This window comes from Rhincodon typus, chromosome 25, assembly GCF_021869965.1.
Source record: "Rhincodon typus isolate 14 chromosome 25, sRhiTyp1.1, whole genome shotgun sequence".
NCBI classification, from domain to species: Eukaryota; Metazoa; Chordata; class Chondrichthyes; order Orectolobiformes; family Rhincodontidae; genus Rhincodon; species Rhincodon typus.
Window position 1 is genome coordinate 11,263,153 of NC_063356.1, and position 55,621 is coordinate 11,318,773.

The 55,621-nt window shown below is 40.2% G+C and overlaps 1 protein-coding gene across 1 annotated transcript; it reads right to left on the minus strand.

The window, feature by feature from the left end:
- Positions 1–24,809: 24,809 nt before the first annotated feature.
- On the minus strand, positions 24,810–42,777 carry LOC109933756 (fibroblast growth factor 4A-like). Its single transcript, XM_048612189.1, has 3 exons — positions 42,471–42,777; positions 26,056–26,159; positions 24,810–24,986 (listed from the first exon to the last, which is right to left on the minus strand). The coding sequence occupies exons 1-3, from the start codon at positions 42,772–42,774 to the stop codon at positions 24,810–24,812; spliced, it is 585 nt and encodes a 194-aa protein (XP_048468146.1). The 5' UTR covers positions 42,775–42,777.
- Between the last annotated feature and the right edge of the window lie 12,844 nt (positions 42,778–55,621).

Sequence of the window (55,621 nt, forward strand, 5' to 3'; positions counted from 1 at the left end):
ATTAACGTATTAGTAAACAGAGTTGTGTTTAGTGTCGAGAAAAACAATATAGTAGAGAAAGGCATTGAAAAAAGTGAATGAGAAGACCCATAAGATCTGGAATGTTATTGCACTCAAATTAATCCCCATCTCTTCAGCTGTAGGCGACACCTGCAAGTCCAAGGGGCACCTGAACCACCTCTACAGGATCTCATGCTGAGACTGTTCTTTATACATGAGCCTAGATGAAGATTGAGAGATCAGTGATGTGTGAGTTTCCTCTTTGCAGACCTCTTTCCCCACTTGCATGCGATCAATAGAGAGTGAAGAAAAACTTTAATGTCTTTATTTTTCTACTTATTCTATGCACCTGATGCTTAACCTTGTTTTAAAAAAAGATGCTGGAAATCAGAAACAGACAGAAATTGCTGGAAAAGCTCTGCAGATCTGCCAACATCTGTGGAGAGAAATCAGAATTAACGTGTCAAAACTCAGTTCTGAGGAAGGGTCATTCGACCTGAAACTTATCTCTGATTTCCTTTAACTTTTTAAACTTTGTTTCTTTTAATACTTTGTACCGAAGTTTTTCACAACTAGGTACCTTTGTACCTAAGATGGTGCCATGTGTGCATTTTTCACTGTACTCCTGTACTTGATTACACATGACAATAAAATCTAAATCTAAGCGTAATGGTATGTTTTTACATTAACTTTGCTTTTAACATGGTCAAACTAGAAATGCAGACAGATTGTGTTCTCAAAAAGCTCGGCTTTTCCCCTTTTTCCTTAATAAGAATGATTTATTTAAATTGATTATTGTCTTGGGTTTGATGAATCTGAATAATGGATATAGACTTATCCAACAGGAAGAAATCTTCACTTGCTTTCTTCCTCCATCAACCTAATGCCAAATCTTCATTGCAATATCGGTTGAGGTCCCTGAACTCAGCATTTATCATTGTCAAACCAGGGGTCTTCCTGTGGCTGTCTGACTCAATCACATCTCATATAATACATTCATTGTCTGAGAAAATAGCGTTGATCAAAACCATTGGCTGACTATTGGGTAAGGCACTCGCCTCCTAAACCAGGGATTGTGAGTTCATGTCCCATTTGGGGTGCTGACAGGATGGTAGCACAGTGGTTAGAATTGCTACCTCAAAGTGGCAGAGACCTGTGTTTGATTCCAGCCTTGGCAACTGTCTGTGTGGAGTTTGCACGTTCTCCCCATGTCTATATGAGTTTCCTCCCACATTTCAGAGATGTGCAGGTTAGGTGGATTGGCCATGCTAAATTGCTCATAGTGTGCAGGGTTTGCAGATTAGGTAGATTAGCCACGCTTAATGCTAATTATGGGGATAGGGTGGGGCTTGGATCTGGGTGGATACTCTTCAGAAGGTCAGTGTGGACTTGCTGGGTCGAATGGCCTCTTTCTGCACAGTAGGGATTCTGTGATTCTATGGAACATAAAAGGTGACAGATATTTCTCTTTCATATTTCCATTATAATAAATCTGAACTTTGCTAATCCACTATCAAATGCCACTGCTGCAAAAGTCAAGATCAGAAAATTATTTTCCAACAATCAAATTTCTTATTGTTGTTGAAAATGTCTGTCACCAGGCTCCCAATCATTAAAAGCTTTCAACGCCTATACTGAGACACTTCTGACTAATAAGCTACATCGCTGAGTTGTTAACCATCATTGCAAAGGAGTCAATGGATGTTGGGAAAGTTCCATTATTTAAGAAAGGTGACAAAGCTACATCAGGCAACTAGAGACTCATTAGTCTAACATCAATATCACTGCAATAAAACAAAGAATTGTGATATTAAAGTTTATTTAGCAGTTCTGAAGAAAGGTCACTGGACTCGAAACATTAACTTTGTTTTCTCTCCACAGATACTGTCAGCCCTGCTGAGTTTCTCCTGCACTTTCTGTTTTTGTATCAATATCAATGGAAATGATTAAGAAATACCTGTGTGATGATGAGCTATTAAGGATGAGTCAACATTACTACAAATAGTGAAGGCCAGCATGATGAACCTTCTTGACTTTTTTTGATAGGAAATTGCATCCGAACTGAACAATGGAAAAACACTTGAAGTGGAAGCCAATAAAGTTCTTAGCACAGGCCTCTAATGAAGCTAAAAGCAAAATTTAAAACAAATCCAAAACCATTCCTTTTAGATGTTTTCATGAAAGAAGTCACACATAAAACTTAACAAATTGGGAGTTGAAAGACCATGGATATTGATAAGTATCGGCAGAAGGGAAGAAAACATAATATACACGAATGAATTGGATGTAAACCAGTTAAGTTCACAGACAATACAAAGTGGAACCAGTTGAGGTGATGAACCAACCAGGGACCTCAAGAAAAAAGCCTGCCATTGTGTAAATTAGTGGTAAATAAAATTCAATAGAAGTAAATGGAAGATAGAACACTTTAGCGGAGGCAATGAATGTCCAAAGTAAACTACGGTGATGTAGAAAAAATAAAGGTGAAGCACGAGGTGTATTTTGAAAGATAATAGATAGACCATACTTAACATGCCAAATTACTGTAGAGCAGCTAGCAATAAAGCAAATACTCACTTGTTTCTGTTGTTAGGTGAGTATAAATTTAAAAATGTTCTGATAAAATATTATGAAGCCTTGGTCAGGCCTGGAGGAATGTGGTTGGTTTTGGGTCACTAACAAAATGGAACTGATACCGGGAAGAGTCACAAGACTGTTTCCGACAAGAAAAGGATCCAGTATCATGACTTTTTAGATTGGAATGGTTAAAATAGAACAGAGTGGGCAGGAACTCAGACCCATCCCAAAGACAATTAAATGATGTGAGTGGAGGAAATTAGTGTTAATTATCTGGGTGGATAAGCTAAGAGCAGGATGGCCTCTTCACCTATCTTGTATATACTTTATTTGTTTTAATCATTCACAAGATGAGGGCGTCGCTGACAAGGCCAGCATTTATGGCCCATCCCTAATCGCCCAGAAGGCAGTTAAGAGTCAACCACATTGCTGTGGGTATGAAGTCACATGTAGGCCAGACCAGGTAAGGACATTAGTGAACCAGATAGGTTTTCCCCCAACATTTAGAAGCGGTTTTGTGGCCAATCTTGGAACTACTTTTCTCTCCCTCAAACTGAATGTAAAATTCAATTATATTATGGTTACTGCTACCCAGGGCACCTTCCCTAGGCTGTCATTAATTAACGTTGCACAAAACCAGTCTAGTACAATATTGTCTCTGGTCGACTCCAGGGCATATGCTCCCAAGACTCTTTCCTGAAAGTGTTCTATGAGCTCCTCATCAAGACCATCTTTGTCCATTTGATTTTTACAGTGTATATGTAAATTTAAATCCCCCATTATAATCGCTGCACCTTTCTGACTAGTTCACATTATTTTATCATCTATTCTCCACCAATCTGCTTAATGGTTACTGTTGGGGGGCCTGCACACCATTCCCACAAGTGACTTCTTGCCAATATCATTTCTCATCTCTACCTGAACTACTACTACATCCTGGTTTCCCTCTCTATTGTAGCTAATATCATCATGAATTACCACAGTCGCCCATTCAACTTTTCCTAGCTTCCTACAATTACTAAATCTCCTGTACTCTCTGATATTCAGGTCCAAATCTATGACATCCTGCAGTAATATGTCTATAATGGCTATCAGAATTGTAATTTTTTATTTCTATTTGAGCTATCAGTTCATCAGTTTTCTTTCAGATATATGCCTTGTTTGTACTTTTAAAATTTTTGTAACATATCTGTAGATTTACTCTTTGATTTGTATTCACTATATCTTCATGTACGGGTATGTTCATAATTTACTATATTAATACCATTCCCTCTTGTTTTGTCTCCAATTTTTGATTGACCACATCTTTGCAAATTTGATTCTTTTCCTCCACTATTTAGTTTAAAAGCCTCTCTGCTTTCCTAGTTCTGCAACTGAGTAGACTACAGGCCCCAACGGCTCCAGTGCAGTTTATCTCAATAGTACAGCCCTCACTTACCCCAGAGTCAGTGTCCCACAATTGGAACCACTACCCCCACACCAGTTTTTGAGCCATACAAAAAATTCTCCTAATGTTATTTTCCCAGTGCCAATTTGCACATGGCTCAGATAATAATCCAGAGATTCTTACCTTTGAGGTTCTGCTTCTTAATTTCCTTGTTCCCTGTGCTGTCTGTGCAGAACCTTTTTCCTTATTCTGCCTATTTTGGAGGTGCTTACATGGTCAATGATGACTGGATCAGTCCTCTCCCACTGTAAGTTCCTTCCCAGCCCTGAGCAGATGTGCTGAAACATGGCACAGGCAAGCAACTGGATTTTTGCTCTTTGTTACAGAGAATCATAAAATTGCCACACTGCAGAAAGAGGCTGTTCAGACCATCAAGTCTGCACCACCCCTCTGAAGAGCATCCCACCCAGACTACACCCTCCCAATTCCTGTCACCCTACATTTCCCATGGTTAATTCACTTAGCCTACACATCTCTGGACACTATCGGCAATTTAGCATGGCCAATTCACCTAATTAGCACACCTTTGGACTGTGGGAGGAAACTGGAGCACCCGGAGGAAATCCACCCAGACATGAGGAGAACATGCAAACTCTATGCAGATAATCACCTGAGTCTGTAATCGGATCCTGGTCCCTGGCGCTGTGAGACAGCAGTGCTGACTACTGAGCCACCATGATGCAGACATAGTGTCAATCCCCTTCGTTATGCAAGTATACAGAAACATTTTTCAAAGTTGTTCAAATTATATTAATAAACTTTGACTTCTTGGTGTACTATATGGCCGTTACGCTTGTAGTAATAATATTAAAATCTTTCACTGGCTGGAGTAGGTTTCAGTGGTAGCATGTGTCAAGATTACAGTGTTGGCATCTGCATTCCTAATGACCATTACCATCAAGATTGTGGAGACACCCTTACTTCAAATTTACCCTGTTATCGTCCAATGTTGCGTATTGCTGGCATCAGTCCCACTCCAAAATAAATTAATAAGGAAAAAAGAACTCGCTACACATTTCCAGTCTTTTCCATTTTAATCCCAGTCATTTTGTAATATTTCAGGCAGTATTAGATGCAAAATGAAATTCCTGTAAGTTCTTCAAACTCTTTGTGCATTGCAAACCACAGATAAGCTGAGTACTTGGGGCCAGTTTTGGGATAATAGTATATAATGAGTAAAGTGATGCAATGATTCTGGAATAGCAGTGGGATACGTAGCATTTGTGGAATGTTTCTAGCAATATCTCTATTTCACATTATTGGCTTACAGTGACCCATGCTAGCAGATTACAATATAGATACACACACTGTCTGACTGAGTTTATATATAAATAAATATTTTTAATTATACAATCTGGAAATGCAAAATTGGAACACAGATTTCAAATCTCACGTTTTAGCTTTGAGTTTGTCATTGCCTTGTCCTCATTGCAACTGATGATAGTATTATTGCCCCTCGAGAACAGTGTTTAACACATGCATGAAAATCAAGCCCACATGTAAAATAATATTTAACAGAAGCACCAAGTGTTCTTACAGAATCCATTTAAAGAGTCGCTTAAGGTTCTACAAATAGAGTAAAGAGAATATCTCACCAGTCCTAGAGAGTTCCAAGCATTCTTTAATTCATTAAAGAGTTCCATTGTGGGACTGTTGTGCAGGAGTAAGGAAACTGCCTTTTACCAGCAGCATACTGCAAGGATCACGAGCTTGGGCCCCAGCTGTTCACAGTCTATATCAAAGATTTGGATGTAGGGGACCAATTGTGTCATTTTCAAGTTTGCAGATGATACAAAACTTGGTTGGAATGTGAGGAGGATGCAAAGAGGATTTAAGGGGATTTAAACAGGCTGAGTGAGTGGGCTAAAGCTTGGCAGATGGAATATATGTATGACGTTATCCACTTTCATAGCAGGAACAAAAGTGCAGAGTAATTCTTAAATGGTGACAGATTTAAAACTTTTGATGTCCAAAGCTATCCTTGATCAGAAGTCACTGAAAGCTAGCACATAGGTACAGCAAGCAATTCTGAAAGCAAATGATATGCTGACATTAATTACAACAGGATTTGTACACAGGAGCAAAGAAGTCTCGCCTCAGTTGTATAGAGAACTGGTGAGACCACACCTGGAGTATAGTGCACAGTTTTGCTCACCTTGGGAAGGATGTACTTGCTATTGAGGGAGTGCAGCAGAACTAGACTGGTTTCTGGGATGGTTGGACTGTCATATTAGGAGAAACTGTGGAGACTGGTCCTGAATTCTCAGGAGTTTTAGAAAACGGTGCTGGGTCCACTGTTGTGAGAATATAGGAAGCATGCTTAGTAAGTTTGTGGATGACACCAAAATTGGTAGTATAGAGGACCGTGAAAAAGGTTATCTAAGAGTACAACAGGATCTTAATAAAATGGGCCAAGAAGTGGCAATATAGAGTTTAATTTAGATAAATGTGAGGCGTTGCATTTTGGTAAAGCAAACCAGAGCAGGACTTACACAGTTAATGGTAGGGTGCTGGGGAATGTTGTTGAACAGAGATACCTCGGCAGTCAGGTACATAGTTACTTGAAAGTAGCATCACAGATGGACAGGGTGGTGAAGACGACATTTGGCTGGCCTTCATTGGTTAGAACATTGAGTATAGGAGTTGGGACATTATGCTGAGGTAGTACAGGATGTTGATGAGGTCACTTCTTAAGTACTGTGTACAGTTCTTGTTGTCCTGCTATAAGAAGGATATTATTTAATTTGAAAGGGTGCCAAGAAGATTTACAAGGATGTAACCGGGACTTGGAGAGTTTGAGTTTTAAGGAGAGGCTCAATAGGCTGGGACATTTTTCTTTGGAGTGTAGGAGTTTGAGTGGTGACCTTATACAGGTCTATAAAATCATGAATGGTGTAGATAAGGTGCATAGCAAATGTTTTTTCCCCTAGAGAGGAGAGTTCAAAACTAGAAGGCATAATTTTAAGGTGACAGTAAGATTTAAAGGAGACCTGAGGGACAACTTTTTCACACAAAGTGGTTCATACATGGAATGAACTGTCAGACAAACTGGTAGATGCAGGTACAGTTACAACATTTAAAAGACATTTGGACAGATACATAAATAGGAAAGGTTGAGAGGGATATGGCCAAATGCAGGCAAATGGGACTAGTCTAGTTTGGGAAATTTGTTCAGCGTGCACAATTTGAACCAAAGGGTCTGTTTCCATGCTGTATGACTCCATGACTCTATAATAAGAGGCAATCTTGTAGAAAAGTACAACATGCTTAAGGGGACACACATGGTAGATGCAGAAATGATGTATCCTCTGTCTGTGGAGTTTAGAACCAGGGGGACACAGTTTCAGAGTGAAAGGCAAGTCATTTATGTCTGAGATGAGGAGGAACTTCTTCATGCGGAGGATGATATATCTGTCCTGGTGGCCTGTGGAAGCTCAGTCATTAAGTTCAAGAGAGAGAGGGATAGATTTCATTAAGGATATAGGAATGGCACAAAAATATGGCATTGAGGCAGATTATCAGCCATAGTAGATTGGCACAGCAGGCTTGAGGGGCTGAATGGCCAACTCCTGCTGCTATGTTTCTTCAAAAAGTGCAGAATTTAATTCAGCCCAAACTAATGAAATGAAAACTTCACCCCAACCACCATGCTTGATCTCTTTCAGATGTGCTCTTAGAAAGAATTAGTTTCTTGTGTATCTACATCAATTGTGCACACATAATTTTCAGAGGTATTAGACCGTTAGTCTCAATCAAAAATGCCAAAAGGTGGCTCCTGTGGAAAATTAAAATGTAACATTGGTACAATGGCACCATTTTTCTGAATTTGGGATTAAGACACCATTGCTCAGGTACAGTATAATAAGGTTTACAGCGAGTCTGTGTGTAAACTGTCCTTGGAATGTTTGACACTGACACTGTGTGCTCAAAGAGAGAAAATGTGTGTGTGGTCACAGAGAACATTGTTATGGACCAGGCCAGAGTTCTCAAAATATTTTAAGAAGGTAGCGTAGACACGAACATTTTCTTATTTTGAAGGTAGATGTGAAGTGGGTGTTTCAGGTGTGATGCAACTGGTCAAAACACTCGGCTTTAAGCAAAACAAAATTTATTTAAACACTACAGATGAAACATGAACAAAAGAAAGCAGAGTTTAGAGTAATTTAACTGTTGGAAAACCTAACCAACCCATTACAGCAACTTAAATAATTAATGTTTCAATATAGTAACATCCCATGAACCCACCCCTTGGCAGAAAGGTAAATTCGAACACAGATTCTTACAGGCAGGAGAGAACAACCTTCAGAGAGAGATTTCAGGGAAAAGTCAGAGCAATCCTTTACTGAAGCTTGCAACACTTCTGGTAATTCAAGTGCTACCCGCAACACCTCCTTTCTATAACCCACCGGTAATACAACGTGATGAGCTTCTGCCCATTTCAGATCCATCTGAATATGTGATGGTCTCATTTCCTCATCAAGAGATCATTTTTAAGATAGTTGCATTTGGGAATACACTCAGATTTTTCTTCCATGTATGCTTTTTGATACAATTGTTTCAGTTTTTCATCTTTCTGTTGTAACTCAGTTAATTTCTCTGTGCTAAAAATATCCACTTTGTCCTCCAATTTTTCTTGCTTTTTCTTAATCATTCGATCAAACATGGTCTCTGCTAATTCTATTTCAACTTCCTTATCTGGATTCTTTGATTTCTCCTCCTGTTTCAACCGGTGGCTTTGTGACCTTGTTATCACACAGTCAGGAAAAATCCCAGGATATACATCCTGTAATACCTCAGTTGCCTCATTTTCCACTGGCTTTTCAACCACAGTAGGCAGCACTCCTACCTGTGATCCAGCTACATTGTTACCAAGGACAAGTTGTACTCATGGAGCTGAGAGTTTCTCCAGCACTCCTACCAGTACTTCTCTACTTTTCACCAGATACTCTAACCTCACTACATAGTGGAACACTTCTCATCTCACCATGAATTCCACATACTAGCACTTTTACTGGCAATAGTCATTCTGAATTACATATCTCCTCATCTCTCAACATCAAAGATTGACATCATCCCATTTCTCTTAATACTGTAACTTCTTTAGCTGCTGGTCCTGGCCTATTTGAGTAAACCTTACCCTCACACCAGCAAATGGTTTAAGAAAATCTGGCACTTTCTTCTCAACCAATCTCCGACCAGGTTGTACATTTTGGTGCAGCTTTTTAGCATCCACTGTGCTTTCCTTTATTACTTCAACAAAATTTAACAGCTTATCCTGTTTTCCCACATTCCGTCTTTCCTAAGCCACCAACACCATGACTTTGTGTGGCCTACTTTATTGCAGTGAAAACACCCAAGCTTTTTAACTTCTCTTTCCCCTCATGGGTTTCCTTTTTACCTTGTGGTAAGCTATCTTTATTATCTTCAATGTGATCTACTTTTCCATTACCACCTGAGGATTTCTCTTTTTCCCAAATTCTATCCCTTGCGGATTGATATTGATGTCAGAAGCCAAACTTCGATTTATGAACCAACTCATAATCATCAGCCATTTCTGCTGTTCATCTTGCTGTTTTAACTCACTGCTCTTCCACTTGAGTTCTCACTACCTCATGAAGTGAATTTTTGAACACCTCCAACGTAATCGTATGTTTGATCTATTTTTATTATCCTTTTCCACCTATCAAAATTACTTTTTTGATCCTTTCAAATTCAATGTCCCTCCTTAGATTCCTGAAACATTGTCTGTAGGCTTCTGGCACTAGATCATATTCACTGAAGATGGCTTTCTTCACCTCCTCATACTCCCCAGATACCTCCTCTGACAGTGATACAAATACCTCAGTAACCTCTACCTACCAAATTTGTTTGGATCAAAATTCCACATGTCACCAGCCACTTCATATGTTCAGCCACTTTCTCAAATGAGATGAAAAAGGCTTCCACATCCTTCTTGTCAAATTTAGGCAATGATTAGATATATTTAAACGGAATCCCACCAAGCCTTTGACTATGAGATAACAAGGTGTAGAGCTGGATGAACACAGCAGGCCAAGCAGCATCAGAGGAGCAGGAAGGCTGACGTTTCCGGCCTAGACCCTTCTTCAGAAATGGGGGAGGGGAAGGAGGTTCTGAAATAAATAGGGAGAGAGGGGGAGGCAGATAGAAGATGGATAGAGGAGAGTCGAGCAGTTTCAAGGCCGAAGAGATTACGAGAGAGTTGCAGTGGGAGAGAGATCCACTGAGGTTTTTCCGGAGGGAGGAGGGTAACGGGGTTTGCTCATCCTCACTTAGCCTATCTTCTACCTTCACTTTCATCCTTTTAAGTGGACTTTCCTGTCTAATTGCCAAATTCTAAAGTTCAAACTCTCTCTCTTTCTGCTTTACTTCTTTCTCTTTCTCCCTTACCTCAGCGAGGGCTTTCCTCTTTTCTTTTTGTTCTGCTAGGGCTAGTCTTTCTTTTTCTTTTTGTCCTGCTGGGCTATTCTTTCCTTTTCTCTTTCCTATGCTTTTAATCATAATTAAAACTGTTTCAGTTCCTTTTCCTGTTCGAGCTGCTTCATCTGCAAGTGAATTCTAGCCATTTCCAAAGGTTCCGATGGCATTTCCATCAAATTTAAATGTCGAGCTATTGCTGTAATTACCTCTCCTTTTCTCATAGACAAAGGCAACCCCAACTCCTGCTTGTCTGCCAATTCCAACAGCTTTGCCTTGCTCACTTTTAGTAAAGCCCCCAAAGTCACTTCTTCCACCCCCAGAAAACTCTTAGTGACTGGAAGAGCCTTTACTACACAAAGTACTGTTTAAACCAACTGAATACAACACTAACACCTACCACTTGTTGCCTTGGCATCTAACAACCCTAAACCCAAATTGTAATTATAGAATTATCCTGAATGAGCCCCCATTCTGCTATGGACAGGGCCAGATCCCCTCATAATATTCTAAGAAGGTAGCCTAGACCCTAACCTTTTCTTATTTTAAAGGTAGATTTGAAATGGGTATTCCAGGTGTGATGCAACTGGTCAAATTTCTTGACTTTAAGCAAAACGAAATTTATTTAAACACCACAGTTGAAATGGGAACAAAAGAAAGAATTTAGAGTAACTTAAGTATTGGAAAACCTGACTGACTCGATACAGCAACTTAACTAATTAACTGTTCCAGTATAGTAGCAGCCCATGAACACACCCCTTGGCAAAAAGGTAGATTCAAACACATATTCTTACAGGCAGGGGGGAACAACATCCAGAGACAGAATTTCAGAGAAAATCAAAGGAATCCTTTACTGAAGCATGCAACACTTCTGGTACTCAAAACATTTTGTGACTGCTACAGCTGAAAAAACTAGAGAAAACCTTAACTGGGACAACTGGCCATTCCCCTTCCATTGTTAAACTGTTACTCTCTAGAGACTTTGACACCTCTGCCTTTACAACCTCTCTTCAAAAAAACCAAGAACAAAATAACCTTTTTAAAGGGACAGCATCGTCACAAAATGTTATACCAGATCACTATCATTGATAATTTACAAGATACTTTGTCATATTTTCTCATCAATATATAATATTGGATCCATTCTAATATGCATAAAGACTTACACATTGGTTACCAATAAACTACAAGGTAGGAATTGGCAAATTTCTGAACAAAGACCATCGTCAGTTGTAGGTTTTTTCTCATTGACTTGAACATGCATGAATCCTTTGGCAGTATATGGCCTGATTCTCAACTAACTGTTCATAGAGACCACAAGACTGTAGAATTTAGTCCACAATTTGAGTGTGAGAAACTTGGATTGAAAACAACAGTGCTGAACTTAAGGGTTAATTACAAAATAATGAGGGTAGAGTGGCTGGAATGGATTAGGAAAAGAGATTAGCAGAAAAAAAAAAGAGGAACCATGGCAGATGTTTAACAAAATAGTTCATGACTCATAACAAAGATCTATGTCCGTGAGGAAGAATGATTCTCAGAAGAGGTTAAGCCAAACATGGTTAACCAAGGTAAAGGCAGTCTCAAATTGACCAAATAAAAATGTACAATGTGGCAGAAAAATAGTGGTAAGGCAGCTAATTGGGCAAGTTTTTAAAACCAACAAAAGTTGAGCAAGATAGAGAGAGAAATTAAACTTATAGGGTAACCCAGCAGTAATGCAAGAAAATGGACAGCAAGAGATATAAAAAATATAAAAAGGAAGCAAAATGTACAAAGGTCCCTTAAGGCGAATGAAGATGTGGAGAAAATAATAATGAAGAACCAGGAAATGGATGAGGAGTTGAACAAATACTTTGTATCAGCTTTCAAATTAGAGGACACAATTTGCATTCAAAAAATACTAAATATTCAAGTAATGAAAGGGAAACTGGAAATAGCAATCACTAAAGAAAAATATTAGGAAAAGTAATGGAGATAAAGAGCAATAGGTCACCTGAATATGATGGGTTGCATCCTAGGATATTAAAGGAAGTAACTGCAGAGGTATTAGATACACCAGTTGTAATTTTTGAAGGATCTTTAGATCCTGGAAAAGTTCGAGAAGATTACCCAATGTAATTCCCAATTCCAGATTTTTACAATGTAACAGTTTCATTCAAAAAGGGACAGAGACAAAAAAAACCAGATAACTACAGGTTGGTTAGCTTAACATCTATCATTGGGAATATACTAAAGTGTATTATAAAGAATGGAACAGTAGAGCATTTAGAAAAAAAGCATAATATGATCAAATAAAATCATCAGAACTTCATAAAGAGGAAATCATTCCTGAGAAATTTATTAGAGTTCTTTGAAGAGGTAACAAGCTGGATAGATAAAAGAGAACCAGTTGATGCAATCCTTTAAGATTTTCAAAAGGTGTTTGATAAGGTACTGCACATTACACTATTTAGTAAGCCAAGTTCCCCTGGTGTTGGGGATAGTAAGTTAACATGGATACAGGATTGACTAACTAATAGATGTCAGAGAGTTGGGATCAGGATTTTCAGGATGGCAAGCTATACCTAGTAGAGTGTCATGAGAATCAGTGCTGGGGCCACACATTTACAATATATATTAATGGCTTGGTTTAAGGAAGTAAATGCACATGACACAAAATAGGTACAAATTCATGTGGTGAAGATGCTACAAAGAATCTACAGAGGGATACAGACTGGATAAGCAAGCAGGCAAAAATGTGGCAGGTGGAATATAATGTGCAAAAATGTGAGGTTGCATTTTGACAGGAGGAATAGAGGAGCTGAATATTATTTAAATGGAGAAAGACTACTGGATGTTGCAGTGCAGAGGGTTTTGGGAGTCCTTGTGCAGAAATCACAAAAACCAGCATACAAGTTCAACAGATGATAGGCAAGGCAAATAGATTATTAGTCTATAGTCCAAAGGGAGTAGAATGTAAAATTATGGAAGTATTGGTAAAACTATACAGTAACCAGTTAGACCGTACCTAGAATACTGTGAACAGTTTGGGTCCCCTTATCTCAGAAAAGATATTCTGGCATTGGAGACAGTCCAGAGAAAATTCACTAGGTTGGTCCTGGGTACAGAAGGATTGTCTTATGAGCAGAGGCTGAGTAGATTGGGACTGTACTCAGTGGAGTTTAGAATAATGAGGGGAGGCCCTATTGAAACATATAAGATAATCTTAAGGGCCTTGAAAGGGTAGATGCTGAGAGGTTGGACTATTCAGCACTTGCTGCTGTTTACGCTGCACATCAGCACCCTCTTAGTCCTCATCTATCATTATCACCATAACTTCTATTTGGTTCTCCCTATATATTTCCAGATCCCCCTTTAATGCATTTATACTTTTTCACTCAAGTACCATTGTTATAGCAAGTTCCACGTTTAATAACACTTTAGGTAAAATGTTACGCCTGAAATCTGCATCGGATTTATTAGCGGCTCTCTTCTATTTATGGCCCCGGTTTTCATCTTTCTCACAAGTGGAAACATCTTGATTGATTGACTAATATTCCCAAGGGTGACACGAAATGAGCTAAGGGTATAAAAGCACAGATTTGTAGTGACCTTGACAGCCAGTGACAGTGAGGAATCTGTGATGGAAATAGTTGAGAGTAAAAGGCTCCACGTAGACTGTACAATGCCAGCATCAACTCTCTCATGAAGCAGATTCTTTAACAGTGGAGTTTCATAGTGAGCGTATCTGGGTCAAGGCACATGCCAACTTGAGCAAGCGTAAATGTGCCCAATCCATTCTGGTACAACAGAATCGGCCTAACATCCCTTGTCTCCTATTTGCAAAACAACTCAAAGGGGAGTACTCCATTCAACGCCCATTTTAAGAAATTAGTTTGCAGTGCTGAAAGATCAAATGATGCAGCTTTAAGTACTTGGGAACTGGAATCCCAGGATGTGTCTGCTCTTCATTGCCTGCTTTTTATGGGCCAGTTGAGGTACAACACATCCAGCGAAAAAAGCATTGTAGAATTGAGCCTAAATTAATTTTAATATAATTTCCACATCACTTCATTTAAATAAATGTGACACACAAGATTCAGTGAATCATAGAATGGTTGCAGTGCTAAAAGAGGAGCCTATTATTTCTATGCCAATTTGCAAAAGGAACACAGCTAGTCTGCTGGTTTGCATTTTAACTGTTTTCTAGAGTCCCTTGGGACAATGTACTATGTAAAAGATGCAAAAAGCACTTTGTTATTAGAGCAGACAGTCATACAGCACGGAAACACACCCTTCGGTCCAACTCATCCATGTTGACCAAATTTCCAAAACTAAAGTAGTTCCGTGTGCCTATATTTGGCCATATCTCTCTAAACCTTTCCAATTCATGTATTTTTCAAAATGTCTTTTAAATGTTGTAACTGTATCTACATCTACCAGTTCATCTGGCAGTTCAATCCACATGTGAACCATCCTCAGCCCCTTAGGTCCCTTTTATATCTGTCTCCTCTCACCTTTCTGAAGAAGGGTCTAGGCCTGAAACGTCAGCCTTCCTGCTCCTCTGATGGTGCTTGGCCTGCTGTGTTCATCCAGCTCTACACCTTGTTATCTCAGATTCTCCAGCATCTGCAGTTCCTACTATCTCTTAAAAATATGCTCTCTAGTTTTGAAATCTCCTTCCCTAGGGAAAAGACCTATGCTATTCAGCTGTTAAAAAGGTTGAATCTGACAGAGCTGCACTCTCTTGTGTCTGGGGCAAACAGTCATTCATTTATGTGGAAGGCTAGCCATTAGAACATAGGCGACTAGAGCAGGAATAAGCTATTCAGCCCCTTAAGTTTGCTCCACAATCCAACTTGATCAAGTTCTACCTCAAAGCCATTTTCCCGCACTATCCACCACATCTCTTGATATCTTTAATATTTAGATATTGATCAATCTCTGTCTTAAGTAGCTTCCATAGCTTTCTGAGGTACATAATCCCAATGAAGAATCCCAAAATCCTAATTGCACTGCCCCTTATTCTGAGACTGTGCTTGCAGTTCTGTAACCCCAGCCAGGGGGACCATCCTTCCTGCATCTACACTGTGAGCCCTGTAAGAATTTTATATGCTTTAATAAGATCACCCTTTATCCTTTCAAACTCTGGGAAATATAGATGCAGTCTTCTCTATCTCTTCTCATAGGGCAATTCCACCTTACCAGGTATCAGTTTGGTGAACCTTTGTTGAATCCCCATTGGTTGCCAACATATTTTCAACCACAAGGGTGCATTATAAACAAGTTTCAAACTTTTCCTCAAATCAGATCCACTACCCAGTGGAAACAAGGTGGAGAGAGATTGGAGTGGGGAGAATTATTGGCGAATGATCAGACATTCAAGTTAACATTTTTCTCACCCAAAACCCTAGGCCATTGTTGGCTCTTTTTAGCACCTCTGCTACCAATCTGGATTCAGTTTAGAGTACACAAAATAAATTGCTTATGGGATTTTCCTTGTTTGTATGCCTAAGAATTACACTTCGATTACCAAACCAATTTGCACAGCTCACATGAAAATGCAATACCTGCATGTATTAATGGAGTCTTGTCATGCAATAATGTGAAAATCAACATATAAACTCATGAAACATATTTAATTTCTTGATAAAATAATTTTTAATAAATAACTTCATATATAGGTTTAAATGGTCTTGTGCATGGCACATACACAACAGTACAAAAGAAAATAAAGGCTAAAGAGGTTTCTACATGTTCTTGCTGCACAAACCAAAATTTATGCAACTGTACAGTACTGTTTCGTAGTTCATGCTATAATCGAGGTATCTTTGATTATCACACCATACCAACATGGAGCTGAGATTACAGTCCTAGGTTAAAGTAGGGGAGTAGCATTAATATATTTTTAGATGGCTTTATCCTGCTCTAAGAGAGACCAACAAAAAGCATTGGAACTAAAAAAATGGTAATCTTCATCCTGCATTGCCTGCATCATATTTGCATGGTGTGCTGAGGACATACATTTCATATACATAAACACAGACACTGTACAAATGAAGCATTTCAATCACTGTAAGTATTACAAGGGGGTAAAAGAAATGATCCCAGTGCAGATTTAATTATTTATTTTAAGTAAGTCCTTCATAACAGCGAGCAGCTTTGATGGATAAGTTTTGGGATGCTTCACTTCTGTTCCTAGGAACCATTTTTTGTTGCTTCTTTGGACATTGAGAGACAGGATAAAGTAAATATTAACCCTTTCAACTGCATGAAACAGTTTACTCGGATTGAAATCACAGCATCTTGAAATGTTTGTATGATAAATGCCATTTGGGCCATTCAATTTCATCCTTCCTGAACAAAAATCCTACCTTTTCCAGCTCCACACACCTCTGTTTCTTCAATGACACCACTCTACTCATTATACATCACCCTATCAGTCATTGCCAACTATTGCAGACACCTGTTCTAAGTTTTCCCTCATTAACACCAGCCTTTTACACTCTTCTCCTGGTGTATGTGAAAGTATTGTTGCAGATATGTTTTCTCACTCCAGTTACACATCTAATTGAAGTTGATCAGGTCCTAAACGCTATCCCAGTTGTGCAATCTTGATCAGTCCTTTTCAAGGATTGAGTCTTAAGTACCCATCTTTTCCAACCATATCACTTGGGATGAGGTTTCGCACTGAAATTCTTTCCATGACCCATGAGATAAAAGGTTGATCTTGTAAAGCTCTGCTGCAGACATGGTACAACATGGGAAAAGTCCTTGGATCACAGAATTGGCTCTACATGATGTAAATCTACTTCTACCATGCTTACAACCTGCTACAGAATGTTAGTGCCAGTAACTCCCTGCAATGTCTACCCTATAACGTTATCCTCATTAATGTAATTGTAGGCACTTACAGTTGGAAATTAGTTACAACTGAACCATATTAGATTCCAGCATCTTTTGTATCATATTATCACATCTTTTGCCCCTTTTCCTCCCTCACATAGCTCTAACAGCACTCAAGGAGCTCGACACTATTCATAACAAGGTGCCTCATCACCATCTTCAACATTCAGTCCCTTTTTCACCCATGTACAGTGGCAGCAGTGTGTACCATCTACAAGATGAACTGCAGCAACTTGCCAAAGCTCCTGGGGCAGTATCTTCCAAAGTTGACTATTTCCATCTAGAAAGACAAGGGGAACAGATATCTGGGAATACCACCACCTGTAAGTGCCTCTCCAAGCCATGCAGCAGCCTGACACACCTTCACAGGTAGTTTGAACATAACTTATATGGCATTGAGCCTAGTATATTTTAAGCACAATTAAGTGATAGTTTATGATTTCTGGTGTAGAGCACCCTTAAAAAATGCTCACATGGAGAATGGTTTAAGTTATAATGGAAGCAGGTGGCAAGGAAGATTAGTTGTAATGAAAGCAAAGGAGATGAAATGATATTCGGCTCCCTCAGTGACAATGCAAGTGCATTATTAAATGGAAACTGACGTAAGGAGGTTTACATTCCTTCACTGTAGCTGCATCAAATTCCTCAAACTCCCTCATGCACCCATATGACATGGACTGCAGCGGTTCAAAGAGTTGGCTCACCAACATATTCTCAAGGCAATTCGGGATGGAAAATAAATGCTCATCTAGCCAACAGCAATGCTGACATCCGATGAATGAATAAAAAAGAACTCCCTACGCCCCCCTCCTCCAAAGGTTTTGATTCTTTATTGAAATTTGGTTCAATGACAGTTGTTCAATTGTGAAATGTGACAGTCTGAAGCCTTTCTATCCATAGGCAATCACAGCTCAAACCTATCTTCATTGAATATTTCTGCATCCACAAATGAAATCCGTTCAATAATCCCCCTTCCTACCTATGAGCTGCAGGCTACTTACACTGCACCGAATGATGCTTTAGCTGAGACAAGCTGAGCGGAGACTGGAAACAAATTTTCATCCTCCTTCTGTCTATTTCCATTTAATAATGCATTTGCCTCTTCACTTAGGATGAAATGCCAAGTGTCATTTCATCTCATTTGCTTTCCTTGCAATTCATCTCCCTTCATCTGCTTCCATTATAACTTGCATTGTTTTCCACGTGAGCATTTTGTAAGGGTTCTGAATATCAGAAAGCATAAACTATATTTAATTGTGTTCAAAATATACTGGGCTCAATGCATGTATAAGTTATTTTATAGCTTATACCAAGTTTACAGGGTTTGTTGTAATAGTTTATGGGTTATGGAATTCTTAAGTTGTGAATGAGATTCGTAATATTAATTCTGTTCATCACTTCACAGATGCTGCCAGGTCTACTGAGTTTTTCCAGCACTGTTTTTATTTCTGATTTCAAGCATCTGCAGTGATTTGTTTTTGTTTTAATACTTTATGGGTCTGGGGCACTGTTGGAATTATTCTTTTCAATACTGCCTTCCATTGCCCATTAGGGACCAATGACTCACAATTCTCCCTCTTCGCACTTCCTTTTTCCTACCCATTCCCCTTCCTAACTTTCTCTATATTTCCTTCTGGTCATTCGCTATCTCTGACTTTCTGTCTGTTCCCACCTTTAACATTACTTTCACTTTACTCATATGTGAGCCTGTTACCTAAGCTCATTGTAAAAAAATTTTCTACAACATAGGATACTACTGAACATGTCAAAATTAAAACAAAAATGCAATTAATTCTAATTTTTAACGAAAAGGTTTTAAGACCTGTGGAAATAAATCATTTATTGCAATAGATGATAGAACAAAGAAAATTACAGCACAGGAACAGGCCCTTCGGCCCTCCACGTCTGCGCCGATCCAGATCCTCTATCTAAACCTGTCGCCTATTTTCCAAGGATCTGTATCCCTCTGCTCCCTGCCCATTCATGTATCTGTCTAGATACATCTTAAATGATGCTATCATGCCCGCCACTACCACCTCCACTGGCAACGTGTTCCAGGCACCCACCACCCTCTGCGTAAAGAACTTTCCACGCATATCTCCCTTAAACTTTTCCCCTTTCACCTTGAAATCGTGACCCCTAGTAATTGAGTCCCTCACTCTGGGAAAATGCTTCTTGCTATCCACTCTGTCTATACCCCTCATGATTTTGTAGACCTCAATCAGGTCCACCCTCAACCTCCTTCTTTCTAATGTAAGTAATCCTAACGATGAATTTAACCATTAGTAATTCAGGTCATTTTCTGGAAATTGTAATCTTTGCAAGTTGTATTATGCTGTGCTAAACAATGGTTTATCTTTCATAAGCCACACTGACCCATGTGTGTCCTCCATATATTACACCTGCCCACCAAATGTTGTCATTTGCCCTGTCCTTTAGATAATGTTATTTTGCAAGGCTATCAGGTCCACTTCAATGATCCTACGGCATTACTTGAAGGAGGGTAGAAATTTTCTCATGTATCCTGTAAACAAATACCACCAAAGAAATGGTCTATCTAGCAATATCTTTCATGACCTTTGTGGTGTGTTGTTTATGTATAATGTCTATTCTCTTCGTATTCTAGATATATTGTCACATATAAATCCATGTATTTTATGGAACTAATTCTGACTATTTCTCAGAGAGATAGAGGGATTTCACTGACGATCACCAGAAGTTCAAACATAGCCCCCATATTGATCAGAACTTCTCTACCAAAGTAACAGTACATGCTATTGCAGCACAGATATTTGGAGTGAACACAAGGCAGTAGTTAATTGGAGACTGTCTTTTGATTGCAAATTTCTTGAGCTTTCCATTTTGAAATCAAGACAACAAACAGAATATTTTGACTAATTCAAACAAGTTATTGCCTTGTATTCACTTTCAGATGTCTGTCACTCTCAATTACATTCCATTGTATATACATTCTCTTCTATTCACAATCATTCTACATGAATAATAAATGATCACAATTCTGTTGAACTACAATGCTGATACCGATGACCACCAACACCTCTGTGATACTCACTAATTCAACTCACTTTGGAACTTAGTGCCAGTGTTCTGTACCAAAGCAGCTACACAAGTAGATGAAAGGATTTAAGCAGTTTCATTTAAAAACAGAAGCACCATTTCAAAAGATACATTTTTACAATAATAGATTTTAAAAACAATTCACAGAAAATTACATAAATCACAACTATACGTGTTGCAATATTTCAACTTCAAAGCAGTATAAATTTCAGCAGTTTACACTGTGCAGTAGAGATTTTGTTGATAAATTGCATTTAATCCCAAAATTATAGTAATTGTGTGCATTTTCAAATATGGTTAATTTTTAAGTAATACATGATAATACTACAAGTAAATATCACCCCCTACTTATCAGCTTACCTAGAGTAACTCTCAAAAACAGGCAATATCAAATCCACATGACATTATGTTGCAGCAATATTTATTTTTACAGGGTTCGCTTAATTTTTTTGAAGTTCTGATTAATTGTTGCAACATATTCCATCTCAATTTAATACAAAGGTTGATATCAGGATTCAATGCATTTATTCAAGGTTCTGGCTAATAGGTAGGGAACTTATTTGGAAGAGGAACAATTGAGAATAAGACTAATACTGGTCGCAAGGTACAACAAAACTATAAATCAGAATCCAGTAAAATTCCACTGGACATTCTTAAAACATCTGGGGCACCTTTTGATACTTCAACTAACGTGTGTTTGGCAAATCTTTCTTTCCCACCATCCTCCCCAAAATTCTTCATTCTCCTCTCTTCACGGCACTGACTCTTCACTGGTGGAGGTCTACAGGTGCTAGATCTCCTCTAGAACTTCACCAAGCTAGCTATTTATCATGTTTCAACCTGACCTGTGAAGCCTACAGATTTTTGCCTCTGCATTCACCAAGCTCCCAATCACCCCAAGCAAATGGAAGGAAAATCTCAGGCTGAATAGCAGCAAGATATTTCTCCTCACCCAGGATTCACTCATTCAAGTGCACACACACAGATGGACATCCCAGCAAAAGGCACCATTTGCAAATAGCTGCAGAGACACAATGTACAAAATAAATGTAATTGCTCAACAATAACGTCCTCATTAGTTGCTAATTAAGAATTTCGGTCAGTGGTCTATCAGTGAAAATAACAAAGCTATTGAATTATTTAAAGAAATTGCAACAGTTGAGTTTTATTAGGAAGATCTGCTCGGTGTGCTGTTTGTAGGAAAGTGTGTGGAGAGAGAAGCTGAGTTAACATTGATTGAAATGTGATTTTTCTTCAGAACTGGTTTCAGAAGAAGAGCTACATTGAACTCTGTTTCTCTTTCCACTGATGCTGCCAGACCTACTGAGTGTTTCCAGCACTATCTCCCAATCTACTATAGTTTGCTTTTATAAGATTGTTTAAGTATTCTTTTTGACAAATAACAGAGCAAATCATTAAATTAGATAGACCAGAAAAAGGCTTTTTGGCCCATTGCATTTGATAGAGCAATCTACTTCATTCCCTTTCTCTGCTCTTTCCCCTACCCTTGGAAAGGCATTCTTTTGCAATATTCAACCTTCATCTACTCCCTTTTGATAGTTTCTATTGAATATGTTTCCAACAGTTTTTCGGGTAGTAACAATTCACTGTGAAAATTCTCCCAATTAATGCAATTGGCCAAAATGCACCTACTGCTGTATTTGAAATCAAATCATGTGGTACCTCACTGCCTTAAAATTGCAAAGTACCCTGCTATCTGTAGGTAAGCTTTCCAGTATGCTCAAAATCTTTCTTTCTATAAACCACTATACTGTGGGCACTAGTGTCTAGATAGGATGCTTATTTCTTTTGCACACTGATAGCAATTTACTGGTTTCAGATCCTCCCATGCCTGGGGCAGCAAATCCCAGTAAACCAGCACTGGAACTGTCCACTCAGCACCACTATTTCAAATTCAATATTTATATCATTATGCATTTAGCATTAAAGGCATTTTATATTTAATTTGCTTATCTTAAAAATGAATTGTCAACAGCATGTCCAATAGCAATTTTTTTGCTCTAGGCCTTAAGCATACTCATCCTCTTTTCATCTTTGATGTTTCTGAGGCCTACCTGCTGAAAGAGCCCAGGCAAATTCCTAACTGTAACAAAAACAAAGAGAAAAAGAAATGATGAAAAGGTCCATGATTTATCACTCAGGAATGCCTTCAGCTGTTCAAAGACAGAAGTGGCATTTAATGGTTGCTGCAGGAAAGCCAATGGCATTACCAATGGCACCTGCATATCTCTTGGATATTAACAAAACAATGCCTTAATATATCATTAAAGAGGTTGGTGACCCACAAGAATCACTTACCATTGTGGTCAGTTTGGGTCTAGTTCTTACAAAGGCCATTACCAACAAGGAAACTATGTTTTTTTTTCCCCCTTACTAACATTTTCTGCTCCTTTCTACAGAAGGGTTTGACACTTCTCTGGGGTACGGTACCCACTGCATACCTTCCTGCGCCTGGTCAAAGCATTTACAACATGGTCATCAAGTTCATTAGTGGTGGGGCACCAGGACTCCACTTGAATTCAACTTTGTCTCACACACACTTCCTGAGAGTGTGGCTAAACATGGTGGAAGGAGGATTGATGTTGGCCCTTGTTATACTGTTTCTCCAGATGGAAACCTGAGACAACAAGTGAATAATTTCTTAGGCTCTGCCCTATGCCCCAAAGTGGCATGAAATCTGTCTAACACTATATTTGCTTCAGACATTTATATATATTTAGTCATTGGCCTAGAATAGACATGAGGCATCTTCGAAATAAAGTGTGACCTAATACATACTTACATACTCTTTGTGAATTAGGAACAGAAGTAGGCCATTCGGCCCTTCGAACCTTCTCTACCATTCAATAAAATCATGGCTGATCTATTCGTGTTCCAAATTCCACATTCCCATCAACCCCTAATAATCTTTGATCCCTTTGCCGAACAAGAATTTATTTATCTCTGCCTTAAAAATAGTCGATGAGACTATTTCCATTGCCTTCTGAGACAGAGTTCCAAAGTCACAACCCTCAGAGGAAAAAATAATTCTCCTCATCTCCATCCCAAAAAGGATGACACCTAATTTTAAAACAGTGTTAATCAGTGACCCCTAGACCTGACTCACTCAAGAGGGTAAATGTCCTATCTATGGTCACCTTGTCAAGACAATTCAGGATCTGTTAAAGTTCACCCCTTACTCTTCTAAACTCCAGTGAAAATGAGCCCAGACTCTCCAATCTTTCCTTATAAGAAAACCATACACTCCAGTCTTCAATCCAGTAAATCTCCCATAAACCGCCTCCCATGTGTTTACTTAAATAAAGAGACCAAAACTTCACAGTGTTCGAGATGTCATCTCACCAAATTGAGACCAATTTCATTCTTGGTGCTGCTTTGAGGGCGCTAGGTTGGCTCTGTTTACATATTATGGATGAGGCCAAGCAGATGGTGGCCACCAGAAAGGTAAGCACATTTACTTTGAGCGTTAACATAAAACCAGAAGAGCTGCAGAATCATCTTTGATATCTCCAAATCCCCTTCAGGGTATTCACTATCCCCTCATCCCCATCAACCCTCATCCTCAAATCTCAGTGCCAATGCTGGCAAGGCATTTAGGCTGAACTTGATCATTACTCACTGGACATGATAGGCACTGGCTGCTCATGCAAACTAATGAATTTGGGCCTGTTTTTTGATGAAGCTTACAATTCCTGTTTAGGATGTGCATAGCCTGCATCCCGCCATCAGCAAATTTCACTTGATGCAGCCAGAAACTTTTCAGATATTGAGCAGCCCAAAGATCCAGGGCTAGAAAGATGTCAAAAATCTTCAGGAGGTGAAGAGTATGCAGGAACAAACTGACAAAAAAAAAGGAAAAAGAATTTCACCAACCTCCTGATATCTCCAAAAGATCCATTTGCTGTGTTACATCCGTCTTGACTCAGCTGGTTTAAGGTCGGAGGTCACTTTGGTGTGAGGCAGTTTGCACATCTTTAATTTATTGAACAAATGTTTTCCTCATGTATCTCTTTGATAGAGAAAATTAGGTAATATACTACACTATTTCCTTCTGCAACTGATAACTGGTCTCTGAATTAACTTGTTGCTGTGCGGCTGACAATCCAATCCAACTAATATGGTGAGTGACTCTTTTACTATGCCCCAAATCATACTTTTTTTTTAAAGCAGCATTAATGAAGTAGCTCACTTGTGTCAAATAACTATAAAAAGTAATACATATTTACAGGTTATGCTGTTTTCATATAAGTTAATAACTTAACATTCATCTACGTATGTCCTGTACATGGTATAGTTTTCTGCAATCCTACTTCCCTGAAAATGATGTCTTGTGATACTTCAAGTATCCAGTTGCCCCATTTCTTTACAATCTAGGCAAAAAATGAGTAACCCTCAGGATGGGTGAAACTTTGCTTCCTCTCTTTGCTCTTCCATGTTTGCTCAATGCTATGTACATCCCTGGGTATGTCTTTGATTCATACACGTTGTAGCGATTTGGCAAGAGTATTTCTCTGAATTCGCATTCATTATTGAAATCCACCTGAAAGAGAGTGTTTTTAATTAAAAAAAAAAGAATAAATGTGCCTGTTGATCATCATTCACATTTATTGTATCTGCAATGATGTTTAGTTAAGATAATGCATCTGACCTATTGTAGCTAACGTCCCGAAACAGCATCTTGCTCTGTAATGTGGATGACAAATCCACAAAAGCTTTATTATGTCCCACCAGTATGGGATGATAAGCAGAGCTTTTCTTTGCTCACTCACCACAACTATATCAAGCTAAATTTTACGATGATTATGATATTGTTTCTGTGGCATTAAAAAAACACTAAAGGATAGTACAGCAATAGACTGTACAGTTACATGTTGGAGTAAATGCTTGTGGCAGACAGTGAGTTATCAATCTCATTCATGGCATCAATGGTGATACTGAGAAAAAGCAAGAGACATCTTCTTGAGAAGCAAGGAGCCAACTGCACAGTATTATGCTGTAGATTGTGCATTCTGCTCCTGAGCTCTTGTGGTGCGGTGATAATGTCCCTGCCCCTGAGCCATGAGGTCTGGGTGCAAGTCTCACCTGCTCCAGATGGTATGTAATGACAGGCAGATTGGCAAATATCTGTCTACTCCTTCCATATTTTCTATTTCCCTTGACTACCTACTTGTGCAGTAATACAGTCTGCAGAATTAAAAATGCAAACACTACTTAGACTGTCTGAATTATCAAACAACTACGTATTGAAATAACTTTATAGTTTCAAGACTTTTATAGTCATTAAAGTCATGATCAGTCATTGATTGATCATCTTTTCTCAACTCTTTTCATCTTATTTATTGAAAACTTGCCTCTTTACAATGGTCTGATTAAATCAGTGTTAATTGGTATAATTGCTCAGTAAAATTGGAAAGTCCTAAACTGAATATTTATCCTGGGGAGAAATAAAGGGTCACATTAGATATTCCCTCTATCATTCACCAGGGAGCAACTTGTAAAATGAGCGACTGGAATGGAAATATGTTATTAAGCTGATAATACAAATGCAAGTTTTTTTTTATAATTCCATATATTACAACTGGAGGTCAGGATATGTTTAATTTACTTACCGTTGCATACAGTCGGCCTTTGCTATTCATTGCAATGAAGGCACGGGTTTTCACTCCATACAGACTGACAACTCCCAACTCCACTGTAGAAATCATTAAGAGACCTAAATATATGAAATAAATATTATCAGTAGTCGTTACTCTCAGTAACACAATTAATTCTTATCACTTTATTTGCAATGTTAGAATTAAAGCAATGGACTGAATTATTTCATACCAATGCTGAGCATTCACACATTCAGTATGAGTGATATTCCTGGGTTTCTTCTTTGTGGTGTGCTGAATAAAGCTCACCTCAGACTTAGAGTTAAATCCTCCCTACTCAAATGATTGTCCTTTTATCTCTAGTTTCAGTCCTGAACCTGGTAACTGACTGCTAAACTATTGAACTGGTAATTGTCCCAGGACTATTAAATTTAGATCATTTACAATTTTGATGTGATGCATAAATTTGCATTAATTATAGTGCCTAATCAGGTCTTCAGGATTTACCCTATAATTCACAACTGATTGACTACTTTTAATTGTAGTCCCTCTCATGTTGGCTGTCAAATTGCATACCGGAAGAACTCACAAGCAGAAATATTTGATAATTTAGGTTATTGGAAGTGAAAGAGAATAAATTAAGAAAATCAAAATGCTATTGATTTTTAAGGTCTAACTATTTGGGGCGGCACGGCGGCTCAGTGGTCAGCACTGCTGCCTCACAGCACGAGCAACCTGGGTTTGATTCCACCCTTGGGCAACTGTCTGTGTGGAGTTTGCACATTCTCCCCGTGTCTGCGTGGGTTTCCTCCAGGTGCTCCGGTTTCCTCCCACAGTCCAAAGATGTGCAGGTTAGTTAAGTTGTCCACACTAAATTGCCCATAGTATTCAGAGATGTGTAGATTAGGTCAGTTACAGGGGAATGGGTCTGGGTGGGATGGTCTGAGGTTCAGTGTGGACTTGTCAGGCCAAAGGGCCTGTTTCCACATTGTAGGGATTCTATGATTCTATTTTTTTCCAGATCGGAATCTGTGTGGTTAAAAATATACCCAAATAGATTCAAGAAATATTATAACAAAATGTATTTAATGTTCCAGCGTTAAGTCTGTCTGGGTGAGGAATAAAATTGTCACATTTACAATAATAGTTTTATTTCTTACCATAAAATAATTATTTTAGCCACGGATGCACTAAAAACTGTTTCTATCCTGTCTCCTGAAGGGGTTAAAAATTAGATGTTCTCAGGAAATAATAAACTATTTGTCGACATTAACAGATTTGATTGTCACATCACGTGCCTGAGAAAGGAATCAAACTCTTTAACTCCAATCCAAGCATTTTGTCTGTTTTAATGATAAAAGTGTTTGAATGCTTAGTCTTTTTGAGTTTTAAGAGGTATGTATGTAAATTGACTTTGTCCCAGACAATTTTTAAATAATTTTTCCTGGGCAGCCTTGTAAAAGTTGAATAGTTCACCAGAATTTGACAAAAACCACTACTAATAGCCACTGCCAAACTTTTTTAATACTTTCATGGGATAGGCATCACTCGTAAGGCCAACATTTGTTATCCATCCCAGTTGTCCTCGAAAATGTTCTGGTGAACTACCTTCTTAAATCACTGATGTCCATCTGGTACACCCATTTTAAAGGAAGGGAGCTTCAAGAATTTTTTCCATCAGCAGTGAAGGTCCAGCAATGCAGTCCCAGCTCAGTGTGGTATGTGGTTTTCAGAGGAATCTGCAGGTGGCAGTGTATCCACTGCTGGCTATCCTTGCCCTTCTAGTGGGTAGCGGTCGGGAGCTCGAAGGTGCTGTCACAAGAGGCTTGATGAGTTGCTGGCATGCATCTTGTAGATAGTGCACACTGCTGCAAATGGGCATTGATGGTGATGGATTGAGCCTTTAAGAATAATATTTACAGCTTATCTTTCTACTTTCTAAGTGAACTACTTTTCAAGTGATGTCGTTGGTGTAGTGTAGGATAGGTGGCAGTCGATCTGCACAATGCAAATGCTCCAGCAATGTGATAATGAGCAGACAATCTGTTTCCATGATTTGATGGAGGAAGAGATATTGGCCAGGGCACCAGGGATAATTATTCTGCTGTGCATTGAAACAATGCCATGGAACCTTTTACATCCACTTTAAAGATGTGCAGGTTGGGTGAATTGGCCATGATAAATTGCCCATAGTGTCCCAGGGGGGTGGAGGCTAGGTGGATTAACCATGGGAATGGGGGAGGAGGGGGGATGCTGGGTGTGGGTTAGATGCTCTTTGAAGGGTCAGTGTGGTGTCAAAGGGCTGAATGGCCTGGTTCCACACTATAGGGATTCTATGATGCAATGAATAGGCTCATGAGGCCTTAGTCATCCAAGTGTGTCATCTGAAAGACAGCACTGCTAACTGCGCAGCACTGCTTCAGTACTGCACTGGAGTTTTGGTCTTGATTTTTATGTTGTCATGACCACTAAAGGTATATCATATTCTTAACTTTAAATATGGACTCTATTAAGTACAAAACTTCCTGGAACAGTCTTTTGCTTTTAAAATGGGCATTTAAAAGGCTGCTATGATGGCTGTTGAGGGTAAGGTGACATTTGTAATTTCTGCATAGACTCAGAAGTATCTCAGTTCCTCAGAAAATTCCTAATTGTGTTACCAAGGGTGGAGTATCTCCCTTGAATAGACATTTTTGGAATTCATTCCTCCTGTTATTTATGGGCTTGGCCCAAACTCAAAATCTATCAACTAGATTTCATGCCCCTGAATTCAAAACTTAAAAAAAAGCTGTCGAGAAGTAGTAGTGTGTATGGTGGCCATCTATTCTTCATTGTATAGCAATGACTTTTAACATTAAATCATTTCAGGTGGACAATAGAAGTATGAATCAAGCAACAAACTGAGTACAGATAATGAATCTTATTAGCCAATAGTTAATTTGCAAGCAACAACTGTAGAGACACCAGCAGAGAGGGCAGTGATGGCTATGTTATTAAAAATGGAGACTGCAGCATCTACAAGCTAGTCCTTTCTCAATTTATCAACACAGAAATCTGACATCCTGGTAAAGAAGATTATAAATAATCACTTCAGAACCTGCTGAATACCTGTCATTTTGAGGGAATTCTGCGATAATCCTAGTATAATACTTTGGTTATTGAACCTTCTCAGACTACCCTTCAGGAATGAAGAAAACTTTTGTCACTGTCGCCTGCAATGCATCTTTTTCCTAGGACGAGCCAAACATTTGAATTATGAGCAGACATTTTTTTAGTGATTTGTAAAACTGTACTATCTTTCTTAACTGTATTCTTTCTTGAATGTGTGTGTTTGTTTGAGTGATCGTCACATGAGTAACATAGCATTAGACTTTCAAAGGAATGCATGAATAAATAATTCTCTTTATTTAAACTCATAAAAGCTTGATGCTGGTTGCTCAAATTGACCATACATTGAGGGGTTGAGAAGCAGGCACATCATGTTCAACACGGATTACATGCTGTGAAACGGAAGGGAACTTGTCTTTTAGTTCTCTCTCATGCCTGTCATTATTTTGCTCAAGGCCTAGAAGTAGAATTTGAACCCAGAACATCAGAGACACGATTACCACCAACTAAGCTACAGTCAACATCTAAAGAGTGCAAGGATGAGAGAACAAGAGACAGAGCGAAAGACAGAGCAAGACAGCAAGTACAAGAGATCATCCATGGATAGCCAACAACAAACTCCCACAAAATGGTTAATATTTAAATGTTTTTAACTGATAGAGTGGCTACAACATCCAACTGAAGCTGTGGTTGGTAGGCTGAGACCATTTTCAAGTCCAAGTCTCACGAGTGCACTGCGGGCATCAAGAAGAAAGCTGCACTCTGCTTCCAAATCAAGAGAGAACAGGAAATCTGCTGGTTCCACCCAGGCAGATGGAAAGGTCAGGCCTGTGGAAGGGGTGTCTGGGTGAGGGTGGGTGAGGACAGTCAGGTGCAAATGATTCCCAGGTGAGGCGTTAGTCAGGGAGGGAGCAGCAATATTTTTATGCAGCCAAAGGGTGGCTCAGTGGTTAGCACTGTTACCTCACAGTACTAAGGATGAGGGTTCGATTCTACCCTCAGGCGACTGTCTGTGTGGAGTGTGCACATTCTCCCCATGTTCTGCTGGGTGCTCCGATTCCCTCCCACAGTCCAAAGATGTGCAGGGTAGATGGACTGACCATGTTCTTCAGAGCATCGGGTTGGGCCGAATGGCCTGTTTCCTCACTGTAGGGATTCTATGGGAAGCAGAGGGAGCATTTCACCTTTTTCTGCCCCCACAAAACACAAACTGAAAGTGGTTTTGGAAGTTTCTGAACAGGCATCTGATAGTTTCTTTAAGGAACCCGATCAGGCTTGTCACTGCCTGGCACAAACAGGTTGAGCCTGTGTGGTCACAATCTGGCCCCTTACACATCAGAATTGTAGACAGGGCATTTTTTTTAAATTTTAGTATGTTTAAGTGTGTAAATTTGAGGTTTTAACCTATCTCATACCCAATACTGGTGGGCCATGTACAGATCTGCCATAAGATTACAGCAGATAGATTTTGTGCATCCAGAGTCAAAGTATAACATCCTCCATTTGATTATCCATAGCTGTTCTTTTAGGTGATATACAGTGGGTAGCAGTTGAAAACCAGCCCCTTAGTGTCAAATCTAGTTTCTGCTAAATTTTAATTTTATTATGCAATGATTGATTATTTCCTGTTTTAAGGAATAGTTTCACTGTTTCTATTGTAACTGTACAATTGTCACAGTATCTGTTCACTTAACCGTTTCTCTCATATAAATTTGTATGTTATACTGTAACCTAATCCACTGCCTTCAGAAATCAAACAAGGTCATTGCAAAGCCACCTGAAACACCAATTATGTTGAATTATAGTAGTAACGGTTTTCCTGTAATTGCTATTGGCATAAAATAGCAAAAAGTAGAAACTTTTGCACTCAGGACGTCCTGAAATGTTTCACAGTCATTGAAGTGCAGGGGGTCCCCAATGAACGAATGCCTGACGTACAAATGCTCATAGTTACAAACACATTTACATACAGGATGTAATTTTAAAGATCCAACATACAAACATGTCCTGTACTAACAAACGGCTTCTTCATATTGTCTTGCATTGAGTTCCTACTAGCAAATGTACTCAAGAATAGACCCCATTCGCAACCTGGGGACTGCCCGTAATATTTTGAAGTGTCATCATGGTTATAATGGAAACCTTTTGCTGTAGTGAGTAGCATCCTAGACTCTAAGCCAGAAGCTCCAATTTCAAGTCGCACTCCAGGACTTGATAGCACAAGGTTGATATTCATAATATCAACCAAATAAGTTGAGTTCCAATCTGCATTCCTTCCAACATGTGGCAGGTGGTAAAGGCAGGAAAAGCTTCCTGGTCAGCCATGTGACAGAGAAAACACTGGGAGCCTCTACCATTACCTTGTAGGTTGCTAGCTCCAGACTAATACACATGTGCATGCTGCCCCAGCAACTTGGACTCTGAGGGAGCTGTAACAGCTACCACCAACTAATATAATGTAGGAATTATGACAGTCAGCTTGAGCACAAAAAGGTGCTGACAATGGCCAGAAAATCTAGTTTTAGGTATTGGTTAAAGAATAAATATTGCCAAGACTGCCCTGCTCTTCAATAGAAATAATAAGTACTGGAAATACTCAGCAGAGGGGAGAAACAGTTAATGTTTCATGTCACGATAACTCATTATCGCAGCCAAATCTCCACTGGTCTTCTTTGAAGCACCTCAGTTTAATGTCTCCAGTGAAAAACTTACAACAGACCATTCGTAGTTTTCCCTCAGTTCTACAGTGGGAGTATCAATACAGGTCTTGTGCTTAAGTCCTTCAAGTGAGGAATTAGAGTTCGAACAGAAGAATGATCTGAGATGGTGAGTCTGAGAGATGAAATATATCCAGCATAAGAAATCAAAGTATAAAAAGAACACCATTCATAGACACTAGTGTCAGAAAGTATTATCATTAAAATTTCTGAACATTAATGTGATACAATTACTCTTACTCCATCCATACTATGTCTAGGAATCAATGTTGCACGATTTCTTATGATATTCAAATATTATTCCTACAATTTATTCCACCTTTAGTCTGTAATTGTTTTTTTGAAAAAGATAAACGCAAGTTTATATGGTTTAATTCAACATTGAAACAACTTAAAATGAGCATGCTGAATGCCAAAATATATAATTTCAAATACATCCCAACAGCCACTCGAAAAGACTTTCTCAGTTGTCTATCACTGGATTTTAAAGCATCCATGCTTCATTCTTCCACCTCAGCATGCTCTCACCTTCCTCAGTTTAAAGTGAACTATCATGAAAATAGGTATATTTCTTAGTTTATCCAGAAAGGGAACTTCCTCATGCAGTCTCCTGATAAGATTTTCTTTTCTTTGTCCATGCTTTTTCTATACAATAACTGGGATGGGCCAGACACCTCAAGCACAATGTTCTAGTTCCTCTGCATAGAGAAGGGTTTCATTCTTCGATTAACACATTGGGGTACCTTAAGAAGCACTAATCTCCCATGCTGAGAATCTCAATGGCTTCACCATGTCTCTATCTCCAGGCTTTCAAGCAGATACACATCCAGCTTCTTGGGTCAAAGATACTGAGCATTCCAATGATCTTCACTGTGCTGTTAGTTTTTTTCTCCCAGTTAACACCATGATGGCAATATAATGGTGCCAGCACCTACAAAAGCCAATAAAATTTCTTGCAACATTTAATTCCTCTTGAAGAAAATACAGCCAACCATCTTATGAGACTTTGTCTTTCACAAAATAAGGGGCTGGATTTAATGCTTAATAATTTAACAATTTATTGACCATGTCCACTAAACCATGGGCTCCTGATGGTGTTAAACCTCTCCTGATTAAAGTAGGAGGGCACAAGATAAGTGTGATGTCAATCAGGCTTATCCATTAGCTCTCTGAAAGCAGCCACCTGGACAAAGAGGAAATTCCTCTTTATCGGGAACTTTGATCCTGAATGAGGGACCTCGCATCCTGAAGGGGTGGAGGTGCTATGAAAAGTCCATTCCTGTCCTTGCCTCTGATCCTCTTGTCCCTTATTTCTTATTAGACCCCACCACACAGTCTATATCCCATCCTCACTCACCTTCGACCTGGGATCTCTAGGCAATGCTGGACTTCTGATGTGGCATTGACAAGCAATGGACAATTGCCAACCTTTGACTCATGGCTGTTGGCTTGAGCCTGGGGTCTTGAATTCTGGGAAATGGGCATCTAAATATCCGAGGGCACTTGATAAACATCTCCACAGAACTGATGACAGTTACCTGCTCACTATTCAGCTGTTCGAGTGAGACTCCTGTCAAGCCGACTTAATACCACCCTAAGTTATTTTCTGAGGAACTGGAAGATTTGAAAATAGATCTCGCAGAAAAATTTCCATTAATGTCGTGAGGAAACCATTTGCCAGAAGGTGTGGATTCTCATCCAAAATGAGAGTCTTGACCATGTTTCCTTCCGCCATTTTGTTGAAGTACCTGTGATTCACAGTTCCTTGTCACAGTGGTATTGCACAGAGTAGCTGATCACTAGTGTGCAGAGGACTGGGGACATATGGTAACCAATCACAGTATGGCATGCTGTGTTAAGAGTCTTGTAATCCACTCCCACCCTCCTCTGCTGAGACAAAATGTGACACAAAGAACAGCTTGAGAAGAAGGTCAAGGTGGCACTCTCCTTGTATGAATTCAACAGTAGGAATTACATGATACTAAAGGTAAAACGTAAAGTTTCCATAATCCTACCAGACCGTCAGGGGTGCTCTCTCATTAAACAGAGATGACTAGTAGTGGTTTAACATGAGGGTCACCATGCCTCAGAGATTGAGAAGGAGAGTCCTTCATGGTAACATTAGTGCAGAAACTGAACCCACACTGAAGGTTTCACTCTGCGTTGCAAACCTGCTGCCCAGAGAAATGTTTCCTTAGGATGGCAACACATGATTCCGAATGCTGATGCCATTCATTGCAAAAATATCAATAGTGTACTTGACAATACTGTAATAACAAGTTACTGATAAGTTTCTTAGCTCTTCTCCATCTCCATTAATCAAGATTTTGGCTCTATACAGGATTGTATCAGCCTGTGGGGCACCTTACTGAGACTCTCTGCACAGGTCATACAGCAACACTCATTTCTGATGAAGGGTCTAGGCCCGAAACGTCAGCCTTCCTGCTCCTATGCTGCTGCTTGGCCTGCTGTGTTCATCCAGCTCTACACCTTGTTATCTCAGATTCTCCAGCATCTGCAGTTCCTACTATCTCTCATACAGCAACACTGATTAGTCCAAAAGTGATATACACCATTCCCACTTTAATTTCAGCCTCTCATGGAGATCTACAGCACAGAGAAAGGCCCTTTGGCCCATTGTGTCCATGCTAGTCAAAAACAAGCACCTAACTATTTTAATCCCATTTTCCAGAACTTAGCCTATAGCTTTGTATGCCTTGGTATAACAAGTGCATATCTAAATACCTCTCAAATGTTAGGAGGGTTTCTGCCTCTACCACCCTTACAATTCCAGATTCCCATTATTAACTCGTTTGAAGACACAATTTTACATTTCTTCAAACTAGAAGACTGAAGCTTGATGTTTTTGCTCATTCACATGATCATGTTGCTCCTCATGCAAAACAGTAACAAGTTTTAAGTTTGTCTAAAACTGGACAGATATTAGCCATGACAAGCCAAAACCAGGAAATGGATTGAAGGACCTGGAAAAAAGCAGCTTAAAAACTTCCATTTAGTTTAGATAAGTTTATGTCTACAACCTTTGGGTGCAGATGATTTGATTAATGTTTTTGACAATAGGCCAACTAGGGTAAAGTTCTTCTTGGACTGTATGTCACACGTGATTTAGAGGCACACAACTTCCAGACCCTATTTGGAGTGGGCACCAAGTCCAAGGCTCTACTACCACCTACTGTCCATACAAGACACAGAAATCAGCTGAACCCAGTCAAACAGCCAGGCTTAATGCAGTCCCACATTGCCTACTTCAGACGGTGGTGAAGGATGGGGTTAGTGAATGGGGAAGAGGAGAAATATCAAGTTCACTCTCACAGAATGACCTCTGCATTCTCTTATCTTCTACAGAGCACGCCCATTTTAGAATACTACCATCACCATCCCCTCCCTCTGCCTAAATGGCAGAACAGGATTCCCACATTTGAGATTCTTCCAGTGCTGCACCCTAACTCGACATTAGAGTTCCTCCACTCCTGCCAAACAATGTTATGGGATCTTTCAGCTTATGGGAGGAAAGAACTATGTAACATCTTTCAGTACAGCAACCGGCCTTTTAGTGGAATATTGGTCCCTCTCATGAGCTTTCTCTCATTTCACTTCACGTCACACTATCCTTCTTATAACTTTCTCCTTCATGCACTTATCAACTTCCCCTTTGTTATATCTGTGCTGTTGCCTCAATCACTCCATGTGATTGTTAAGTTCCATGTTCTGAACATACTGAGTAAAGACATTTTTCCCTCATTTTTTGTAGAATTCATTTGTAACTGTTATATACCAATGACTCCCTGCCCTCTCCCACAAGTGAAAACCATGTCTTTAAACTATGGAGATATGAATCTGAAAGTAAAGTCGCCATCAGGAGACTTCTCAGCCTCCAATTCTTATGTAAAATGAAGGACCTCAGACTGATAATGGCAACAAAGACAGAACAGAACTGGAAATAGAGGAAGGCTAAAATCAAACCATTGGAAAGGAATGTGAAGAAGAACAGATAAAAAGAATGAGCATGAGCAAGATAAACTCTCTCTGCAGAAAACAAAAAATCCTGAGTACTTGCCATACGTGCACCGAAGGGAAAGAGAAAGACTATGATAAAGGAAGATTTCCACCTTCATTATCTGGGTGGCAATCTGGCACTGGTTTTTTAGTAAATATGCCAGATTTTCATTCCAATGATTCCAATAAGGATTGTGCAAGTTCTACAACAAACAACTGATCTGGTCTATTCTATTAGCACCTAGCTGCTGACATCGGAAATTTACCCTGGGAGGACAGCCACCAAACTCAGTAACGTTTTCTTTATCATGAATCTTTTATGGTTTCAGCATTTCACATTAACTAAAACTGCTATAAAAGATAGTCATTTATAGAAGTAATTATATAGATTTGTACTTTTGGGTGGATAATTCTTTATGCTCCGTCACTGTTTGCAAAAATATCCTGGCCCTAAGATATCCCATTGGGTCTTCAATATGAAGGTGAGGTGTTAGTGACAGCCCTTGACATCAAGGCCACATTTGACCAAGTGTGGCATCAAGGGACTCTAGCAAAACTAGAGGCAAAGGCAATTAGAAAAAATTCGCCATTGGTTGGAGTGATATCTGGCACAAAAAAAGATAGTTGCAGTTGTTGGAAGTCAGTCATCGCACCCATAGGATGTCACTTCAAGAGTTCCTCAGGAGTATATCTTTAGCTGCTGTGTGAACAACCTTCCTTCCATGAAAAGAAAGAAAATGGGGATGTTCACTGATGATTGCAAAATATTCAGCACCTGTCATATCTCCTCAAATACTGAATGGGTCCATGTCCAAAATGGTCCAAGACCTGGACAATATCCAGTTTTGGGCTGACAAGTGTTAAGTAATATTTGCATCACACAAGTTCCAGGTAATGACCACCTCCAATCAGAAAGAATGCATTACCCCTTGACATTCAGTGGCATTACAATTGCTGAATCCCCAACTATCAACATCCTGGGTGGCTACCATTGACCAGAAATGGACCTGGACTAGACATATAAATTCTATGGCTACAAGAACAGGCCAGATGCTATGAATCCTTCAGTGAGTAACTCACTCCTGGCTGCTCAAAGCCTGTCGACCATCTACAGGGGGACAAGGCAGGTGTATGGTATCTACCAACAATGTGGAAAATTGCCCAAGTATGTCATGTACACCAGAAGCAGGGCAAATTCAACCGGACCAATTACCGCCCATCAGTCTACTCTCAAATCATCAGTAAAGTTATGGAAGGTATCGTCAACAGTTCTATCAGGCAGCACCTGCTCAGCAATGACCTGCTCAGTGACGCCCAATTTGGACTCCGCCAGGGCCACTCAGCTCCTGACCTCATTACAGCCTTGGTTCAAACATGGACAAACAAGCTGAATTCCAGAGGTGAGAGGAGAGTGACAGCCCTTGATATCAAGGCTGCATTCGACCAAGTGTGGCATCAAGGAGCCCAAGCAAAACTGGAATCAATGGGTATCGGGGGCAAACGCTCCGGTGGTTGGAATCATACCTGTCACAGAGGAAGATGGTCGTGGTTGTGGGAGGTCAGTCATCTCAGTTCCAGGACATCTCTGCAGGAGTTCCTTGGGGTGGTGTCCTAGGTCCAACCATCTTCAGCTGCTTCATCAATGGCCATCCCTCCATCATAAGGTCAAAAGTGGGGATGTTCGCCGATGATTGTACAATGTTCAGCACCTTTCGTGACTCCTCAACTACTGAAGCAGTCCATGTTCACATGCAACAAGATCTGGACAATATCCAGGCTTGGGCTAACAAGTGGCAAGTGACATTCGCGCCACACAAATGCCAGGCTATGACCATCACCAATAAGAGACAATCTAACCACCATCCCTTGACATTCAATGGTGTTATCATCACTGAATTACCCACTAATCAACATCCTGGGGGTTACCACTGATTGACCAGAAACTGGCCACATCACATTAACAGAGTGGCTACAAGAGCAGGCCAGAAGCTGGGAATACTGTGGCAAGTAACTCATCTCCTGACTCACCAAAGCCTGTCCACCATCTGCAAGGTACAAGTCAGGAGTGTGATGGAATACTCCCCACTTGCCTGGATGAGTGCAGCCCCAACAACATTCAAGAAGCTTGACATCATCCAGGACAAAGCAGCCTGCTTGATTGGCACTACGTCCACAAGCATTCACTCCCTCTACCACCAACGCTCAGTAGCATCAGTGTGTACTATCTACAAGATGCACTGCAGAAATTCACCAAAGATCCTCAGACAGCACCTTCCAAACCCACAACCACTTCCATCTAGAAGGACAAGGGCAGCAGATATATGGGAACACCACCACTACCAAGATCCCTCCAAGTCACTCACCATCCTGACTTGGAAGTATATCGCCGATCCTTCACTGTTGCTGGGTCAAAATCCTGGAATTCCCTCTCTATTAGCATTGTGGGTCAACCTACAGCAGGAGACTACAGCGGTTCAGGAAGGCAGCTTACCACCAACTTCTCAAGGGCAACTAGGGATGGGCAAGAAATGTTGGCCAACCAGCAACGCCCACATCCCACAGATGAATAGAAAAAAAAGATGGAATGCTCCCCACTTGTCTGGAAGAGTGCAGCTTCAACAACACTCAAGAACTTGACAGCATCCAGGACAAAACAACCCACTTGATTGGCACCACATCAACAAGCATTCACTCCTTCCACCACTATTGCTCAGTAGCGTCAGTGTGTACTATCTGCAAGATGAACTGCAGAAATTCATCCAAGCTCCTTGGACAACTCCTTTCAAATGTACAAACACTTCCATCTGGAAGGACAAGGGAAGCAGACACATGGGAGTACAATCACCTGCAAGGTTCCCTCCAAACCACTCACCATCCCGGAACTCCTTAGTGGTATTTTGGGTATATCTAATTAAAATGGACTTCAGTTGTTCAGAGAAGGCAGTTCTTCACCACCTACTCAAGGGCGACCAAGGATTAGTAATAAATGATCACCCAGCTCGGGATGCCCACATCCCATGAATATCAACCAACACATAGGAAGTAATTTTGAAATTGGGCAATAAGGTAAAAGGGCAATGATGGATCTTGCCCAAAATCAAAAGACCATCACTGAGAATCAACATATTGTCAAGCAACTGGCAAAACGTAACAAAATGCAAGTTGAAGCCTCCATTCTCAAGTTATTCCAGGTATCGTTTCTTTGCTTCAGATCGATGAAGACTCCATGCTTGTTCAACTGTCCATTTCAGTGACTGTTACTATCCAATAATCAACTGTAGGCTATCCTTCTCTAGACATTTCATTATTGTATTATTATTGTTAATCTTTCCGCTATATCACCGAGCTGATCTTCTTGGTGTTCAGTGCCTGCCATTAAACCCACTCCAGACCCCAGTAAAAATGCAGAAGCCAGAATTCCCAGTTATGTATAACAAATACATGGGAGTAATTTTCAGGGTGGTAATCACATCTTAGGAGTCATGTAAATCTGTGAAGTTCATGGTGCCCAATGGATACCTTGTTGAGATGTCTGCTTGGTTATTTATTTCTGCTATTCCCTAGATGTCATCATTGAATCACTACAGTGTGGAAATAGGCCATTTGGCCCATTGAGTCCACACCAACCATCTGAAGAGTATCCCCCCGCCCTTTAACCCCACATTTCCCACAGCTAACCCACCCAGTCTGCACATCCCTGAACACTACGGGCAATTTAGCATGGCCAATCCATCTAGCCTGCACATCTTTGGACTGTGGGAGGAAACCAATGCAGACGCAGGGAGAATGTGCAAACTCTGCACAGTCACCCGAAGCTGGATTGAACCCTGGGTCCCTGGTGCTATCAGGCAGCAGTGCTAACCACTGAGCCACCAAAGCACACCATGTGTTTAATTAAAGCATTGGGCTTGTACATGATTTTAGTCAGGACACTTTAGAAGTAATACGCGAACTTTGAAAAGGTTGTACAGAAGATTTACAAGAATTATGGCGGAAACAAAAAACTGAAGGTTCTGGAGAAACTCAGCAGGTCTGGCAGCATCTGTGGCAAGAAAAAGTAGACTTAATGTTTCGAGTCCAGTGACTCCTGATCAGAACTGAAAGCAGCTGGGAAATGGTGGTAATTATGCTAATGAGGGGATAGAGTTGGGGAGGGAATGGAATGAATCGAATAGATGCAGACAGTACCCAGAGAAAGAAAAAAGAAAGGTGAAGCAGACAAAGGGATTGTTGATGCTGAGCAGGTAGAGAGATGGGCACTGACCATTATAATCATGTTGCTACTCCATCCATGCAAACAGTGTTTGATGTTAATTTAAAGTAGCATCTGTTTTTGTGTTCATTCCTAGGATTGAGCACCAATATATTCTCCACAGGGATCATAAATAAACAAATGTCAAATTTATGTTCAGTATTTACCATGGGAAATGTCAAAAGATAAATTAAATCATTACAAGCTGCAAATGTGCTTCAGCCTCACACAAGTTATTCTTAGGATGCCTATTCATTTTGTAAGATGACGGTGGCATAGTGGTATTGTCACCGGACTAGTAATCTAGGGGTCCAGGTTGATGCTGTGGGACTTCAATCCCAGCAGGTCATGAAATTTGAATCAATAAAAATCTGGAATTAAAAGCTGGCCTACTATTGACCATGTAACCATTGTGGATTGTTGCAATAATCTATCTGTTTTACTGAAAAAGAGTCATAGAGCTGTGTAGCATGGAAACAGACCCTGTGATCCAACTTGTCTACGCCGATTAGATATCCTAAATGAATCTCGTCCCATTTGCCAGCATTTGGCCCATATCTCTCTAAACCCTTCCTATTCATACACCCATCCAGATGCCTTTTAAATGTTGTAATTGTACTAGCCTCCGCCACTTCCTCTGGCAGCTCATTCCATACCTGCACCACCTTCTATGTGAAAAAGTTGCCCCTTCGGGCGCTTTTAAATCTTTCCCTTCTCACCTAAACCTGTGCCCTCTAGTTTTGAACTCTGCTAACCTGGGGAAAAGACCTTGGCTATTCACCCTATCTATGTGCCTCATGATTTTAAGGAAAGAAATCTGCCATCCTTAATTGCACTAGCCTATATATGAGTCCAGACCTACAGCTATATGATTGACTCCTAACTGCCCTCTGAAATGTCCTGTTGGGTCAGTCAGTTCAGGCAGCATGTTAGGAATGGGTAGTAAATGCTAGTCCAGCCAGCTATGTCCCATGAACATTTTTTAAAAAGTCAGCACTGCAATCAGAAAAAATATATTCCTAATGTTCCTGGATTCCTGTTGTTTACAAAGAAGCTGTGCCAAAAATTGTTGAAATGCTACAAACACCAAAATTGACTTTAAAGATCCCAGCGCATTGATAAAGCTACTTGCATTATCAAAAGTTGTTGATGAAACATGAAAATAAAATACACAATGAATGACAGAATTTGAACTATTGAACCACACTGCGTAAGAGAGTATGGTGTTTTTGCAAACAGCACCTCTTTCACATCTACACACAGACATACATTGGAACCTCACGTAATCTAATTTTAACCAAGCATTTTGGGGGATGGGAAATTTGAGAAGGGGGTGGTGCGTGGGAGAGGAGCGCTTTGGAGGTTGGGGGTAGGGGGAGTCTGATCAGAATAAAATAGAGCCGACAATGCAGCACAAATAAACTCACTGCTGTTCCTGATTCCTTTCAACATCAGCTGATCTGATCTTACACATAAGCTAAGGTACAATAAGCCTTATGTGAAAGCCAGCCCATGTCCAGAGTCTTTCAATTTCCACTAACTGGCCATCTTCATTACAAGGTGTACGAATAATTTAAAAGTAGAATTGTTCACAGTAAATGCAAGAATAACAGTTCTACCCGGAAATAAGAAGGGGAATGCCAAACTGACATGCTCTGCTCTCTATTTATACTGTATCCTTTTGGTCCACAAATTGCATTTTAACTATTTAAGGTCCACGTGTAACAACCAGCCACATTAAGTACTGTATTAACAATAAAGCAAGTTAATAAGCATTTCGCTTCTGCAGGTTTCTCTTATTCTGTTTATAACATTCAACATTATTTTTTAAAGTGCAATTCTTGTTCCATTTCTATTGAAAACATTATTTGCACATGCTGCTGAAGACTAGTCAGGTACTCCAATGCATTTAACCCTTCAAAATCGTGAAGTAAAACATAAGCAAAATTTACGTATAGCATTACTAGCCAACGATCTTAAGCTCTTTTGACATTACCAAGCAAAGAGGCAACTATGTCATTGTAATTAGCCATCATGCGTCAATAACAGACTAACAAAAACACATTTCAGCATTCAGACTGGCATTTTTAAAGAGGTTATTCCTCATGTTGAAAGACTGCGGCACTTCAATCGAGACAAGACTGCATAGTTTGGGATAACTTCCTATTGCTTCTCAGGTAGGTCAACACAGAGAGATGATGCTTCTTTAAATCCTGCAGAAGCTATCTGTGCAATGCACGAAATTGCCTGAATAGATGCTTGTCTAACCAAAGGTTGCAAAGAATTAGCAGTAACTGGATTAGATTTTTTAAAAGAAAAAGATGCTGACTACCTACTGTACTGGTTTTCAGTGTGTGTTCCATTAATTTGTCCATCAGCCGTGATTTGGAGATGAAACCCGATGCCAACATTGCAATAAAGCCTCCTCACTCTCTTGATTCCAGTGAAATAGTCCCTGTCCCAGCCGAGGTCTAATTTCCTCCCAGAGATCGGATACAAGGACCTGGAGAACAGAGTCTCCCATCTCCCTTCCAAGCTCCCCCTGGCTTTCGTTGCTATTGGAGCCGGGGAGGCTATCCCAGTCAGAAGGCCGAGGAGAACAACTGGCCAGGTCCAGTCGAGAGTCGCCTGGTGGAACATTCTAATCAACTTAAACCAACACGTGGGTGAGGAATTGATACACTAAAAATAACCGAGCTTCTAGATTTTCAGTCTGAAGTCTGTCAGTGCTCTCTTTATTTTTGGAGCCTGTTTAAACGTACTGCTGACACACACAAAATCCAAAGAGAATATTAAATAAAACACCTTTAACACAGTCATTATATTGGTGATTAAACTTGGTGGCCAATAGGTTTCGCGTTTAATGCATCCAGTGATGTCATACATGATGGCTTTTGACATTTAGAAGCTGACTCTCGAGATTAAAATAAAAAATAGAATGCGCATTTCTGGAAAGTATAGTGTTTGTTAATTTGACATCCATTTATTTTAGATCTATGATGTAGAGGTTCGCAATGTTGGCAATGCACTGCATCACCTCATGTTACTGTAGAGGACCAGCCTCATGCTGTTGTGAAGTGAATACAGCAAAAGTGCTATATATACACAGCAAGAATCTCTGAAAATAAAGAAATTGCAATGAATTATTCGCACAGGTTCCTGTCAGATTAAATGACACCTGCGTTCAACTTGTGCATAAAATGCCAACACCGTTCATCCACTGCAAGGGGAATAGTTTTGAAACTATGCACCCAGATTGAAGCAAGTCACCACCCTTCACTGATTGTGACACATGACACTTTCTTCCCTACCCCATCCGATCTCATCCAGAATTCAATAATAGACCTCAGCATCAATTTAGGAAGAGTAGCACTAATGCAGCAGCTGAGATTTCCATTCAACACATTCCAAACCTTGTGGCCAACTTGAACGAGCCTATCAAGTAAATAACTGTTAGTGCCACATTTCAAGCAATGGAATTAGAACCACCAGAAGTTGGCAGGAGACTGTCCTGTCTGAATGGTGCTTGCAAGAGACGTTATTCAGTCCTGGGCTCAAAGCCCCTGGATGACTTGAGTTCAGATTTTTCGGAATTATATTTCTCTCTGTTTAATAGCTTTGCATCAGAAAAGTCAGTTTGCCTGTGTGCAGGTGTGCACTTGTCACAAAATCTGCTGATGGACTTGTCGCCTTGTGGCATTTTCTTCTTGTATACCTGCATGTTATTACTGACTGAGAATGCCAAGTGCAGCTGAAATGGTAGCTCTCTCAGCTCTGAGTCAGAAGGGTGTGGATTCAAGACCCTGTCCAAAAATTAATCATAAAACTTAGGCTGTCAATTCAGTACAATACAAAGGGATTACTGTACTGTTGGAAGTCCTGTTCAGCCTCTTCAGTCAATGATATTGCTGTATGCCATTAATAGCTGCATTTTGAAGAAGACCAGGAGAGTTCTCTTCAGGGTCCTGTCCAATATTTATTTCTCAACCAATAACACCAAAACAGATTATCTGGTCATTACTCTTTTACAAAGTCTGCAAATTGATTATTGTATTTTTTACATTACAACAATGATCCGAGCCTTAGGTCTCTCTTGTTAAGGTTACTGTGAACCCTAATGTCAAGGCTGAGGCAGCAGGTATATGATTACATAGAATTTCTACTGGCATGAATGGCAACTGACTGTTCCTTAGTTGATTGTCATTAGCAAAGGCTATTTCCTAGTGATGTTCCGCTGCTGTGTGTGAACAATGGGAATGTACAGCATCTCTAAATCTCTCTTCCATGACAGCCTATAAACATTTAAGTTAGTTGAAAGTCTTAACTGCTTTAAGGGTTTAGATTGCTGAAGCTGGTAGCAGATGTAGAAGCATCGACAGAAAATATTATGATTGTACCTATCACCTGTATTGCAGAGGTCATAATCACTGGGTCCCCATGGTTGCTGGAAATGTAACTAAAGAATCCAGTGTAAACAGACGATGGTCCAATTTAAGTATTCTGTCTTCCACTGCTCTAAATGTTGGTGCAGATAACTTCACAATGCTGAGGCTTGTACTCTGAGGTAGACTTAATGCCAAAATTATACCAAAATTGCACACTTGCTGGTCAGTATAACTCCTCTTGGAGCTAGCAAATTCTCCTCAATGCACACAAAGATTGCATTCTTGTGGTAGATATTTGTTGCCATTTGTACTTCCCACAGGCAGTTTGCTTTTGAAAATCCAGTGCTGCTGCAGGAGTTAAAGGATTAAAACAGCTGCTGCATGCAACAGGGCCTGAGAGCCGGACTCAGGGCGCAGAATCATATTTAAAGGCTCTTCAACTGAGGTGCAGCTGTCTCACTCAGCAGGAGCAGGATGCAGTTTTCTGGTCTGTGGAGAGAAGAGTCATTGGCAATCACAATCACCTAAACCTTCTCAACGTGAAGAAATGCTTTCTGAAGTTTGGGTTACATTCCACATGGTGGGTTCTGGGCACTTTCACTTTCTCCTAAAAGAGAGGCTACCCAAAAATGAACATGGATCACTTCTAACCCCCAAGGTGCCTGTAGCATATCATCCCATAACTGTTTCACAATTTCCAGTCATTGTAGGAGGAGCAGGTAACCAGGATTGTAAAGGCCAGGGGAGGGTTAGTTTTCTGAAAGAGGCTGTCGGATGTCAGATTCACTTTCAGTCAGATGTTTTTGTCACTCTCAGGATACAAACAGAATGGTTCACTACAAGGTGATGAACGCTTCAAGGAATGGCAGGATCACCTCCAGTTGGGTGGTTGTGGAGGCAGGTGACCAAGTTGAGTTTGCTATCAGCTGGGCACAATGATATAGCAGCCAGTCGAGTGTGACCTGGGATCATAGTCAGCTGATGAACTTCCCCAGCAGCTATGCCACAAATGACTCGCCATTGGCACAACTCACTTACTGTTTGTAAGGTAGGCAAAGCTCTGAACTGTTATAAAGATATCATGGTGAATTAGGGCTACCATGATCAGCAGACAGAGGCACATGTGTACTAATTAGCAGGAGACAGAGAGAACCTGTGGTGCAGATACAACCTGGCACTTTTATAATGTTCTTCTGACGCTCCCTATCTTCCACTCTGAAGACATGGAAAAGTGGAGGAACTAAGGAAGACATTTTTAGTTCCTGACATGCAGTCCACAGCTATAAAACCTTTAAACAGTGCCCAATTCTTGCTGAACAGTGAAGGGAATTGGTGCCAGACTGTCATTTGGCTGACTTGAATTTTATTGATGCTTGTATGTTGTATCCTTGGAAATTATATATATTAAAGACCTCCATTTTCAGGAACCCCACATTAAATGTTTTGGGAAAAAATAGCCCAAGACTTTGAGAGAGCAAGAGACTTTCAAATGACATCTTCAATGAAAATATGTAGACATAAAAATAGTTAATGTGACAAACTGAACCCTGTTATTGTGAAGATTTTATATTTAATTCATGGGATGTGAACATCATTGACAAGATCAGAATTTATTGACCTTCTATTTATTGCCCTTGAGTAAGTGGCTTCTTTATTCATTACACTCTGGATGGAATAGGTCCAATCCACAGTACAGTTGGGAAGGGAATTCCAGATTTTTGACTGAGCGATGATGAACAAATATCAAAATTGTTCCATGTGAGTGATTTGGAGGGGAACTTGTAGATGGTGGTAACAAGATGTAGAGCTGAATGAACACAGTAGGCCAAGCAGCATCAGAGGAGCAGGAAGGCTGACGTTTTGGGCCTAGACCCTTCTTCACAAATGGGGGAGGGGAAGGGGGTTCTGAAATAAATAGGGAGAGAGGGGGAGGCGGATAGAAGATGGATAGAGGAGAAGATAGGTGGAGAGGAGACAGACAGGTCAAAGAGATAGGGATGGAGCCAGTAAAGGTGAGTGTAGGTGGGGAGGTGCGGTAGGGGGCAGGGAGATTTTGAAGCTTGTGAAGTCCTGTGAAGCTTGTGAAGGCCCGAAACATCAGCCTTCCTGCTCTTCTGATGCTGCTTGGCCTGCTGTGTTCATCCAGCTCTACACCTTGTTATCTCAGATTCTCCAGCATCTGCAGTTCCTACTATCTCTTATAGATGGTGGTGTTCTTATGCATTTGCTGCACTTGTCCTTCTCAGTGACAAGAGGTTGTTGGTTTGAAAAGTATTATTGAAGGTGCCTTGGCAAGTTCTTGCATGGCCTCATGTGTAGATGATGTACACTGCAATAAGCAGCACTGGTGGTAGAAGCAGGACAAATCCAATCCAGCCAATTACGATCAGCCTAATCTCAATTATCAATACAGTGATGGATAGTGCGTTAGTAATATTACCAGTGGCACTGACAAACCAATATCTTGCTCACCAATGCTCAGGTTATATTCCATCAAGTCAACTCAGCTCCAGAACGCATTGCTTCCTTGGTCCAAAATGTATGTTTAAAAAAAAACTGAATTCTGGAAGCGAACGGAGGGTGAAATCAAGGCTGCATCTGAGCATATGGGGCATCATAGAGTCCTATTAAATTTGTCACTAGGCATGAGCAAGAACACTGTCTATGATTAGAGTCATGTGCAACATAAAGGAAGATGGTTGTGTTCATTGAAGACCAATCATGTCAGCCCCAAGTAACCACTGCAAGAGTTCCTCAGGGCAATGTCTTAGGCCCAAAAACCTTCAACCACTTGATCAATGATGTTCATTCCATCATAGGGTGAGAAATACAACACGTGAATACACATACAAATTAGAAGTAGAAGTAGGCTATTCAGCCACTTGAGTGTGCTCCACTATCCAATGAAATTATGGTTGATTTGTTTCTATTTCAAGTTCCACATTCCCATCTACCACCAATAACACTTAATTCTTTTCCTGAAAAGATTAATCTACCTCCACTTTAAAATAATTAAATAACTCTGAAGCAGAGTGTCTTTAAAGTCACACAGCCTTCAGAGAAACAATTCTCCTCATCCCAACTGGAAAGGGTGAACTATAATTTTAAAACAGCGTCCCCCAGTTCTGGACTGACCCACAAGAGGAAACATCATTTCCACATCTATCTTGTCAAGATCCATTCAGGATCGTGTATACTTCAGTCAAGTTTCCCTTCAGTCTCCTAAACTCCAGTGGAAACAAGTCCAGTGTGTCCAACCTTTCCTCATAAGACAACCAACTCATTCTGGATATCAATCTAGTGAACTTCCACTGAATCACCTCCAATGCATTTACATTCTTCCTTACATAAGGAGACTAAAACTGCGCTTGATATTCACTTCCTCTTGTAATAAAGGGTAGCATTCCATGAGCCTTCTGATTTGCATGCTGTACCTGCACACTAACTCTTTGTGACTCGGAGCATCTAGATCCCTCTGCACTTTGAAATCTTTCAGTTGTTTTCTGTTTAATACAATTTTTTTTAATTCTTCAAGGTGAACAGCTTCACATTTCCCAACATCATACTCCATCTGCCCCATTTGCTCACTCGTCACCTATCAATATCTGTCTGAAACCTCCTTATGTCCTCTACACAGCGTACCTTCTGATTTATCTTTATGTCATCTACAAATTTAGCTCCCATACTTTTTCTCCTCTGTAGCTGCCTCCTGGCTGCTAAAACACAGATAGATTGCTAATTTGACCAAACAGCAAGGAATGCTGGGTACCTTGGCCAAATTAAACTCTGAAGTCACAAAACTCACAGTGCAAATACAGCACCCAGGTACTAACAATGTTAAAATAACGTGAAAGGCAATGGTTATCCTAGAAAGACACATCCCCAACAATTTATCTTAGCAAACAAAGGTGGGCCTAGACAGAAAGGCACCAGGTCCTGCTACACAAACAATAGCATACTATCCAAATGATTGACAATGTTTCAAACTATTGGGCGAGTTCCCCTGATGGACCAGAATTATGGAAAGTTCCAGAAAACCATCTAAAATGGTATAAAAACAGGGTTCTTCTGGAGGCTTTCCAAGGAGGCCAACATGACAGGAGGCAACGATTATCTGATCATCTAGAGAGAGGGAGGGGCGGGGGTGGGGTGTGAGATAAAGCAGATTCGCAGACTCAGAGACAGAAACACAGGGAGCGACTGCATAAATCTACAAGAGACTCGGAAAGTATTGTAAGTTTAAGGGGCCAAATAGGATTAGAGATAGTACGTTTAGTATTAAAAGTTATTGTAGCTTGTTTCTGAATAAAGTTGGAACTGTTTTGTATTGGTACCAGCTTGTGTTTGTAGTGAATTAACCATTTTGGTATTATTGGACACCTGAGCAAATTCATTCATACCATTCTGGTTGGAGTTGTCTAACTTGTTTAAGCAGGAACTCGACAAAATCTCTCATCCAAGTCATCGATATAAATTGTAAGCAACTAAAGCATAAATCTTGACAGGACTCCACCTGTCACATCCCACCAGTCAGAAAAAGACCACTGTTTCCTACAAGCCAACTATCTATCTGTTCTAATACATTACCGTTTACACCATAAGTACCAACATTGCACAATGACCTTTTATGTGGCACTTTGTCAAATATCTTCTGGGAATCCAAATACAGTTTATCTACAGACCCTTCTTTTCCAGAGTGCAAGTTCCTCCTTCAAAGAGCTCCAATAAATGAGTTAAACATGATTTCCTTTTTCACAAAGTCATGCTGACTCTTCCTGATTACCCTGTGCTGTTCTAAGTACTTAACTACAATGATTGATTCTAACACCATCTCCACAACAGATGCGAAGTTAACTAACCTATAATTTCCTGTTTTCTGCCTCTCTCCCTTCCTAAATAGAGCAGTTATATTTGCTACTTTCTGTGTGATGGAACGTTTCCAGAATCTAGAGAACTTTGAAAACTAACACCAACCCATCTTCTATCTCATTAAGAAGATACCAAGAACTGCAGATGCTGGAGTCAGAATCCACACAGTGTGGAGCTGGAGGAACACACCAGGTCAGGCAGCAGAGAAGTAGGAAAGTCGATGTTTCGAGTCGGCACCTGAAGAAGGGTCCCAACCGGAAACGTTGACTTTCCTACTCCTCTGATGCTGCCTGATCTGCTGTATTCCTCCAGCTCCAAACTGTGTTGATACCATCTCATTAAAGCACTTTCTTTTAAGGTTTTAGGATGAATTCTATCTGGATCTGAAGAATTATCAGGCTACAGCTCCATCAGTCTGTTTAGAACTGCTTCCCTTATGATGGTAATTTTACCAAGTTCTTTCATCCTTTGACCTCCTCATTTATAGCTTTTACTGGAATGTTTTTTGTATCCTCTACAGTGAAGATAGAAGCAAAATATTTGTTTATGTAATTCCCCACTTCCTTATTATCTACTATTCACTCCCCATTCTCACTGCCTGGAAGACCAACATACATTTTATTTATTCTTTTTCTTTCTAAGTACCCGTAGAAATGCTTTCTATATTTACATTTCTAACCAGTTTCCTCTCGTGTTGTAATTTATTTCTCCTGATTACTCTTTGAGTCATCCTTTGTCATTCTTTACATTCTACAAGATATGCTACAGCAAATTGCCAAGATTCCTTCCAAAGTACCATCCAAATTTGCAGTCTCTAACATATTGAAGGACAAGAGCAGTAGATACTTAGGAATACCCACCTGCAATTTCCCCTCTGAGTCACACACCATTCAACTTGGAAAAATATCATTATTTCTTCATCACTGCAGGGTTGAAACTCTGAACTCACTACCTAACAGCGCCATGGGTGAAGTTCACTTAATAAGCCTCAATGGTACAAGAAGTCAGTGTATTACCATCTTCTCAAGAAAAATAAGGTATTGGTAACAAATGCTGGGATGACCAATGATGTTCACTAGCAGGAGGTTGTTTCCACTAGCAGGTGAAACTAGAACTAGGAGCATAGCATCAAAACAAGACTGAGTTGAGGAGAAACTTCTTCACTCAAAGGCTTGTGAATCTGTGGAATTCCCTGCCCAGTGAAGCAGTTGAGGCTACCTTGTTGAATGTTTTTAAGACAAAGTTAGATAGATTTTTGAACAGTAAAGGAATTAAGGGTTATAGCAAGCGGGCAGGTAAGTGGAACTGAATCCATTAACAAATCAACCATCATCTTATTGAGTGGTAGAGCAGGCTCAACAGGCCAGATGGCCTACTCCTGCTCCTGTTTCTTATGTTCTTATGTTATGTTCATTCCCTGAATAAGTTAAAAAATCCATCACCAATAATACGACTCTTAAAAAATGTAATTCCTACCCAATCTCAGGACCATCTTTTATGATGCAAACACATGCCAGGCTAGATTTTTTACACACTAAAAACTCATTCACTTATTGAAAATTGGCCCACCATCTCCATTTCTCCTGTGTTATTTTCTAAAAAAAAACATATGCAAGGCCAAGTTTGCAGTCACGCTCATCAGCTACAGAAACTATTTCTTTCATAGTCTTAAACAATTGCCAGATAACTGATCCATTTTGAAAATGTCCATGGTACAGAGAATGGACAAGCAAACTGTCCCCAATCTTTGGCCAGAGAGTTTTAGAGTTGCATCCTATTGGAGTGTGATACATATCCTACCTAACCATGAACACTCTTTTTATAATCAGCCACAGACACCATATCCTAGTCTAGATTTATTTATTGCAATTTAACTTCAATGGAGTGATCGTTCTTACATTTGTAATACTTAGTGTGATGAAACCATTGATATTGTCCATGCTGTTTTCAGAGGATCATGTACAGAGCACAAGACAAATGTTAGCATCAAAACTAATGTAATTACACTAATAATATTTTCCAATTTCCATCTAACATTTCCACTGTATAAATGGCTTGTAAGACTGTTGCGTTCCATATTGAGAGCATTGTGTTGACGTTCTATCAAAATTAAAATCCCACTTCCACATTTAATGAACTAAGTCTCGATGAATTAGCTAAATTAAATCCAAGTGCATCATTGCTCATGTAAAATAATATTGAGTTACAGAGTAAAAGCAAAATAGTGTAGATGCTGGAAATATCAAACAAACATAGAGAATGCTGGAGAAACTCAGCAGCATTAACTCTGTTTTTTTCACCGCAGATGCTGCCAGATCTGCAGAGATTCTCCAGCATTCTCTGTGTTTGTTTAAAATACTGCACTGTTTTTGCCCCTGAATCAAGTACCTCCAGTTATCAGTGATTAGTTCCTTCAGTTTTGCTGGGACAAAATCTTGGAATTCCCTCCCTAATGACATTGTGGATCTACCCAGAGCAAATAGACTGCAGCAGTTCAAGAAAGTAGCTCATCTCCACTTTCTTATGGGAAAGAGGGATGGACAATAAATGCTGGTCTAACCAGTGATGCCCACGCCCCACAAATGAACAAAAAAAGGACTTATTTTGTTAAAGTTGTGCAGAATAAATTTAAGCTAGGATGTTCATTCCCTTCTCCCTTGCTAAGCAATCTATACAGCATTGTCTCCAAATCTAAGCAGGCTGCATTCTTTCTGATTGGCACTGACTTGTCCTTTATGCACAGGATAAAATTATTGTCTCCTTTGTCTCAGATAACAAGCCAAAATTACAGACAATGTTGTGCTTCCTGTTCCACTCAGTTCCCTTGTTTTCGTTCTTTTCTCCTTCACTCCCATTGGCACACACACAGAGCAGACAGCGATCTCATGGAATTTAATAGCTGAGTTGTAAAGTGAGGAGGATGCAACAAAGTAGAGAGATTTCCATTTTTGTTTTATTTTCTTTATCCAGGAGGTAAGTGGATTTAAAGGGACTAGGCATTACTTTTAACAGAAAGGAATCAATTTTGTCGGAATTTGCGGAGGGGTTTCTCTCCTTGAAGTCAAGTGAGATTTTTCCCATATTGTTTTCTGAAATCTGCCTCATCACCTGTACACCACTGTCCCATAGCATCTCGCTTGTCGAAACTTCCTCCTTGTCAAAAACGGAAGCACCTGCCACCGCCAGAATTCCTGGGATTCCCAGTGGCATCTTTAAAGCCCAGCCATGTGCCAGGTCAAGCTCTGCCAGCCAGGGTTTGCCCTTCATCGTACACATAGTGGAACAGGAACCAAAAGGAAACACTTCACTGAGCACATAGGTGGTATGGCTGTAGCTGTACTACACATGGATATTCACACAGTCGTTTCTATTTAAGAACCAAGCCTCGCAGCTTACCCATCCTCAGCCTAATTCCATTTTACCCCTGTCTAAGGGAGTGCTACTCTGCCCATTGTTCAACGTGCAACCATCACATGTTAGAAAGCCTTCACAGTTCAAAAAATTCACTTTTATTCAGCAATGCCAAGACGAACAATTAACAAAGGAACAAATGCTGCAGTTGCTTCTAGGAACAGACAGGGACTTCGTGCATTTCGACCATCGATTACAGGCAGTGAGTAATCACTGCAGTCAGCTCCCATCTACTGGAACTCTCGCTTTCATTTAAGTCCTGTCTGGTGTGTGGCACCTGATGCTTCGATCATGAAGGTGGTGATCTTCCTCCTCAGAAGTTTACTGCTATTCTCCCAGCTCTTCAAAGTCCATCACATGTCCTCCTTGCCTGTTGCAGTTCTGTAGGGCACAGCGTGCTAGGGTTACATGGCACATTCCATCTGAACTGCACTGCAAGGCCCCCCAACTGGTGCAAGAGTCGGAACCTTGTCTTTAGGAGGCCTATCATTTGCTCCATTACAGTCTTGGTCAAAGAATGGGATGCATTGCTTCTCCATTCAGCCTCAGTCAGGGCATTGTGTAACAGAGTTATCAGCCATGATCACAGAGAATAGTTCTCCACTCCCAGCAGCCATCTTTGAAAAGCATCTGACTTTCGACAGTTCTGTAGATTTCTCCATCCTGTGGAACGAGGAGGTCTGACAAAGATTATTGTGATGGAAGTAGCACAGGCCCTGTTGTGTATCTATAGCAGGAGTTTGTAATTACTGTATAATTATGGTTAGTTTGTCCTCCCACACACACCATCTAAGAAAGGCAGCATTGTATTTAAGAACATGTTGGCGAATCTTTGCAGTTCAAGATGAGAGGAAATCAGCTTTGTGCCCATGTGCAGTAGTGAAATCTTTGATCATCTCTGTGACTTGTGGCTTTAAGGTCACCTGTGATTACTTCTGACTATCTACAATCTACAATGACCAATGACTTATAATTTGTGACCAGCATTGGTGCACCCCAAAGTTAGACAACACATGCATTTCACCTGCAGGATGCTGTGGTTACAGATAACTTCTATAAATTTTGAACTGTAAGAGTGCTGCATTAATACAACAGTCCCTTGAAGGGCTTCAGGTCACTCACTAGTAGAGCCTGCAAGCTCAGATGGAATAAAAACACTTCCCTTCTCTCACTCAGGCTGTGGTTGCAGTCTCTTACCATTTGCAATGTACATTTGTAAGATGCAGGAGTATGGAAAGCACCATTGGTCATGCTTGGCACAGTAATTCACAGTCTAGAATCAAAGGCCCCCCTGAACCTCCACGTTCCAGGTACGCCACGCTGAGCCCATCTCCAAACATCCCCACACACCACTTTCATATCATCCCCAACCTGACAACTTAATTACACCAACCATAGAACTGAACTGCTCCCCCTGCCGAGGCCAGGGGGTTGGTGACCATGGACGACCCACTCCCGCACTAACTCCTGTCCTCCCATCCACTACTGTCTCCCCATGACCAACCCCCACCCCATTTATAAGTTGAATTTCTTACCTTCGTGGTTATCATCCCCTCTATCCCAGCCAGCTGCCTCTCATCACCAGAACTGATTTGCCCAGCTTCCCTCACACAGCAGGGTCCCCTGAAAACCTACTCTTGGCTTTTAATGGATAGAACTGGCTATGGCTCACCCCTTGACTGACTTGGACGTAAAGCCCCAACTGATGATAGACCAGCTGTCTGACTGGTCTGTGTACACCTCCCTAACTGACTTACCCTGACTCCCTGGGATGGTTGCAGTGGCCCAACAGAGTTGACCATGTCCATTCCCGGGACTGTAGAGGTACGGCCCTTCGACCCAAACTGTCCCAAGCAGCCGACTTAATATTGACTTTCTGTGAGAGACCCCCTGACTGTCATGACTGAGGACTTTTCCACTTAGACTTTGAGACCAGGACAGTTGGTTGAAGCACATGCATGGAGACCACTGCATATGCCCAGAGTGGAATCTTACAAAGTTCAGAATGGAGGTCACACTGCAGGGATTGTCACCTTGTATATATGGGTAAACAGCATTGCTGCAAATTGAAAATAGGAAAATTATTTATGAATTGAGAGGTTAAGAGCAAGTTTTCTTGTCTCACCTTCTGTAAGCTTAGCAAGGAGAGAAGTTACACACACGAATCAAATTAATTCTGATCACATACTCTTGAGATTTGGGTACCCTTCAGGTGTTAAACCTGGTAATGCTTTGGGTGTTGTAATACTGAAAACTAAACGTTGTAACTTCTTTAAACAGAATGGATTTCTCCAAAGCTCGTTGTTCTCCCTGACTGCTCTTGCTGTTACTAGATCTAAGATGCAGCTCCTTCTTCAGTAATTATCTTTCACATCTAGATGGGCTTACTGCTGTCCTCATATTAGAATAAACGTGATCTACTATGGCAAGACTAACCATCTCTCCATGCTTTAACAGGTGGAGAGGATGGCAAGCCCATCATTGAGGCTACTTGACTTGCGTTGACACCATGCAATACCCTCCTTCCACATTCCTCTCTCTCTTCCATCTCTAACCATGAATTGAATTCTAAGTGAGGAAGTTAGATTAGCAATTGGCCCAATAATTCTTAATAATTTGTTTTTCATTGCAAGTTCATACTGCAGATAGCCCTAAAGTTAAGACACCCTCTGTGTACACAAGTCTCTTTGAAACACTGTGATATTGTTTGATGTGTCAACTTCACATTCTTGAATATCTGCTACTTAAGACAGACTTGTTCAAATGAATTAACAAGGTGTAGAGCTGGATGAACACAGCAGGCCAAGTAGCATCAGAGGAGC

Excerpts from the sequence above, each read along its gene's own strand:
- LOC109933756 (XM_048612189.1), bottom strand. The coding sequence starts at position 42,774 with ATGTTCCACCAGGCGACTCTCGACTGGACCTGGCCAGTTGTTCTCCTC. Across the intron at positions 26,160-42,470 it reads ACACACTGAAAACCAGTACA|GTCTCTTAATGATTTCTACA; the intron begins GTAGGTAGTCAG and ends TCATATATTTAG. Across the intron at positions 24,987-26,055 it reads AAGGCCGACTGTATGCAACG|GTGGATTTCAATAATGAATG; the intron begins GTAAGTAAATTA and ends ACTCTCTTTCAG.